Source organism: Podarcis raffonei, chromosome 11 (assembly GCF_027172205.1).
Source record: "Podarcis raffonei isolate rPodRaf1 chromosome 11, rPodRaf1.pri, whole genome shotgun sequence".
Lineage (NCBI taxonomy): Eukaryota > Metazoa > Chordata > Lepidosauria > Squamata > Lacertidae > Podarcis > Podarcis raffonei.
The window spans coordinates 52,456,635-52,528,723 of record NC_070612.1 but is presented as its reverse complement, the minus strand read 5'-3'; the positions used below and the strand labels follow the sequence as shown (position 1 = coordinate 52,528,723).

General features: G+C 44.2%; 1 long non-coding RNA gene and 1 pseudogene across 1 annotated transcript; both read left to right on the top strand.

Annotated features, from left to right (window-relative positions):
* The first annotated feature begins 52,671 nt into the window (after window positions 1–52,671).
* On the top strand, window positions 52,672–53,078 carry LOC128423142 (60S ribosomal protein L35a-like; annotated as a pseudogene).
* A 3,542-nt stretch (window positions 53,079–56,620) lies between these two features.
* Window positions 56,621–65,525, top strand: LOC128423427 (uncharacterized). The gene is made up of 3 exons (XR_008332752.1): window positions 56,621–56,720; window positions 59,668–59,863; window positions 65,421–65,525. It is a non-coding gene; the product is annotated as an uncharacterized LOC128423427 (long non-coding RNA).
* The last annotated feature ends 6,564 nt before the right edge of the window (window positions 65,526–72,089 follow it).

Sequence of the window (72,089 nt, the reverse complement as noted above, 5' to 3'; positions counted from 1 at the left end):
ATATTTTTCGACAAAGACTTTTTGCTGTACCACAAATAGAGAAGATTCAGCGGACGAAAGTCACAAATCATTTGGGAAGCTTCCGTAAAGTCAAAAGTAGTTCCATTGACAAGTGAGAGAGAGACAGGGAGAAAAAATAGTATTTTACGCAACTGTTTTTTGTGGTGGAATACCAGAGGCTCGCTTCTGGGACATCTGCCGGATGCAAGGCACCATTTGTGGGGTGTTGTCACCATTCATTTGCCCTCGCAAAGCAGATGACTAAAGCCACAGCCTAGGACCGCATTTCAGGTATGGTTAGATGGAGGGGGAAACACCCAAACCCAGCTCCTACAGAGCTGATATCAATCAAGTTGTCTGTTTCCATCTGACACAGATTTTGTGAAAAGCCGAGAATGCAAAACCAAAGATGTATGTGTATTTTTATATATGCCATTCTTGTGAGAAATGGAGGGATGGCCTTATCCTTGTGGTACACATGACCAGAACCACAGCATCTGCAACTCCTAATTATAGGAGAAATTTGATTTTGTAAGCAGGTGTGTGTGTGTGTGTGTATGTGTTTATTGTATAGATATGTACAGAGATAAATACATGAAAACACATGAATTATGTGAAACCGCAGTGGTTCAACAGTCAAAATTCCATCCCTGGAAACACCTTTCTTGGCTCCTTAGAGCAGTCATTTTGTTTTTGTTTCTGCTTCACGGTTGCTTTATTTTCAGTGCAAAACTTGGAAGCAAATCCCACTGAACAGCAGCCTCCATATGTTGTCTTCTCCAATCAGCCAACTACAAAAGTGATGGAGAAACTGTGCTCTCCCCCCCCCCCCCCAATATTGTCAGACTCCAAATCCCATCAGTCCTAGCCAGCATGGCTATTATGCTCACGGATTATGGGAGTTCCCTGATCTACAAGTATTTTACTTCTCTCCCTGCCCCCCAGCTCCGGTATAAATTTGTCTAGTTTGAAGAAGAAAATGATCTGCGTTGTCTGTGATATTTCAAGGGAGGCTGTTGAATGTTTTGGCTGCTTGGTCAAACCACAGAAATTCCTAGCAAAGTGTGTTTTCACTTAAGGATGATATCAGCAATTCAGCTGAGGACACTTCAGTGTACATAAGAGGACGATGTTTGAAGTGCAAATGCTTTGATTTGACACAACCGGGAAACATTTATGAGACAATATTGAGTGAAAACCTAGTTAGGCTTTGGTTGTTCAGTTGCTTCAGGGATGATAGAATTATATCTTACTTGAAGATGTGTGGTATACAGCTGAGATGATGCAGTATATTAGATTTTAGCAGGGTGGGACTGCAAAGGTCTGAAAATAGAGGGACCGGATATTGATTATAACTGTAATGCTGCAGAAGAAGAAGAAGAGGAGGAGGAGGAGTTTGGATTTGATATCCTGCTTTATCACTACCCTACAGAGTCTCAAAGCAGCTAACATTCTCCTTTCCCTTCCTCCCCCACAACAAACACTCTGTGAGGCGAGTGGGGCTGAGAGACTTCAGAGAAGTGTGACTAGCCCAAGGTCACCCAGCAGCTGCATGTGGAGGAGCGGAGATGCGAACCCGGTTCACCAGATTACAAGTCTACCGCTCTTAACCACTACACCACACTGGCTCATACTGCAAAACCTATGGCCCTCCAGATGTTGATGAACTCCCACCATCCCTAGCTAGTCTGGAATATCACTTGAGTAATGTTTGGGGAATTGGTGTTAAATTTGAAATAGAGGTCCTACAAAATAAATTTATGAAGCAGATTTGGGGGCTTCCCTGTGGGACACCAGCAGCCCACCTCAAAGCTGAGTTGGGCCTTCCCTCTCTAGCGGCCAGAATTGATCTAACCTATCTGAGATACTGGCATAGGCTAAAAGCCTTCGGGGATCATACTCTTAACTAAGCCCTGCTGGTTAGAGCAACTAAGGACAAGGGCGCTGAGCACAAAAGTGCCAAGATAAGTTTAGGGCTTATAATCTCCAAATGGAGAACTACTTAGCCCTTAGCCCACATGACCTTAGAAATTGGATTTTTTGATCAGGATGCCAACCAAGACAGAACATCCATCACTGCTGCCCATTGCTCTACTTGGTACCCCCAAATTAAGACCTGTCACTCAAGGCCCCATTGCCTTGAGACTCTGACCTTCCCACAACTATGCAGGACCTTTGTAGAACTAAGATTCCAACAGATACCCTCAGCATAATTAGAGGGGAATTCCCAATATGGATCGCAAATGTATATATGGATGCAATTAGGTAGAGGACATCACACACTATCTGCTGATTTGCCCCCTGTATACAACACCCAGAGGAAAATTTATTTCACCAATTTTTAATTGACTTCCAGGTTGATCCGCACAGGAAGTGACAATTGAACTCCTAGGAGAGAGAGAGAGAGAGAGAGAGAGAGAGAGAGAGAGAGAGAGAGAGAGAAGGGGGGGAGAAGAAAAGCAAAATAGTAGCATGGCTTCTTTTTTATAATTTTAATAATTTTTATTAAAATTTCCGCTTCACAATTCAAATACACATTTTACATTCTTAAGATATCAATGACTTCTCTTCTCTTTCTGTGGTTCATTTTACATATCTTAAATCCCCACATATTTTACAAAAACTATATCTATCAGTTTTCCATTGTTGCATGCATCAAAACATTTGCACTGTTGAATTTATCTTAATGCTGCTAACATTTTCAGCTGTACACAATTATTTTCCATATATTCAACAAATGTTTTCCAATCTTCTTTAAGCATGTGTTCTTCTTGTTCTCTTATTCTATATGTGAAGTCTGCAAGTTGTGCATATTATGTCAACTCAAGTTGCCATTCTTCTTTGGTTGGGACCATGCTCATTTTCTATTTTGGGGCTAACAAAACACGGGCTGCATAAATAACCTTTTCTGACACCTGGGGTTTTCAGTCTGAATTATCCCCAACAGAAAGGACTCTGGGTTTTTTTTAGGAAAGAACCTTTAAACATTTTTTTCAATTCATTATAGATCATTTCCCAATACTCTTTTACATGTCTACCATGTACGAAAGAACGTTCCCCCTGCCTCTTTAAAATTCCATTTTTGTTTATTCTCAATCATATGCATTGCCCAAACCCCATTATTATCTGAAATGGTGGTAACAGCGTTGGAGATTTTGGAAGGCTTTGACTCAAGGTCTTTACTTTCCAAAACATACTTCTCCCTCCCATACAACATAATTCATTTCATGTCAATGCTGATTTTATTTATATATGTATATTTCACTCGTGTATATTATACCTTGCGTATATTATACTCAAAGTGGTTTATACCCAACAAACAGAAATATTAGAGTAGGAAAATAAAAACTAAATTCACCTCAATCCTGTGTGTGTCAATTCCAAAGTAAGACCCACTGAAATCAATGGGAGGGACTCCCAGGTCAGTGTTTATAGGATTACAGCCACAGTGTACATACAACAAGAATGGCGGACCTGTGACCTGCACTTCCAATGTTGTTGGACTAACTGCCTTCATCCACAGCCAGCCTGGTCAATGGTCAGGGATGCTGAAAACTGTATTCTAGCCATCTCTGAAGGGCTACAGGTTCCCCACCTCTATAATATATCAATACAAATAATATAAAACTTCATAATAAAGAGTACAGCATTTCGATATTTATGAAAAAATCTCATTAAACAATTCAACAAAACCTAGTTAAGCATAGGATCAATCAGACCCATAAGCGAAGGGCCATAGCTCAGTGATAAATCACATACGGTATCTTGCACGCAGAAGGTCTTAACGTTCAATCTCCACCATCTCTATGTAGGGCTGGGGAAATATCCCTACCTGAAACCATGGACAGTCACTGCCAGTCCTTGTAGACAATATTGAACTAGCTGGACCATTGTTCTGAGTCAGTATATGGAAGTTTCCTATGTTCCTAGCAAGATCAATCATACAGCAGGCCAACTTATAATTACTAGATCATAGCAGCATCTCAAAATCACTCAGTTAAAGCCTAAAGCAAAAAGATTTGCCAATATGGCAAGAAGTACTCAGAACATGCAGATTACAATAACCGTTTGTAAATACATAAACCTAAAAGCAAAACATGGGGTTCCGCAGGTGGCGCTGTGGGTTAAACCACAGAGCCTAGGACATGCCGATCAGAAGGTTGGCGGTTCGAATCCCCACAATGGTGTGAGCTCCTGTAGCTTGGTCCCAGCTCCTGCCCACCTAGCAGTTCGAAAGCACGTCAAAGTGCAAGTAGATAAATAGGTACCGCTCCGGCAGGAAGGTAAACGGCGTTTCTGTGTGCTGCTCTGGTTCGCCAGAAGCCACTTAGTCATGCCGGCCACATGAGCCGGAAGCTGTACGCTGGCTTCCTCAGCCAGTAAAGCGAGATGAGCGCCGCAACCCCAGAGTCGTCCGTGACTGGACCTAATGATCAGGGGTACCTTTACCTTTACCTTTACTAAAAGCAAAACATTAACAGCCTTATAAATCTAGACAGTATATCACAGACAAGTTATGCCTAAAAGTTACAGGACTCTGTGCACAACCTCTGTTTACGCTTCCAGGCTGGTTAAATGTAACATCGTATTCTAATCTCCTTTGGTTCTATTATAGTCTGGGTTGTAGAATCACTTATCACCTCCATCTGAAGTAGGCCCTTAAATCTTTCACTTCCCACGATTTACTTAGCCGATTCTAATCAAAACAAGGATATCTGCATTCACACATTGCTGCCGGGTCAGTTTGCAACTGAAAGTAACCTCGGGTTGAATCAGCGTTATTTCACAGTTGGGATTATCAAAATCATTCCCAGATACAATCAGTCTTGCCATCGACACTCAGTGAAATTAATTAAGCTCCCCATTTGTTTAATGTGCTTTCTAATTAACCTAGTCTGGAGAACAGCAAAACAACGTCCAGATTCTGTGAGCCCTTTTAAAGTTTGGCACCAGGGAAAAGACATTAGAGTCTCCATATAATTAGCTCCCCCCCCCATCCGCCCTCCTAATGGCTAAATTAGAGGTCTTCCACATAGCAATAGATGCACCGTGTTTAATATTACAATAAAAGCATGCATAGGAAGGAATGCCATCAAGTGCAACACCCAGAAACATTATTTCTTTAATTAGGATTGTAATTGTGATATATTTACTACTTTATAGTGCATTTGGGGCAACAGCTTCCCTGCCTGTCCCAGTCCTTCTAGAAGGGGACTCTGACACCCCACTGGAGGAGAGTCCTTCACGTTGCTAAGCAACGGACCGGACAGGAAGAGCCCATCTCCTCGCCACTTGGGATGAATCCCGAGGGAGAAGCTAGAGGGCAAAAGTTTGAGAGATTTATTGCAAGTGAAGTCTGCTAATTCTTAACCTGAAACTGTTCTTAACCTGAGGTACCACTTTAGCTAATGGGGCCTCCCACTGCCACCACGTGATTTCTGTTCTCATCCTGAAGCAAAGTTCTTAACCCGAGGTACTATTTCTGGGTTAGTGGAGTCTGTAAGCTGAAGCGTCTGTAGCCCAAGGGACCACTGTAAATCTTGTGCCCACACACTTCCTCTGGCATGAGCTTTGCAGAGTATGCAATGTTGTTGGAAACCGACTGAAGTCTGAACACTGTCCTTCTGGACAATGAAGGAAAAGACGTCTTGAAAGCTACAACTAGTGTTTATTGTAGTAAACAGTAATAAAGACATAGATTAATAAATAAAGGACAGAGTGTTAACAGCATGTACACTCTCTCAGCAAAGTGCCATTAAACAATACCTCATACTCTCTAACCACCACAGAAAGGCCAGACTCTCTCAGAAGAACACAGGCATATATATATAGCTGCTCTGTTACAGTATAACACTGATTGGCTAAGCAGTGATTTTTTATATGTGTCTAGATTCCACCATTGGGACGTGGGTGGCACTGTGGGTTAAACCACAGAGCCTAGGACTTGCTGATCAGAAGTCGGCTGTTCGAATCCCTATGACAGGGTGAGCTCCCATTGTTCGGTCCCAGCTCCTGCCAATCTAGCAGTTCGAAAACACGTCAAAGTGCAAGTAGATAAATAGGTATCGCTCCAGCAGGAAGGTAAACGGTGTTTCTGTGTGCTGTTCTGGTTCGCCAGAAGCGGCTTAGTCATGCTGGCCACATGACCCGGAAGCTGTACGCCGGCTCCCTTGGCCAATAAAATGAGATGAGCGCCACAACCCCAGAGTCGGTCACGACTGGACCTAATGGTCAGGGTTCTCTTTACCTTTAGATTCCACCATGCTTAAAGGTAAAGGTACCCCTGCCCGTACGGGCCAGTCATGTCCGACTCTAGGGTTGTGCACCCATCTCACCTAAGAGGCCGGGGGCCAGCGCTGTCTGGAGACACTTCCGGGTCACGTGGCCAGCGTGACGAAGCTGCTCTGGCGAGCCAGCGCAGCACACGGAAACGCCATTTACCTTCCCACTAGTAAGCAGTCCCTATTTATCTACTTGCACTTGGGGATGCTTTTGAACTGCTAGGTGGGAAGGAGCTGGGACCAAAAGACGGGAGCTCACCCCGCCGCGGGGATTCGAACTGCCGACCATACGATTGGCAAGTCCTAGGCACTGAGGTTTTACCCACAGCGCCACCCGCGTCCCTCCACCATGCTTACATTTCACTAAGTTTCTGTTTGTGCAAGTGTTAGAAACTCAAGTAGGTTGCCAGTGCCACTCTGTGCCTGTTTACTCAGAAGTAAGCCTCTTTGAGTTCAGTGGGACATACTTCCAGGTAAGCATATAGAGGATTGCAGCAGGTGTCTACAAGATGCTTCATATATCTGTGCTTTAAACTGGACTTTAAACTGATTTAGGTCTTAATTCAACTCTGATTGTAAATTTTGACCCAGGCCTCTTTTGCATAGCTTGCTTCTCTGGGACACAGAGACCAATTTATCTTTCTCTAGCTTTCAATAAAGTTCCTCCACTACTTTAGTTCTTTATACTGTTCCTGACCGAAAAAGAAAAAGAAAATCCTGCTTTTCAAGCACTGTACACAAATTAAATATTCATATCCCTTAAAAGCAATTAAATTTACTGTCAAGTAATTTGCAACTCTAAACAGCAAATGTACAAAAATAATTAGTCTGGTTGAAAATCAGTTAGTTTTCTGATAAGCTCATAAGCCCTTTTAATTAAAATCACAATATTCTTTTAATTGCCAAAGGGAATATTTTGTTTATAACAGAGGAACATTCCTAAGTTTTAATTTAAGTTTCACACTGATATTCCTGTAATTGAGTGACACCCTCTGGGGCCACGAATACCCATCTAGCAAAATAATGTGCTTCCCATCAGCGCTATGGAACGGCATGCATGAAAATGGACTGTTCTGAAAAAAGAAGAAAATAAAAGTTATTATAATAGATTGGGTCATTGCTCGTGAGGATTTCCATGGAGTGCTCTTCATATTCATTTAAGAGGTTTTCTTATTTAGTCAAAAGGTTGCTTTGTTATAGTTCAATAATCTGCTTTGAGTACAGTGGTACCTTGGTACTCGAACGGCTTGGCTTCCAAACAAATCGGCTCCCAAACGCTGCAAACCCGGAAGTGAGTGTTCCGGTTTGCGAACATTTTTCGGAAGCCAAATGTCCGATGGACAGACTCCCCGAACGGATTAAGATACCAAGGTACCACTATACAGTGGTGCCTCGCAAGACGAAAAGAATCCGTTCTGCGAGTCTCTTCGTCTAGCGGTTTTTTCGTCTTGCGAAGCAAGCCCATTGACGGATTAGCGGATTAGCACTATTAGCGGCTTTTAGAGGCTTTTAGCGGCTTTTAGCGGCTTAGCGGCTTAGCGGCTTAGAAAAGGGGGGGAAGGAAAAAAAACCTGCAGGAACTCGCAAGACATTTTCGTCTTGCGAAGCAAGCCCATAGGAAATTTGTTTTGCGAAGCACCTCCAAAACGGAAAACTCTTTCGTCTAGCGAGTTTTCCGTCTTGCGAGGCATTCGTCTTGAGGGGCACCACTGTACTTTTAAACAGTAGTTTGGATAGGCTTTGCTCAGTCAGAACCTACAACTAAAATCCTACAGGTCTATTCATAAATAATCACATCGAAGGCACGAGTTACAAACCAACATTCCATGGAACATTTTTGCAGGTTTCATGCCCTGGTGTGGATTTTAGGATTTTTCCTTATGGACCAATGTTACAGCTACCTTGACTTTAAGTACAGTGGTACCTCAGGTTAAGAACTTAATTCGTTCCGGAGGTCAGTGAAACTGAAACTGTTCTTAACCTGAAGCACCACTTTAGCTAATGGGGCCTCCTGCTGCCACTGCGCTGCCGCTGCGCAATTTCTGTTCTCATCCTGAAGCAAAGTTCTTAACCCGAGGTACTACTTCTGGGTTAGGGGAGTCTGTAACCTGAAGCGTCTGTAACCTGAAGTGTCTGTAACCTGAAGCGTCTGTAACCCAAGGTACCACTCTACAAAAGGTAATGCAAACTAAACAGCCAACATTCAGATTTTGGGATCGTCTGTTATTGTGTTGCAATCTTTTCTTAGCAAGAAAAAAAGCAACAACAACAACAAAAAGCACACACTATTCTAGGCTGCATCAACAGAAGTCTAGTGTCCTGATCAAGGGAAGTAATAGTACCACTCTATTCTACCTTAGTCAGACCACACTTGGAATACTTTGTCCAGTTCTGGGCACCAAAATTTAAGAAGGATGTTGACAAGCTGAAACGTGTGCAGAGGAGGGCGACCAAGATGATCAAGGGTCTGGAAACCAAGCCTTATGAGGAACGGTTGAAGGAGCTGGGTATGTTGAGCTTGGAAAAGAGGAGAGTGAGAGGAGATATGATAGTCATCTTCAAATATCTTAAGGGTTGCCACATGGAAGAGGGAACATGCTTGTTTTCTCCTGCTCTGGAGGGTAGGACTCGAACCAATGGCTTCAAGTTACAAGAAAGGAGTTTCTGACTAAACATCAGGAAGAACTTTCTGACAGTAAGAGCTGTTCAACAGTGGAACGGTCGCAGGAGATGGTGGACTCTTCTTCCTTGGAGGTTTTTAAGCAGAGCTTGGATGGCCATCTGTCATGGATGCTTTAGCTGAGATTTCTGCATTTCAGGGGCCTGGACTAGATGACCTTTGGGTCCCTCCCAGCTCTAAGATTCTATTATTCTTCTCTCTTCTTTCTCTTTTTCCTTTTTTTGTTTTGTTTTTGAGAGAACTGAATCATTTTAGTTAGGTAATATGTTTAGTTTCAGCTCATTCACACTACACCACCCTTCCTGTGGTTTCACGCAACAATGACCCCCCACTCCACACACACCTCTCCTGACAGAAACCTTTCCTTATATACTGACAGCCACGTGTTTAGAGAATACAGGTCCCAAAACTAGACCTTTCCATTTATTACCTGTTGCTGGCATTTTACCAAGAGTAAAAGAGTGATGTGCTTCTTTCTATATGCAGCGTGTGAAATAGTTAATATACTTTAAAAGCATTACCGGTACGTTTGCATTTTTAGATTTGTGAGAGAGGTGTAGTTTGCAACTTTGGCAACAGCATAAATGGGCAAGATTTGCTGGAAAATGCAGAAATTTATTTACATCTCTATTCTGTTTTGTCAACATGGACATAGTCATGAAGCTCTGTGGTTACTGCTATGTTTTGTTTGGTTTTATTGAGTCATCTAATATAAAGTACACCATGTTTGTTCCAGGATTAAAAACCTTATCTGCAGTCTCTATTTTTGAGAACTGTTTTGCCGTTTTCCTGCTATACATATTCCAATTTGTCTCTTCTCAGGCTGTTAAACCCTCAAAGGACAGAGCCAGAGAATTTAAAGGTCCAGTTCCTAATTTTAAAAAGCACTGGGCATTCAACTATTGATAGAGGACAGGGAAGACTTTTGGATCTGGATAGATGTGATCACATTTTCAAGAATACATGTTTCAGTCAGAAAAAGGCTGGGATAGCTGTAAGCCCATCAGTCCAGTCAGAGATGGTCCAAGACATTTTCCTACCTGAGATGAGGGTGAAGGGGGTGTTTTTATCCCATTCCACATACATAAGCTAACCAGACTGTAAGTTTCAATGCTGGCAATGGGGTAGGAATCCATACCCTCCAACATTTCCCTGATGAAAATAGGGATGTCCCATTCCATAATGATAATTTGACTACAGTGGTACCTTGGGTTACAGACACTTCAGGTTACAGACGCTTCAGGTTACAGACTCCGCTAACCCAGAAATAGTACCTCAGGTTAAGAACTTTGCTTCAGGATGAGAACAGAAATCGTGCTCTGGCGGTGCGGCAGCAGCGGGAGGCCCCATTAGCTAAAGTGGTACCTCAGGTTAAGAACATTTTCAGGTTAAGAACGGACCTCCAGAACGAATTAAGTTCTTAACCCGAGGTACCACTGCATTTATACCTCTTATTGGTGTGCCCCAGCCATTCTGGGCAGCTCCCAACATATATAAAAACATAATAAAGCATTTATTTATTTTTTAAAAACCTCCCCTAGACAGGATTGCCTTCAGACAGCTCAGAGGTCACAACTCCATACCCTCCAACATTTCTCCAATGAAAATAGGGGCATCCTAAGCAAAAGTGGGACATTCTGGGATCAAATCAGAAACCGATGGCTTCTCTAAATCAGGGACATCCCTAGAAAATAGGCCTAGCATTCTAGCTTGGAGGGTACAGGGAGGGCTAAGTAGCCACACACAACTTGCAAATGGATTTTTTCTTGAAGCAAGCATGGAAACAAGTACAGTGGAACCTCGGTTTTTGAATGTAATCCATTCCAGAAGACGGTTTGAATTCCAAAACGTTCAAAAACCGAAAGCTCAATACGGAAGCCTCAAAACAGAAAAATTAATACGAAAATCTCAATATGGAAGCCGCCTCAGAAGTTCGACTTCTGAGGTGTGTTCGAAAACAGAAGCATTTACTTCCGGGATTATGGCGTTCAAGTGCCAAATCGTTCGGAACTGTATTAAGCTTGCGCTACATTCCATTATAATTCCAGAAATGGCTTTTGCATCGCATGAAAGCTCAAATCTCATGCAGAACTTAACAGGGGAAAGTCATGAACACAGAAAAAACAGCTATTTGAAAGCAACCTTGGTCAGTTTGTGAAGCACCACAAAAACTGTCAAAGCAGGGACTATAGTAAAGTAACTGTGTATAACACAAGCAAAAAATAAATAAAAAGCTGTACTTTTAACCCTGTGGGAAAAAAGATCTATCATCTCTCTCCAGCCTGGAATTATTCCTGCTCTCTTACTTTTCTTAGCTCCTCAAGAGAAACAAAATGGCTGGTCAGCCACTGCTGGAAACATTTCTTATAAAAACAGAATTACGAAAATAGATACATGAAATGGAAGACTAAACTTCATAAACCAGCAGTCTTAACTGCATGTTCCTTCTGGGATAATCTGTTTAATATTTCTGATAAGGTAATCCTTTCTTCTCCCTTCCACTTGAAATATGTCCAACTTCATATATCATTAGACACTGCTGAGGCCTCGTCTCTCTAAAGGACATTTGGTGGCACTAATTCAACATCCTTTTGGCTCCAGCCATGACAGCTTTAGCTCAATCTATGAATGAGTTCTTGATCGCTTCAAAGGTGTAAATAATTCTTAAAATTAAATTTGTTGTGTTTGTCTTACTACTCAGTGCAGTGGTACCTTGGTTTTCAAACACCTTAGTAGTCAAAGGTCTTGGTTCTCAAACAGCGAAAACCTGGAAGTACTGTATTTTTCGCCCTATAGAACGCACTTTTCCCCCTCCAAAAATGAAGGGGAAATGTGTGCGCGTCCTATGGGGCGAATGCAGGCTTTCGCTGAAGCCTGGAGAACGAGAGGGGTCGGTGCACACCAACCCCTCTCGCTCTCCAGGCTTCAGGAAGCTATCCGCAAGCCGTGGGAGAGCTCAGCGCGCCCCAGGCTTCTGGGTGCAGGCAGCTCTCCACAAGCCACGGGAGAGCTGCCTGTTCTGGGGGCTGGGGTCGGGGGAAGCTCAGGCTTCCCCTGCCCCAGCCCCGCGCCTGGGGGGGGGAATTAATTTTTTTTCTTTATTTCCCCCCCAAAAAACTAGGTGCACCCTATGGGACGGTGCGCCCTATGGGACGAAAAATACGGTAAGTGTTCCAGTTTTTGAACATTTTTGGGGATCCGAACGTCCGATGTGCTTGTCGACTATTGTTTCTTGGGCACCTGCACCAATCAGAACTGCACCTTGGTTTTGGAACATTTCGGAAGTCAAACGGACTTCTGGAACAGATCAAGTTTGGCGCTTTTGTTTTTGCTATTTATTTTGCATGTTGGTTTTTGAGGTTTTTGAGGTTAATTTGTTTTTGTGACTGTGTGGAACCCAGTTCAGCTACTGATTGATTGACTGATTGATGGTGTGACTGCAGAAATGGATAAAAGCTGCCCCCCCCTGCCCCCATCCAAACAATGAAGCTTTTAATGTTTGACGGACTATTGTATTTTAATATTTTGTTGGAAGCCACCTAAAGTGGCTGGGGAAACCCAGCCAGATGGGCGGGGTATAAATATTTTTATTTTTATATTATTATTATTATTATCATCATCATCATCATCATCACCATCATTATCATCAGTTCAGGTAAGAAAAAAATTAATTTAAATTTTTATCATCTACAATACTATCTTATTTATTTTATAATACACTACATTGATTATTGCTTTCATTTTATGGATCAATGGTCTTGTTAGATAGAAAAATTCATGTTAAATTCCTGTTTTAGGGGTTGTTTTTAAAAGTCTGGAACAGATCCATTTTGCATTACTTTCTATGGGAAAACGCTCCTTGGTTTTGGAACGTTTGGCTTTGGAACGGACTTCCAGTATGGATTATGTTTGAGAACCAAGGTACCACGTATTTAGTCTGAAATGAAAGGAAGCTCTGCAAAGCCATAGCACACGAGTTTCATACAAATTTAAATCTTGGGTCAGCATCCACAGCTGGATTCAGCATCTAGTGGTTATTTATTACTGTTTTCACTTCCGGCTTGCGCCTGCACTTAGAAAAACTCAGGAGTCCAATGTGGATGTTCAAATAGCAATCTCCCCCAGGCACACCTAAGATATGACTAAACAACAATATTTATTCAACAAACGAGAAAACTGGAAGCATAGGCAAAATGATAAAAGTATCTCCAAAATCAAAACATTCCATCTCCTCTCAAGGTCTAGATGTGCTGTTGAAAGATTCTGCCAGAGTACTGTGAGAATACCGTAAGGGCCAGTCGTGTCCGACTCTAGGGTTGTGCGCCCATCTCACTTAAGAGGCCGGGAGCCAGCGCTGTCCGGAGACACTTCCGGGTCACGTGGCCAGCGTGACGAAGCTGCTCTGGCAAGCCAGCGCAGCACACGGAAACGCCGTTTACCTTCCCGCTAGTAAGCGGTCCCTATTTATCTACTTGCACTTAAGAGTGCTTTCGAACTGCTAGGTGGGCAGGAGCTGGGACCGAACGACAGGAGCTCACCCGGCCGCGGGGATTCGAACTGCCGACCATGCGATCGGCAAGTCCTAGGCGCTGAGGTTTTACCGTACTGCAACATAAATTATAATCTTCTGAGTGGTGCAGCAATAAACCTGCTAGAACATTTACAAAGCTAAGCAAGGTCAAGCAGGGTCTCAAATTGGATAAAGAACCTCTTGTTGAGATTCCTGCATTGCAAGGAGTTGGACTAGATCTGTGGTTCCCAATTAAGGGTCCAGAGCCCCATCCCTTGCCAATAATAATAATAATAATAATAATAATAATAATAATAATAATACCTTTTTTTTATTATTTTATATCCCGCCTTCCCCAGCCGAAGCCGGGCTCAGGGTGGCTAACAACAATAAAACAGTACAACAGTACAACACAACACTCTAATATCATTCATTATAAAATTAATTCAAATCAAACCAATGGCAACCCTGCCCATATGTCTGGCTTTTCCCAGCCACTGTGGGCAGCTTACAACATATGTAAAAACATAATTAAAACATCAAGCATTAAAAACCTTCTAATACAGATGTCTTCTATATCTCCTTGACATCTGCTGGGAGGGCCCTCTGCCTGATTCCCTGTAACCTCACTTTTTGCAGCGAGGGAACCGCCAGAAGGCCCTCGGAGCTGGACCTCAGTGTCCGGGCTGAACGGTGGGGGTGGAAATGCTCCTTCAGGTATACTGGGCCGAGGCCAGTTAGGGCTTTAAAGGTCAGCACCAACACTTTGAATTGTGCTCAGAAACGTACTGGGATCCAATGTAGGTCTTTCAGGACTAATGTTATATGGTCTCTGTGGCCACTCCCAGTCACCAGTCCAGCTGCTGCATTCTGGATTAGTTGTAGTTTCTGGGTCACCTTCAAAGGTAGCCCCACGTAGAGCGCATTGCAGTAGTTCAAGTGGAAGATAACCAGAGCATATACCACTCTGGCGAGACAGTCAGTGGGCAGGTAGGGTCTCAGCCTGCGTACCAGATGGAGCTGGTAGACAGCTGCCCTGGACACAGAACTGACCTGTGCCTCCATGGACAGCTGTGAGTTCAAAATGACTCCCAGGCTGCGCACCTGGTCCTACAGGGGCACAGTTACCCCATTCAGGACCAGGGAGTCCTCCACATCTGCCCACCCCTGTCCCCCCCCAAAACAGTACTTCTGTCTTGTCAGGATTCAACCTCAATCTGTTAGCCGCCATCCATCCTCCAACCGCCTCCAGACACTCACACAGGACCTTCACCGCCTTCACTGGTTCTGATTTAAAGGAGAGGTAGAGCTGGGTATCATCCGCATACTGATGAACATCCAGCCCAAACCCCCTGATGATCTCTCCCAGCGGCTGCATGTAAATGTTGAAAAGCATGGGGGAGAGGACAGAACCCTGAGGCACCCCACAAGTGAGAGCCCAGGGGTCTGAACACTCATCCCCCCCTACCACTTTCTGGACATGGCCCAGGAGGAAGGAGCGGAACCACTGCATAACTGTGCCCCCGTTTTTGCATGGTAATATCACAAATTTTATGGCCTGTTTTAGAGCTGTGCGATTTCCCCATTATTGGCCAAAATCGGTTTTGAAATCACACCGCGATAATGATTTTGACCCGGCAATAGGCAGCAATATTTCACTCCTCGCACGAGGGAGAGCAGGGCAGCCAGTTTCAAGGCACTGCCAATATCGCACGGAGATCTCAGCCGATATCGCTGCTGATATGAGCTGCCTTCCGTCACGCTGAGGGAAAACAGGGCATCTGACTGTGAGGTGCCGTCTTCCCCTTACGCTAATGGAGAACAGGGCAGCTGATCATCCTCTCTTCAAGGCACCATGACACTAGCTTCTTCTGGCACTGAGGCAGAGAAGATTTTCTCAGTAAGCAGGAAAGCAGCAGCTGCCACAGTAGATCTTTGCTGGCTGCCCCACTGACAGTGGCTAGATGCACCCCCCCAATCCTCTCCCCCTCAAACCATGCTGTGGAGGTGACTCTGCTGCCTCTCCTCCCCCCATCCATCGATCTCCGTGACTGCTTCTTCCCTCATCCCCACACCTGCTCTCCAATTTCAGACATTGTGATATCTTGGAATATCGTGATGTTAAGCTGCTGATATATTACAATGTTGGAAACCAGAAATCACTCAGCCCTGGGCTGTTGTTTAGTACAGTGGTACCTCGGGTTACATACGCTTCAGGTTACAGACTCCGCTAACCCAGAAATAGTGCTTCAGGTTAAGAACTTTGCTTCAGGATGAGAACAGAAATCGTGCTCCGGCAGCTCGGCAGCAGCAGGAGGCCCCATTAGCTAAAGTGGTGCTTCAGGTTAAGAACAGTTTCAGGTTAAGTACGGACCTCTGGAAAGAATTAAGTACTTAACCCGAGGTACCACTGTATACCTAAAATCCTTTGCTTATTAGGGGCTACCCCACATTTTTGTTAAAAAAAAATGCTTTGTAGAGGTAACTACCGCAGAGTTATCAACATTTTCAAAAGTAGGGGGTCCATGGCTTGGCTTTTGAAAAATAGGGGGTCCTCAGTAATCAGCTAATTGGAAGCCCCTGCACTAGATGGTCCTCCATGTCCCTTCCAACTCTGCAGTTCTATGATTCTGTGATTTTATGCTCCAGCAGGTGGCAGCAGATAACTTGGGTGTGTTATGAATGCCTCAGGCATCCCATGGCAGCAGCAAATTTCTATTGCAATCAGCAGATGGCATATGTCAGGGGCCAGCAAACTTTTTCAGCAGGGGGCCGGTCCACTGTCCCTCAGACCTTGTGGGGGGCCGGACTATATTGGGGGGGGGGTGAATGAATTCCTATGCCCCACAAAAAACCCAGAGATGCATAAAATAAAAGGACACATTCTACTCATGTAAAAAGACACTGATTCCCGGACCGTCCATGGACTGGATTTAGAAGGCGTCTGGGCTGGATCTGGCCCCTGGGCCTTAGTTTGCCTACTCTGAAGCATCAGCCAATCGGAAATGCAAGCAAGATCCCATCTGTCCATGTGGCCCATGAACCATCCATCCTAATTAGCGATTTTGGCCTGGAGGAAGGAGCCTGCTTATTCACGATTTCACCCTGCGGTCTTCACTACGAAAGTAAGCAAATCTCTGCTGCGGGCACTCAGAAGAGCCCGCAGCTCAGATCCACAAGAGAGGAGGGTGGTTTCTGGTCTTAATCTGCTTTGCCTCACTAGAGCTGTGTGTCTGTGTTCCCAGTGCCACTACTGCCTGGGAGGAAACAGCCTCCTACTGGTTGTTTTTTTACTTCCTAAGGTGGCTGGGGAGGATGACTAACCCAGTACCTGCTTGTTGATTAACATCTTGTTGTTGGCATCCGTCTGCCTCGAGAGACAATGGAGTGCACCTCTGGAGGTGAAGTCAAATTGCTGCATTAGCAGCAACGAAACGACCTCCCTAGGGTGCAAACCTGGGCATGGAGGTTCTGGGCTGCCCAGACGACAAGACCCCCCTCTTGGCTACGCTGATGTAGTCCAACGAAAAGCAGAGCAATATGTTTGGCACCAGCTTTGCTGCAGGAGTTGTGGGAAGGAAACATACAAGACACCATCCAACTGCCTTAAGGACTCCCACTTAGGGTTGCCACGTTTGTTCTGGCAAAATACAGGACGGGGCAGGGCAGTTGGGAGATGATTATTATTATTTCATCTGATGCTGAAGTGACTTCGAAGCAATCCATTATGATCTATTGCAGCCTAACAGGCTGCCCCTTTGGAATTTCTCCCTCTCTCTCTCTCTCTCTCTCTCACACACACACACACACAAACACACACACACACACAGACACACAGACACTTGTAGATCTGTCTCTGCTTGCCTACCCAGAGCTTAAATACATGATCTTTCACACACCCTTTCAAACACATGTGTTTGGAGGGGTCCCTAACTTGGCAGAAAGAGAGAGAAGAGAGACCTGAAATACAGGACGTAGCATTTTACCAGAGCTGTGTGTCTGAAATACGGGAAAATCCTGTATTATACAGGACAGGTGACAACCCTAATTCCAGACTGATTTACTCCTTAGCCTTTTCTTCTCCTGAAGACATCTGTTATAAGAATTCTAAGGTCCCACATATAAAATAAACGTTCATAAATGTACAAGGCACACGCATACATAAGTATACAAACCATGTCTCTGAAATAGTACAGGAGAGCAATCCTGAAGCCATTTTGACTCTCCCAAATTGGCCTCAAATACTTCTCTGCAAGGAGGAAGGAAATGGGAAAGTCTCTCCATTGTCTTTTGCTTACCTGTATTAAGGGCATATTTGTGTATGAATAGGGTGAGCTTGTGAGCTGGATTCAGGAACCAAACATATTTACCATCACAAAAGAGTGGGCAGGCTGCCCAGGTAAAGCAATCAGTGACCATTAACAGATATCCTGGCAAACAGGATTTCTGCTGTAGACTGCTTCCTATGATGTATTTCTGCTGTAGGCTGCCCCCTTCTGTGATTATGTATGAAGTTTTGGGGGGTGGTCTTAGGCTACAGGGATGCAGGTGGCGCTGTGGTCTAAACCACTGAGCCTCTTGGCCGATCAGAAGGTTGGTGGCTCGAATCCCCGCAACGGGGTGAGCTCCTGTTGCTCGGTCCCAGCTCCTGCCAACCTAGCAGTTCAAAAGCATGTCAAAGTGCAAGTAGATACAGTCATACCTCGGGTTGAATATGCTTTGGGTTGAGCGCGTTCGAGTTGTGCTCCGTGGCAACCCGGAAGTAACGGAGCACGTTACTTCTGGGTTTCGCCACTCGCGCATGCACAGACGCTCAAAATTACGTCACGCGCATGCGCAGAAGTGGCAAAATGTGACCCGCGCATGTGCAGATGCGCCGTCGCTTGTTACGTTCATTTCAGGATCCCATTCGCATCCCGAGGGACCACTGTAAATAAGTACCGCTCCGGCAGGAAGGTAAACAGCGTTTCCGTGCGCTGCTCTGGTTTCGCCAGAAGCGGCTTTGTCATGCTGGCCACATGACCCAGAAAAACTGTCTGCAGACAAATGCCGGCTCCCTTGGCCAGAAAAGCGAGATGAGCGCCGCAACCCCAGAGTCATTCGCGACTGGACTTAACTGTCAGGGGTCCTTTACATTTTTTACCTTAGGCTACAAGGTGGGTAATTTCAAAAGTCTATATAAGGGCTTGCGCACCATTGTTCTGGTTCCTTCTCCCTCCTGCATGTAGTGAGTGAGGCTTACTAGCTGCTTTGCTTCTCAATATTCTCTGGTTGGCCTCTGTTATTTTCTCCTACCGATAGGGAACCCGTTTATGGACTCTATACGGGCTCTTGGATATCCAACAGGGGAAAAGGAGCAGGTTTTTTCTAGAAAACATCCCACAAGGCAGCAGAGGACCAGAGTTTTCCTTCTCCTAGATGGACTACCTTCCCAGGTTGACAAGCCCCATCTGACTCTCATTTCCCTCTACAGAACAAGCAGAGACCACCAGCTTGACTTCTGACAATTCAGCACTATGTTGCAGCTTTGTCCAACGTGCAGCTATTGCTTCCTCACGGAGCTGTATCTTGAGTTTCTTTCAACAAGAGGGCACTACCAACCTCCAGCACCTGCCGTCTTCTGTTTTGCTCTACAGCTTTACGGTTGCACGTCACGATAGCAAGTTCCCTTCCGCACAAGTTCAGAAATCCATTCAGCACTGTCAGTTCTTCATTGAACGTAAAGGCCTCGGAACGGTTTTGGACCATTTCGTTTCGCATCGCATCGGGGCTTCTTCTGTGCAATTCATTTCTCAGTTGTTTCTCGTGGTTTCTGTCTTGTCAAGGAATGAAACGGGAGAATAAAGGTGGCTAAGATGAAATAGCATGACACTGGGTGGTGTGGAAAGTTTGGAGGATCACAAGAATTCAAATGCTGTGCAGATGCATGATGCTTGTTAATCATAAGAGCAACTCAAAAAGTAGGTCAGCTCATTTATAGCCTGCTGGCAATACTTGTTTATGATGAATCACTTTTGCGACTGGATCAACATCAGCCAAGGTGACTTTTACTCAGATTCTACCATGCCAAAGTAATCAAATGAATCAACCCGCGTAAAGTACATGGAATTTAGGCTAATACAAGTCCTCAAAATGTTCAGATAAGTATTCACACGAAGTTGTCATATGTGGAAACATGTTCAAATGTAGCCAGTGCTATTAGATGCTTGGAACATTACATAGTAGACAGTGGGTATTTATCCTTTGTATTAAGTTCTATTTACTTATGGTTATTGCATTCAGACTGTGAAATTGTGGCTGCTGTTTGTTATTATTACTAGTAGTATTATTTATATACTATTTTTTCCTGTCCTTAATTTCTTATTTAGCTACCTAAATATGCATATATATATATATAACAACAAAAATAAAAATCAAACAATAATGAATACAACAAAGAAAAATATACACAAAAACAATATCAATTCTACAAAATGGGATTCTCTGAATCCCGTGACCCCCCCCCAGTTCCTTATAAATAGGCTTTTTCTAATCAGATAACATGTGTACTCCTCAAACTGCACTCTAAAGGGTTCACACAAGCAAAATCCACACACAAAAGATCAGACTAAAACTGCTGCCTTGCAACAAATGACTTCTGGGCTTTCTCCTTTTCTGGAGGCTGAGCTAACTCATCCTTTCCATTATCCTCTGCTCTAGTTGCACATAAAAGAATTCAAATTGCATCATTTGAATGCCAGCAAACCACACAGAGGTCACAACGGAAGAGTTAAGGAGGCCTCAGACAGCAGCAAACTGTCCATTAGATGGCACCATTGAGGCAAATTAGAGCAAGATGCCTTTTGGAGAACCTCAAACATGAGAGAGGACCACTGAAAAAGTGCTCCTAAAGTTATTATGAAAACATCTTTGCCCTGGCATTTTCCACGCTTGTGGCCAGATAGATGCGTAGTGTGATAATGTGGTGGATATATATTTCTAAACTTCCAAAGAGTCTGAAAGGGCTCAGTGACCTGGATTGGGGAAGAGCCATGGTTTGTATTAGAGGAAGACACTGGAAAAATAGGTCAGGCTGCTCCCAGGACCAGAAAAGAAAGTCAGCTGTTTCAGCCATAGTACGTTTAGGCTTAGATAACTTCTGAGCAAATGAGACCCACTGGGCCATTATTAGCAGGGCACAGAACAAGGCAGTGCCTGTTGCAGACATACCCTCCAACATTTCTCCGATGAAAATAAGGGCATCCCATTCCAAAATAATTATTCCTATTATGTAACCACTGAGCCTCTTGGGCTTGCTGATCAGAAGGTCAGCGGTTCAAATCCCCGCAACAGGGTGAGCTCCCATTGCTCTGCCCCAGCTCCTGCCAACCTAGCAGTTCAAAAGCACACCAGTGTGAGTAGATAAAGAGGTACTGTACCGCTGTGGTGGGAAGGTAAATGGCATTTCCGTGCGCTCTGGCTTCCATCACAGTGTCCCGTTGCGCCAGAAGCGGTTTAGTCATGCTGGCCACATGTGGACAAACGCCAGCTCTCTCTGGCCTGAAAGCCAGATGAGTGCTACAACCCCATAGTCGCCATTGACTGGACTTAACTGTCCAGGGGTCCTTTACCTTTTTACCTTAATTTTATTATTTATAGCCTGCCCATCTGACTGTTGCCCCAGTCACGCCGCACAGCTTCGAACACGTATAAAAACATCATAAAACATTAAACTTCTTTAAAAAAACTTCACATCACCTTGCCAACAAAAGTCCATATAGTTAAAGCTATGGTTTTCCCAGTAGTGATGTATGGAAGTGAGAGCTGGACCATAAAGAAGGCTGATCGCCGAAGGATTGATGCTTTTGAATTATGGTGCTGGAGGAGACTCTTGAGAGTCCCATGGACTGCAAGAAGATCAAACATATCCATTCTTAAGGAAATCAGCCCTGAGTGCTCACTGGAAGGACAGATCCTGAAGCTGAGGCTCCAATACTTTGGCCACCTCATGAGAAGAGAAGACTCCCTGGAAAAGACCCTGATGTTGGGAAAGATGGAGGGCACAAGGAGAAGGGGACGACAGAGGACGAGATGGTTGGACAGTGTTCTCGAAGCTACCAGCATGAGTTTGACCAAGCTGCGGGAGGCAGTGGAAGACAGAAGTGCCTGGCATGCTCTGGTCAATGGGGTCATGAAGAGTCGGACACGACTAATCGACTAAACAAAAACAATTTGGGGCTCCCTCCAGATGTCTTCTAAAGGTTGTATGGTTACTTATCTCCTCGGCTCGGGGGCCACATAGCGGGGACTTTAGTAGGATGGCTGCCAAATGCCAGTCAGAGCTGAGATGCCCTTGGCTCCCATAGAATGGGCACTAGCATTATGAGATAAGCCTGCCACTTTGGACTGTAATTGGTGGTTCTGGCAGCAGGACTCACAGCATCACCCAAGGGTGTTTAGTGGTGGCAGACATGGCACTGGGGAGGGCCCAATCAATGGGTTTGGTGCTGGCAACACCATGGTGGAGATAACAGGTGCTCAGGCAGGGTAAGTGTTCCCACTAGTGGACACGATTGCTGTTTCTGGTGCTAGGAGGCTCACTAGGGGCTCCATGCCAAGGGTCTACTCAAGCCTGGCAGCAGTGCCAACTGTGGGCTTACCTTGTCGTGCTTGCTTTTCCATACCCTCCAATATTTCCCCAATGAAGATAGGGACCTCCTAAGGAGAAGTACAGAGAAGGACAGATCGTGAAGCTGAGGCTCCAATACTTTGGCCACCTCGTGAGAAGAGAAGACTCCCTGGAAAAGACCCTGATATTGGGAAAGAATGAGGGCACAAGGAGACGGGGACGACAGAGGATGAGATGGTTGGACAGTGTTCTCAAAGCTACCAGCATGAGTTTGACCAAACTGCAGGAGGCCATGGAAGACAGGAGTGCCTGGCATGTTCTGGTCCATGGGGTCACGAAGAGTCGGACACAACTAAACAACTAAACAACAACAACAACAAGGAGAAGTGGGACATTCCGGGATCAAATCAGAAACTGGGACAGCTTCTCTAAATCAGGGACGTCCCTGGAAAATAGGGACACTTGGAGGGCCTGACATTCTAGCTTGGGGGGTGCAGGGCAGGCTAAGTAGCCACATCTTACTGGGTTACACCAGCCATTCTGGGGAGCTTCCAACATATATACAGACATAATAAATCATTAATAACTTCCCTATACAGGGAAGTTCCCTATACAACTTGCCTTCAGAGAGCTCGGGGGTCGGATAACTCCATACCTTCCAAAATTTCTCCAGTGAAAATAGGGACATCCTAAGGAAAAGTGGGACATTCTGGGATCAAATCAGAAACCGGGATGCTTTCTCTAAATCAGGCACATCCCTGGGAAATAGGGACACTTGGAGGGTCTGCTTTTGCCATCTGAAATTATTTGCCCTGCTGGAGCTCTAAGCAAAACCCAGCGTTGCTTTCACTCCATGTTTGGGTATCGGGTTCTTATGAATGCACAGGGATGCTAAATTTTCTTTCCAAAACAGGAGCTCCTTCAGGAGCTTCGGGGCCTTTAAGAGGTTGTTTTGTGGTGCCTCACAAGGTGAGAGCAGTTGGCTGTTGTTCAGGAAAGTGAGGAGGCCTGCTGCGCAGATTGTTTAGGGACAGCTATTCTTTGAAGGAGGACTCAGAAGGCCTCGTGGCCTCCGCAAATGCTATGATTCAACACTGGAGCAAGTCCCCAAGCTTACAAAGTTCAAATTCTCTTTATACGCCGAAGTATATATGAGACACTTTTCTCCATTAATGGTAATTTTCTTCTATCAAAGCACTTTCATTTTAGCAGAACTGAAATGCCAAGGAATTAACACCTCCCACACATAACAAAGGGGTCGCGCATTCGCTAGCAACTGAGATAACTTAGCAAGAGAAAAACATAGAATTGTAGCGTTGGAAGGGACTTCCTTCCTTATTATGTCTATATACCGTCCCTCTGACAATACTGCCAAAATTAGTTTACAATTTAAAAGGCTAACTTAAGATCACAATAAAATTGGGCTGCTGGAAAGTAACAGAGGGAAGGGAGTTTATGCTCCAGTCTCAATGCAACTTGAGGAGAGGGGACGCTGATTCCTTTTCAGACATGTGGCAGCTTCAGCTAAATTTGGGGTGGGGGAAATGGGGGCAACTTATTGGCTTTGTAGGTGCCTTCGCACCAGCCCAGCCTTGCCTCTGCCCTGCTGTCCCAGGATGTGTCAATGATGTTACTGCTGGGAACCAGGTCCATGATGGTGCCTCTCTCCTCTGTCCACTCCTTCTTCTTCTTCTTTGGCGATCACTTGTAGCCAAGTAAGATTGTCTTCCATAAACATGGTTTCAACAGTGAGTCCATAAGTGACTGTGGAGGCCAATTCTGGACCCACACGTCCTTCCACAGTGGGGACATAGGTTTCCAGGTGGGAGTTCAACACGTGAGGTTTTGCCAAGCGTGCCTTCCTCTTAGCATGTTTCTCCCTTTCGTCCTGAGTTTGAGCGTCTTCAAAACCCATGACACCTTTGGTCAAGGCTGTTCTCCAATTAAAGTGCTTGCAGGCCACTATTTCCCAGTTGTCAGTGTTTATACTACATTTTTTTTAGATTTTCCTTGAGAGTCTTGGAATCTTTTTTGTTGACCACCAGCATTACGCTTTCCATTTTTAGGTTTGGAATAGAGTAGTTGCTTTGGAAGACGATCATCAGGCATCTGCACAACATGACCAGTCCAACGAAGTTGATGTTGAAGAATCATTGCTTCCTACATACAATTCGTTTATAGCACATTCAAAGCACTTTATTTCCCTCAAAGAATTCTGGACACTGTAGCTCAGTCCTCATAGTGGCAGAAAAGTGCCGCTGCCATTGGCACTGATTTTGGGCATGATCTCACCCCAAATCAGCACAATATTGCAAAATTGGATTGAAGATCTATACAAACTCACAACATATGAGCAACTTGCATATAAATGTAGACTTGCCATTGACAAATTCAATGATATTTGGAATCCATTCTTACAAACACTGTAATAGGTTAAGATCTGGTGAAGGACAATAGCAACCTTGTAAAATATACAGTTTTGGGTCCCCCTCCTTAATTTTCCCTTCTACACGGTTCTGATTCTTTTTCTCTTTCTTTCATTTATGTCCCACCATGTTTAGTGCACATATAATTATGTACTTTTTAATTTTCAATAAAGATGTCTGATAAATATATATATTGCAAAAAAAGTGGAGTGTGCAAGATCTCACATGAATTTGGTTGCACCCAAATCAGCATGATCTTGCCCCAAATTGGCACCAATGGTGGTGCTGTTTTTGCACTAGCGGCTGGTGCAACAGGGCACACAGCAGCAGCAGAGCAGGCAGGAGTGGCAGGTGATGACAGGAGGAGTTGCAGGAGTTTTCAAAAAATGTTTTTCCGCAAGTTAAGACATTGAGGGCAAATTGTTTGTCCTGTAATAAAAACCCTTCTGTTTCCACGCCAACCCTTTCAGAGTAGCGTTTGCAACAGTTTGGCTCCATTTTGGAGTGAATTGGGGAACGTCAGATTTTTGGTGAAATTGTGACCGCGCAGCTTAGGGATTTTTTCAAGAAAACGTTTCACCGCAAGTTAAGACGACAAGGGCTAATTCTTTGTCCTGTGATAAAAAATCCTTCTGTGTCTACCGCCAAACCTTTCAGAGTAGCGTTTCCAACAGTTTGGCACTATTTTTGAGTGAATGGGATAACGTCAGATTTTTGGTGAAATTGTGACTGCGCTGCTGAGGGATTTTTTCAAAAAAATGTTTTTCCGCAAATTAAGGCGTCGAGGGTTTATTGTTTCTCCTGTGATAAAACCCTTCTGTGTCCACTGTCAAACCTTTCAGAGTAGGGTTTACAACAGTTTGGCACCATTTTTGAGTGAATGGGATAACGTCAGGTTTTTGGTGAAATTGTGACCACGCGGCTTAGGGATTTTTTCAAAAAAATGTTTTTCTGCAAGTTAAGACGTTGAGGGCTAATTGTTTGTTCTGTGATAAAAACCCTTCTGTTTCCACCGCCAAACCTTTTAGTTGAGCACTGGCAATAGTTTGGCAGCATTTTGGAGTGAATTGGAGAATGTCAGATCTTTGGTGAAATTGTGACCGCGCGGCTTAGGGATTTTTTTCAAAAAAATGTTTTTCCGCAAGTTAAGACGTTGAGGGCTAATTGTTAGTCCTGTGATAAACACCCTTCTGTTTCCCCCGTCAAACCTTTCTGAGGAGCACTTGCAACAGTTTAGCCCCATTTTTGAGTGAATTGGAGAACGTCAGATTTTTGGTGAAATTGTGACCGCGCTGCTTAGGGATTTTTTCAAAAAAATGTTTTTCCTCAAGTTAAGACGTTGAGGGCTAATTGCTTGTCCTGTGATAAAAACCCTTCTGTGTCCACCGCCAAACCTTTCAGAGTAGCGTTTACAACAGTTTGGCACTATTTTTGAGTGAATGGGATAACGTCAGATTTTTGGTGAAATAGTGATCGCGCAGCTTAGGGATTTTTTCAAAAAAACGTTTCACTGCAAGTTAAGACGTTGAGGGCTAATTGTTTGTCCTGTGATAAAAGGCCTTCTGTTTCCACTGCCAAACCTTTCAGGGGAGCACTTGCAACAGTTTGGCACCATTTTTGAGTTAATTGGGGAACGTCAGTTTTTTGATGAAATTGTGACCGCTCGGCTGAGGGATTTTTTTAAAAAAATGTTTTTCTGCAAGTTAAGACGTCGAGGGCTAATTGTTTGTCCTGTGATAAAAGCTCCATTTTTGAGTGGATTGGATAACATTAGATTTTTTGCTGATATTGCTGTTCTCCATCATGCCTTGGGCGGAGCTAATATCTCATTGTTGTTTCATAAGTACTCCATCCCTCTGTCTCATTCTTCGTTGTTTTGGAACTTTAGCAGCAGCTGTAAAAGTAACAGGGTCCCAATAAATATACTGTTTTCGTCATTTCAGATTTTACAGGGGTGGCTGATTGCAGGTATTCTGATTGCAGTGTAATTTCCAGTATGTTTGTCAGTATCTTCTCTCTGTCCAGTGGTGGTTGGTGCTCATTGGCTGGAATGGTTGGAAGGTTGAAAGAGCAGCATTCGCTTAAACCAGAACCAAGGACAGGCAGATTCAGAAGCAAGAAAGAAGTCCGGTGGAAGCAGGCTCAAGTTGTTTGGGCTATGCACTATTCCTGCACTTAACTCTGACTGAGACATGCCTGGGCTTCCACTCTTGTTCCTGATCCCTGAACAGCCTCGGCCCAGTAGACCTGAAGGAGCATCTCCTCCCCCATCGTTCAGCCCAGACACTAAGGTCCAGCTCCAAGGGCCTTCTGGCGGTTTCCCTCACTGCGAGAAGCGAGGTTACAGGGAACCAGGCAGAGGGCCTTCTCAGTAGTGGTGCCTGCCCTGTGGAACGCCCTCCCATCAGATGTCAAGGAAATAAACAACTATCTGACTTTCAGAAGACATCTGAAGGCAGCCCTGTTTAGGGAAGTTTTTAATGTTTGATGTTTTATAATTTTTTAAGTATTCTGTTCGGAGCCGCCCAGAGTGGCTGGGACAATATGAGAAGAAACACACAACCAGCATTCGGCAGTTCTCTGAATTTTGCAATGCAGGCAAGGGTTGTTGTTGTTGTTTTTAATGCATATACCAGGGTAAAATGTGCATAGTAATGCACTTAGAAGTGAAAACAACATACCCAAAAATGTGTTATAATAGTGGAAATTGTGTTAGAGCACAGGTCTTAATTTGTCTTGGATCTTGAGACATGGGTACAATTCTAAGAATGAGATTTTTCTTTTCCAAAAGTAGAAAGAGGAGGAAAAAAATCCTGCTGCCAAAGTTTCCTAGCTTAAGATACTCACCCTTCAACCAAGGACCCTGCAAAATTTCTCTTCAGGGCAAAGGCTTCCACTATTTGCTCTCCAAATGAAAGCACTTTAGGCATTTTTTCTCCTCCAGCACACTGAACTGATAAACTCTAGGACAAAGGTACTCTTACAAAATATGGATCACAGTGACTTTTGCATTCTCGTTGACCTCAGTCAATATGTAGGTGGTTTGGAACTTGCCCGTGGGCTCACCAGATGAGTAAACCTTATATTGCCTGCGGTTGCTTAGCAATGAACATATTGGCGATGCAAAGCAAGTGTACAAAATGTCAGAACTACAGAGAGATTAAGATTATTGGTCAGGCTCTTATATCGAAATACTGTGCTTTGATCTTGGCTTAATGGCAGACATAGAAATGCTCTGTTCAACATATGTATGGTGCCGTGAAAATTAGCGCAAGTCTGTCACTATTAAATTGTATAAAAGAAGAGTATTGCCAATAGTGCTTCATACTGTTATGAGTTGTGCCCCAATTTGCCAAGTTGTGAGAATGTAATTGCTTCAAGTAGCTAATGGCTGCCCAGGTTGAGTTCAAGGGACTGGTTTTGATTTAGAAAGCTTTATACAGCTTGGAACCAGAGTACCTGAAAGATAATCTCATTCCTTCAATTGCCCATTGATCGCTGTGCTCTGCAATTGAGGGAGCCAAGGCTGGATTAGCCATTAAGCAAAATAAGCACATGCTTAGGGAATCAAGTAGAGAGAGGTTCACAGCATAAAACACCCCAACAGATAGAGTCCACTGCTCCCCATCGTATTTTCTAGGGGGAACCTCTAGGAGATCTGTGATCTATGGAGTCACAATTTCCTACAAAGAACAACTCAGCCCTGTGGCCTTCTTTCATCCTGATGCAGTCTAAATCTGCAGCTTTTATGATATCATTACCTGCAGCGCGGGTGGCGCTGTGGGTTAAACCACTGAGCCTAGGACTTGCCGATCAGAAGGTCAGCGGTTTGAATCCCCGTGACGGGGTGAGCTCCCGTTGCTCAGTCCCTGCTCCTGCCAACCTAGCAGTTCGGAAGCACGTCAAAGTGCAAGTAGATAAATAGGTACCACTCCGGTGGGAAGGTAAACGCCGTTTCCGTGCGCTGCTCTGGTTCGCCAGAAGCGGCTTAGTCATGCTGGTCACATGACCCAGAAGCTGTATGCTGGCTCCCTCGGCCAATAAAGCAAGATGAGTGCTGCAACCCCAGAGTCGTCCGTGACTGGACCTAATGGTCAGGGGTCCCTTTACCTTTACCTTTACCTTTACCTGCAGACAGAAGGCAGCTGGGGGGGGAGAAGGAAATGCCCCATCCCAGAAGGAATCTCCAATCATTTTCATAATTGTGCAAAGGCCCATCAGGTTCAATTTTCCCAACAAAAAGGAATTGGCCAAGCCAAACCTAGTTTGACCCACCTGAGAGTCACATGGTTGGGTGGTCCCTGAGTGATCATTTAGACCAGGCACCCCCAAACTCGGCCCGCCAGATGTTTCGGAGCTACAACTCCCATCATCCCTAGCTAACAGGACCAGTGGTCAGGGATGATGGAACTGAAGTCCTAAAACATCTGGAGGGCCAAGTTTGGGGATGCCTGATTTAGACCAACCTCCAACCTTACCCACGGTCTTGGTTGAGACAAGTTCACAAGCCAAAGTGATTTGTTCAGTCAAATAACTTTCATATGGATAACATATACTTTCTCATGCATGTCCGTCATAGATATTTCAAATTCCTCACATTTGCTGAAGCACTCTCTACAGATTACAGTATGTCTTTTTCCCTGGCTACAGTCAGAGGCAGAAATAAAATAAAATGAGATTCTAACAAGCATGGGTCACCCCTAACCAATTTCACTGTTAGTAAATATACTAACATGGTTCATATGCAAGACATGTGATTACGCTTTCGTCCTGTTCCCACTACCGTGAACTAAGAATCACTTGTAATAATCTCATGCACTGTCTTAAAACAAGCAGAGAGAGTTGAAATGTCAAGTAATGAAAGCATGCCCTTTTAAGAAAAGAAGAAAAAAGTGAAAGTCTAATTCCATTAAAAGGCTGATTTGCTATTAAGTTCAGCAAGATCCTAACAAAAACTCCTGTCTCTAATACCAGTGTCAGAAAAGAACACAGAACTGATTCCCCTAATAATTCCGAAAAGCATCACTAAGGAGTCTGACTTTTGCCACCGGGCATTTAAAGTACTGTGATGCCACTTTCAACAGCCGTAGAATCCTGGGAATTATCATTTGTTAAAGGTGCTGAGAAGTTGTAGGGGAGAGTCCTGGACCCCTTGCAGAGCTACGAATCTCCAAGTGGCTTCATAATCAATCCCTCTTCACAAGGAACTCTGGGATTTGTAGCTGTGGGATGGGATCAGGGGTCTCCTAAGAACTCTCAGCGCCCTCAATAAATAGAGTTTTCAGAATTCTTTGGGGACAGCCACAACTGGCATCATGGTGCTTTAAATGTTTGGTTGTGCATGTTGTCACCTGATAGTGCCACCTGCTGGTTTATATTGAAAGGGATGATGACAACCTCTTTGTTCCATGTTTTCCAGACATCAGTGGATCTCAAACCACCACTGGATAAAAGGTAAATGGTAAAGGTAAAGGACCCCTGGATGGTTAAGTCCAGTCAAAGGTGACTATAGGGTTCCAGCGCTCATCTCTGCTGTCAAGCCGACAGCTTTCCAGGTCATGTGGCCAGCATGACTAAACCACTTCTGGTGCAATGGGACACCGTGATGGAAACCAGAGTGCAGCGTTACCTATTTATCTACTTGCACTGGTGTGCTTTTCAAAATGCTAGGTTGGCAGAAGCTCGGACAAAGCAATGGGAGCTCACCCCATCACGGGGATTTGAACCACTGACCTTCCGATCAGCAAGTCCAAGAGGCTCAGTGGTTTAGATCACAGCACCACCCGCACCCCACCATTGGAGAACGAGCAAGAAAAACACAGTGGTAGTACTCTAGTTTCAGTTATAGGTGCCAACTCCATAGGGCTGAGATGTCTTCAGCCCCTTCCCCGCCAAAGTCTGTTGGGATGGGGTTGAGCTCCATCAATCTTGAGGAGCCAAGTCTCACAGCAGCAGACCTTACCATATCCTGTGGCAGGCGGTGTGGCAATCATGACATGATACTGTGTGTCAATGCGTGAGGCATCACACGTGTTCAACGGGTTCCCCCGCAATGTTGGGCAGAACTTGGTTGGCCCAGAGTCAGCCACTGGAGCAGAAGCTGGGAATCTTAAGGCTGATGAGACTGTAGCCATTTCCTCCAAAATCATTTGTTCATTCATTTTTACAGGGAATCCAGACAACATAGATGCCAACCCCTTCCATTCTAGTGTTTTCCATGTGCTCTCTCTCTCTCTCTGGGCAGGGGTAAAGGTAAAGGTAAAGGGACCCCTGACCATTAGGTCCAGTTGTGACTGACTCTGGGGTTGCAGCGCTCATCTCGCTTTATTGGCCGAGGGAGCCGCTTCTGGTGAACCAGAGCAGAGCACGGAAACGCCATTTACCTTCCCACTGGAGTGGTACCTATTTATCTACTTGCACTTTGACGTGCTTTCGAACTGCTAGGTTGGCAGGAGCTGGGACCAAGCAACGGGAGCTCACCCCATCACGGGGATTCGAACCTCTGACCTTCTGATCGGCAAGTCCTAGGCTCTGTGGTTTAACCCACAGCGCCACCCGCATCCCTTCAGCAAAGCACTACTGACCCTTTTATTAGGAATTTCCTCCTTGCCCCTTTCTTTTAAGACAGCTTCTGGTCTTAATTACTTTCTTTCTATCAGCTTGTGTTGCCTCGGCATTCTTGAACAGGGTCTTAATTGTAATTACTTAGGGGGTGCTTTAATTACTGGTTTCCTCGTGGCAGCCAGAGCAACTGCCCGTTAATTCTTCCCCTCCTTCTCCTCGGATTACAATTGTGAACCATGCAACCATTTCAAGCTTTGCACCATCCCAACCAGTGGGTCAGTTGGTAGAGCAAACACACATGAGTTCGAGCCCCATGTTGAACAAAAGATTCCTGAATTGAAGGGTTGGACAAGATGACCCTTGTGATCCCTTCTAAACCTACTATTTTATGTTTCACTTATCCAGTGGTACCTTGGTTCTTGAACTTAATCCATTCCAGGAGTCCGTTTGACTCCTGAAACTGTTCGAAAACCAAGGTGCGGCTTCTTATTGGCTGCAGGAGCTTCCTGCACTCAAGCGGAAGCCGCATTGGACATTTGGCTTCCGAAAAACTTTTGCAAACCAGAACACTTGCTTCTGGGTTTGTGGCGTTAGGGGGCTGATTTGTTCGGGAGCCAAGCTGTTCAAGTACAAAGATACCACTGTACACACTTAGCTGGGAGTAAGCCCGAGGCAGTGTACATTGACAGCATAATCCCTAATCCCAAAGAATCATGGGAGCTGTAGTTTATCCCTCACCTAGTTATAATTTCCAGCACCCTTCACAAATGACAAATCCCAGGTTTCTTTGAGGAGGAGAGGTGTGTGATTTAAATAAATGATGTGCTCACAGTCCCAGTTGTTAAGTTGTGGGCGACCATATCAGACGACACAGCGATTCTTCAAACAGCTCTTGTTTATTCAAAGGCCAGAACGGAACTGAACTGAAGGGTTCAGTCAGCCTGCTTATATAGAGCTCCAGTACCTTGTTACTGTAACAACTTTCTAGAACTATCCAATCACTGAATGTCACTTTCGATCCTTCATTTGCATACAAACTATCCAATCACTGAACGTCACTTTCGATCCTTCATTTGCATAACTATCTACAGTATCCCCCTGCTAGCCCAGGGTGAGAACTTCAGTACATAACACCAGTGAACTCACTTTGGGCTTACTTTTGACTAGAGATGCATAGATTTGCACTTTAAATTCTGCTTCCATCTGATTGCAGCAAACAACATCCCATGAGCACACAGAGTCAGCCTTAATACACACCCAACTTTATCCATGGGCCCTTTCTGCCAAATCAGGGTGCTTTGCGTGAAATCTCCTGATAACAACAAAAAATCCAGCTGCTCAGAGGAATGGTCAGAAACCACTGAGAAACCCAGTGTGAGGTGTGTGAGGTGGCTGTAGAATAATAATATATTTTTAAAAAGATAAGTATTTCCATCCAGGACATTTTCCTCGCTCAGACTTCGTTGCTCTTGCCAAATGCTGGTGTTGTACTGTTACCCAGGTCTTTAAATAGCTAGCTGGAGATCAAAGGGTGTGAAAAGATTTGACGGGGAAAATGTGTTTATAATTAATGATGGAGATATTGGAGGAAGCCCAACAATGAAAGCAATTCTTGTTTTCTAACCTAGGGAACAAGCCTTATATAAACACTCACGGAGAAAGGAGATTACCATAGTAATGAAGCAGAGCAACGAAGTGAAACAAGATACACATACTGTACTTGAAAAGGTCTCAGACTTGTAGCTATTCCCAGCCATGAGATGAGCCAGCCTGCGCACTTAGATTTTGGATGTGACACTGATGCATATCTGCAAAAGTACGGTGGGTGTGGAGAGACCAAACAGGAAAGGAGCACGATTCGGTTGTTACAGTATGAATATAGTCCTTCCTTGCCTGAGTGCTTTGCTCTTTTCCCATCATCCTTCCCGAGGGAAGATCTTGCCTGTGAAACCAGCAAATGAAGGAAGCATACACACCCGAGTTGGCTTCTTAGACGCCCGTGTTAGAAGTCCTGGTGTGCACATCTCAGACTTTTAAAAGCATAGCAATCGCTTCTTGCCTTCATCTCTTCAACTTAATGCTCTTCTCGGATATGGAGCAGGCCTCTGGGAGGTTGGGGAGGGAGAAGGAACCGGGGCACATCTGCCCACACGGCTTCTTCTCAGGTGCCTTCAAAGAAACAACATTGCTCACCTCATGTCTCTGAGTGGTGGGGAATTCTAGGCAAGCAACACTTACCCCGGTTTGGTTTCCTGTGGAAGAAGGTCCATTAATGCATCTTGTAATATTTGAGTTCATTTAATGTTTTACATGTGGTTTCACTTGCATCGTGCTGATCTACGACCGTAATAAATGTCCAACAGTATATTTGACGGCAAATATACAGGCAGAGCATAGGAAGAGGCGTGGCTTCAACATTCCAGCAGACAGCTTTAGGGCTGCCATATTTCAAGAAGTAAAACTCCAGACACAGTTGCTGAGCTTTTTTTGAGCGATCTTCCAAAGTTGTTGTGCTTTTTTTGGGGGGGGTGATAGGAATTTTATGGTCTTAGATATATGGTAATGTTCATAAGTGTACCAACCAAACACGTACATAAATCAGCACAGGAAGACCGACCTGGAACCATTTTGATTCCTAAACTGAGCAAATGTTTTCTCTGCAAGGTCAAAGTGGGAAACCTCCCATTGTCTCTTTTCTCACAAATCCTGTCTTAAGGGCACATTTAAGATATGAATAGGGTGTGAGCCTGTGACCTGGCCCAGGAACTAAGTATTTATCATTACAAAAGACTGGCCAGGCTACCCAGGGTATCCAATCAAGTAACCTGCCAGACAGGAGATAAACAACGACAGGAGAAAAACAACATTAAAATTTCTGTTTTAAGACCGCCTTTTCTGTGATGTAGGTATGATGTATGATGAGTTGTCTTAGGTTACACCCGTTCTGTGATGTATGTATGATGTTTCTGGGAGTAGTCTTGATCTGTTGTTGTTGTTGTTTAGTCGTTTAGTCGTGTCTGACTCTTCGTGACCCCATGGACCAGAGCACGCCAGGCACTTCTGTCTTCCACTGCCTCCCGCAGTTTGGTCAGACTCATGTTTGTAGCTTCGAAGACACTATCCAACCATCTCGTCCTCTGTCGTCGCCTTCTCCTTGTGCCCTCCATCTTTCCCAACATCAGGGTCTTTTCCAGGGAGTCTTCTCTTCTCATGAGGTGGCCAAAGTATTGGAGCCTCAGCTTCACGATCTGTCCTTCCAGTGAGCACTCAGGGCTGATTTCCTTAAGAATGGCTAGGTTTGATCTTCTTGCAGTCCATGGGACTCTCAAGAGTCTCCTCCAGCACCATAATTCAAAAGCATCAATTCTTCGGTGATCAGCCTTCTTTATGGTCCAGCTCTCACTTCCATACATCACTACTGGGAAAACCATAGCTTTTACTATACGGACCTTTGTTGGCAAGGTGATGTCTCTACTTTTTGAGATGCTGTCTAGGTTTGTCATTGCTTTCCTCCCAAGAAGCAGGCGTCTCTTAATTTTGAGGCTGCTGTCACCATCTGCAGTGATCATGGAGCCCAAGAAAGTAAAATCTCTCACTGCCTCCATTTCTTCCCCTTCTGTTTGCCAGGAGGTGATGGGACCAGTGGCCATGGACAAAGTCTTGATCTACAGGGTGGCAATTTCAAAAGTCTTTATAAGGACTTGTGCACCATTTTTCTGGGTTCCTCCTCCTCTCCTGTGGGTGAGGGGAGCACCCTGTTGCAACAGATCAATAAAGATCAAACTTACTAGCTGTTTTGCTTCTCAATATTCTCTGGTTGGCCTCTGTTATCTTCTCCTACCAATAGGGAACCTATGTTAGGACTGTATATGGGCTCTTGGATACCCCATAAGGGAAAAGGGCAATTTTTGTTTACAACAGAGGCGACCAACAAGTGGGCCAACAATGAAGCGACTTCTCCACAGCACTTCTGCTTCTGGCCTAGAATAGAGAAACACCCAGACATTTACTATTAAATTAAAAATTCTGCCCAGATATGCAAAGATGGCAGCGAGAATGCTTCTAGACCAGAGATGGAAGGAAGGAGAAGTACCAACAAAAGAAGAATGGAAGGCAGCAGGGGATTAAAAGGAGGTTGCAGAGGAGCAGGCTGTGGCAGATGTGGAGGGCTTGACAGCAAGCAGTGGCAGCAGGTAGAGGTGGCGGCAGTAGTGGCAGGCAGGTGCAGAGCATTAAGAGCATTGGCTGGTGAATATCTTATAAGAAGCATGAGTTCCAAAACCTTCCCTCTTCATCTAGCATAGAAAAAGACCACAAATTTGGAAAGTTGAAAAAATGTTTACTTACAAGCTCTCCAAATTCATGTGCTTTTCCATGCAGCATCCAGAAAAAGTTGCACAGGCAGTAAAGCTTCGTTTAGTTCCAAAGTGGTGAAAGTTCCTAAATTATTGGTGTACAAACTCAAGAGTGGCTTGCGAGTGCCATGTGGTCTGCACGGGGATAACCTGCTCAGATCTCCTCACACGTTGAGCTTCACAGGGTGGGAGGAGCCAAAGGTTTGATTGCCTAGTCCTCCTCAAGGGGAGCTAAGGCAGGACAGCTTGCTCTATGGTCTTAACCCCTTCATGCTTTAATTAGACTTAAGCATGTTGGTTATATGAGGCTGGTTATCCCACACATTTATCATGCAATGCATATTATCTAACATTGAGCTATGGTCTATCACAATGAATACATTCTATTGAAGTCAGTGGTACTTGCCCATTAATGTGTCATTTCAGACACGGTTGATCTTTTGAAACTAAAGAACTGTAGGGGCTTACTCATTCAGTTACACCTTTTGGATTCATCTGAATTTATTCTAGCCATGCTATGAGCAAAATAGGGCTGGCTGTTTCTCTTCAGTGACACAGTTTCTATTGCCAGAATGCGTAGCTCCAGCCAGTGTCAACCTTGTAAGTTGGCAGAAGAAGGAGCAGTCCTTTTCTTCCATTTATTTATATTGACACTGGAAATGTTTCTTTTGCCTTCCCTCAGCTGCAACAGTCATTTGTCTGCTGCAGCATATTTCTGCTCAGTAGATATATTTATGGCAAGGTCTTTAAATAGATGGTGTACCGGGGCTGAAAACTTAACAAAACAAAAGAATGTGCCAAAGATATCAGTGCCCATATTTCATGCTCCATTACTAAACCATGAATTCTACAAAAAAAAAATTGTCACTGCAAGCAGACAAACTGCAAATACTGTAAGCTGTGAGCAAGAGAAGACTCTTTGTGACTCGGCTGCAAATCTTTTGCAGATGAAGACGCCCTGAACTGAACACAGTGTGCAAATATAAACATGTTAGGGGCTGCACCCCTGCTCAGCTGGCTTACTAGCCCCCCTGTCATTCACCCCAGTTTCACCCCATAGAACTTCCCTTTCCCAACCCATGCAAACTCTAATATCACTTTTCACCTTCCTAACCCCATTTCCAAAGTCGCTTCCCACAAAAGTGGTGCGATATTGTTTTGTGACATTCTGTTGGCATAGCTGCCTCTACCAGGGGTGCCAACTACAGTGGGCAAAAGGGAATTCAGCATTCTCGGTGGGCCGGGGGTTGAGCTCCGCCAATATTGAGGGGGACGACATTCCCCACTGGGGTGAAGATCACCCTCCACCCATCTCGCACCCACCTTGCGGTGTCATGTGACAAGTCATGTGGCCAGGCCTCCTCAATGGGGGGGGGGCAAGTTGGTGCCCCTGGTCTCTACACTTCATCCTAACCATATCTGTGTTGGTATCCCAGTACAAGACAGGCTGTGACCAGTTTACAACCAGTCAACACCCTTGATTGCTCATGTTTCTTGACCATTTTTTAACATGCCTCATCTCTAAAGCTGATAGGCTCTCAGATATGTCACATGGGTTCCTAAATACCCATATGGAGTGCAGGCTTCTATGGACATTATTCTCATTTAGAGAAAATCTATCCCTTAGAATTATTTGGACCTTGTCTATATCAGTATGATGCATTTTGTCTGGTCGGTTAGGATTTCTCAAAAGCCATATTCAGTTAACCATAAACGCCCATGGCTGTAAATGCACTTTGCAGATTAATCCACAGGGAGGGCTTGGAAGCTTCTAAATTAACCCACAGACCTGGATAGCAAGTCTCTGGGTTAAGCATAAGTGGAAGAATGATAGCTGCTGCATTGAGGTTAATGAGATGCATCTAGGTTACCAAATCACTCTTGCCAGCTTATTGTATAAATCTGTCAACTGAACTAGTTAGTCATGTTGCCTGGCAGCATTTTCCAGTGGGCCAGGAGCGAGGTATGCATCCCTCATTCTTTTCTCCAGGTTCAAATGTGCCTAACCAGTAAGTGCCAGCTGGACAAACAACTGCTAAAATGTGCAATTTATAAGCTGGTTCACACCTTCCAGTTATTTTAGGAATTAAAATGAAATTACCCTAGGCAGTGCAAAACAAAGTGGGCCGGTGGCCAAGGCAGAGGGGAGTTAGGAAGTCTGAGTTTGGGTTCTCTCTATGCCCTAGACTGCCCTAAGCTGCCGAGACCATATAACACCCGTCTTGAAAGACCTACCTTGGCTCCCAGTACGTTTCCGAGCACAATTCAAAGTGTCGGTGCTGACCTTTAAAGCAGGGGTCAGCAAACCTTTTCAGCAGGGGGCCGTCCACTGTCCCTCAGACTTTGTGGGGGGCTGGACTATATTTTTTGGGGGGAAATGAATGAATTCCTATGCCCCACAAATAACCCAGAGATGCATTAAATAAAAGCACACATTCTATGGAAGCCGCCCAGAGTGGCTGGGGAAACCCAGCCAGATGGGCGGGGTACAAATAATAAATTATTATTACTATTATTATTATTATTATTATTATTATTATTATTATTATTATTATTCTATTCATGTAAAAACACACTGATTCCTAGACCATCTGCGGGCTGAATTTAGAAGGTGATTGGGCCAGATTCAGCCTTCAGGCCTTAGTTTGCCTACCCCTGCTTTAAAGCCCTAAACAGCCTCGGCTCAGTATACCTGAAGGAGCGTCTCCACCCCCATCATTCAGCCTGGACACTGAGGTCCAGCTCCCAAGGCTTTCTGCTGGTTCCCTCACTGTGAGAAGTGAGGTTGCAGGGAACCAGGCAGAGGGCCTTCTTGGTAGTGGCGCCCACCCTATGGAACACCCTCCCATCAGATGTCAAGGAAATAAGAAACTATCTGATGTTTAGAAGACATCTGAAAGCAGCCCTGTTTAGGGAAGTTTTTAATGACTGAGGTTTTAATGTATTTTTAATCTTTTGTTGGAAGCCACCCAGAGTGGCTGGGGAAATCCAGCCAGATGGGCAGGGTATAAATAAATTATTATTATTATTATTATTATTATTATTATTATTATTATTATTAAGATTATGGCTATATACATATAAAGTAAAGAGCGTATTTGGCAGGTATGTATTGTACGGAAGAAACTAGCAGAAAATGGTGGCCTTTTGAATTCAAAGTGCTATATTAAGTGTTACTAGCGGTAACACGGGCAGCAGGTCAGGTGAATCAACAGGCAATTTCACCGTGAGCTGAACTAGACTCGGCATGCAAAGCTGCCGTTCCAAACTTGTGAAAACTTGTGCATTCAAAGTAAGGCTTTGTGCTGCCGCTAGCATCCCATAGATTTGCTCTGACAGCCATTGGCACATATAATGAGGTGTTTGCATTCATTTTGAAACAAATAAAAAATGGAACTGAACGGGGCCCCTGTGGCTGCATTTTCATTTGTTCTTCAATGAATTCATTGAGTATCAAATAGGTGCATAATTTCTAGTCATCTCTCATTTACGGCATATTTATCCCAAGCAGCAACAATAACAGAGCTGCTTTATTCCCCTCAAATGCCCCAAACATTGCATAATTTTGGGACATAGAACTAGAGAATCATATAGTTTGACTCAAGGGTTATCTAGACCAGTGCCAGATTTACGTATAGCTAAACAAGCTATGGCTCAGGGCCCCACTCTTTTGGGGTCCCCAAAAAAATTTAAAGGAAAAAAACACACACCTTGATGTACATTTCCAAAATATAAGATAAAAAACAAATAAAACAAAACCTACATACAGCAACAGTGTTTTGTGTTGTGTAGGCTCCTATTTGTTATGTGCAAATGGCTTTAGATACCTCTTAGGTCCATAAATTACCATATAGCATATATTCAACAAAAAACAGTGACAATTTGTTGTTGACAAAGGACATCTGGACATATAAAGGGCCCCATTACCTTCAGTAGCTTAGGGCCTCATCAAACCTAAATCCGGCCCTGATCTAGACCAACCCCTTGCAATGCAGGAATCTCACCTAAAGCATCCATAACAGATGGCCACCCAGCATCTTTTTGTGTGAGAGAATAGAGACTACCTTTTAGGTGCCAAAATACCAAAGGAGCAGAAAAGACTATTTCTGTATGCGACCACAGCTGCGCGGATGTTACTGGACCGGAGATGGAAAGAGGATAAAGTCCCGACCAGAGAAGAATTGCAGATGAAGCTGATGGATTATGCTGAAATGGCTAAAATGACCGGAAGAATCAGAAATCAGGAAGACCAAAATTTTAATAAGGAATGGGGGAAAATTATAATTTATCTTAAAAACCATTGTAAACAGCTAAAACAATTAGTAGGATTAGAATAACACTTGTAGTTTAATGGTGAATTTTGGACATAATGGAGATGTAAAATATATGGATTATCATAAAAGATGCAGGAGGAAATGATTAACAATAGGAACCACAAAGGGGAGGAGGGAAGTCCAGGCGATTCTTTGAAATCTTGTTTTTATGTTGTATGCGATTGTAAAACTTTAAACTGAAAAACCAAATAAATAAATTAAAAGGGAGAGAGAATAGAGACTACTTTGTGCTGCTTTAAATTTTATATCATGTTATTTTCTGTGTTTTTTAGAGCTGTTTTATTGAGTTTTGCACGTCACTTGAGACACATGTGGAATGGTGAATAAAAAATAAATATATGTGGCATTCTGGGAAAATTCAATGGTGGTCATGAAATTTAGCTCTGCTGCCACCATAGGAAGAGAAAAGGGGAAAGGTAATTGTACAGTACCAAAAGATAGATGATGATAATAATAATAATAATAATAATAATAATAATAATAATAATAATAATAAAATTTATTTATATCCCGCCCTCCCCAGCCGAAGCCGGGCTCAGGGCAGCTAACAACAATAAAACAGTACAGAAGTACAGCATAAACAACACTCTAAAATCATTCATTATAAAATTAATTAATTCAAGCCACTGGCAACCATTGGGCCAGAGCTCCGCGAAGATTGCCGAGGGAGGGAGTCAGGCTGTGCCCTGGCCAAAGGTCTGGTGGAACAGCTCTGTCTTGCAGGCCCTGCGGAAAGATGTCAAGTCCCGCAGATAGATAGATAGATAATAAAAAATTAACAAAAAATAATAATAAATAATAGTAAAACAAAATACCAAAATAAAATGTAACTAACCCAACAAATCTCTGGAGCACAATAGGATAGAGAAGACTGTTCTCCCCACACACTCTCATGAAGTACACACCCTGTGTGAGTTGTTCTCATGGGAGTAAAAGGGTAAAGGGTAAAGGACCCCTGGACGGTTAAGTCCAGTCAAAGATGACTATGGGGTTGCGGCGCTCATCTCGCTTTCAGACTGAGAGAGCTGGCATTTGTCCACAGACAGCTTTCCAGCCAGCATGTGGCCAGCATGACTAAACCGCTTCTGGCGCAATGGGACACCGTGACAGAACCCAAAGCGCACAGAAACGCCGTTTACCTTCCCGCCGCAGTGGTACCTATTTATCTACTTGCACTGGCATGCTTTCGAACTGCTAGGTTGCTAGGAGCTGCTAGGAGCTGGGACAGAGCAATGGGAGCTCACCCCGTCACGGGGATTCGAACCACCAACCTTCTTATTGGGAAGCCCAAAAGTCTCGGTGGTTTAGACCACAGCGCCACCCACTTCCTGAATAAAGAAGCACACAACCACTGATAGGTCCACCTGCCATTGTGAGGCTCAAAGCAATGAAGGTGATGGCTCCTCAGCTGTTGCCATTGGCTGTGGGTTTCTTGTGATGTCACAAAAGCACTTCACAACAGAGTGGATATAAAGGCAGGCCAAGGGGAAAGCCCTTTTTTATTTCCAGCAGGACACACCTGGCAATGGATGTGACATTCAGCACTGCCCAGGTTTCTTCCACTTGGAGGAGGCAAACTGGTGAATGGAAGGAGGCAATCCTCTGGAAGTGGGATGCTAGGGAGTGTGCTTTTGAACTGTTAGGTTGGCAGGAGCTGGGACAGAGCAACAGGAGCACACCCCGTCATGGGGATTCGAACTGCCGACCTTCCAATCAGCAAGCCCAAGAGGCCCAGTGGTTTAGAACAGAACACCACCTGCATCCTCAACTTTTCTCATGGGAGTGCTGAAATGCAGATCAGGTAAAAGTTTTGGGTTGGACTGCATGAGCTTCAGTTCCCTCATAGTTCTATACAGTGGTACCTCGGGTTAAGTACTTAATGTTACGAAAAAGGAGCAATGCAGAAGCAAGCACCAGGTGGCTGGAATGGTAAACAGGATGTGGATGCTATTGGATTGTACCGTGGGAACCAGGGACAGTTTGTAAAGTGCTCTGAGAGCCGGATGTTACCTCAGAGCAGCACATGACCCTGTACTGGAAGTACATGGGTGGAGTTTATTCTCTCTCTGCATCTGGGAAACAGAGTGTGCAGACATATTTTCTCTGTACTGGTGAAAGACAGAAATAAAGACATGTAAATATATTTCTGTCTGTCTCTTTCCCCCTCCCTGGGGGAGGAGTGGTGTGTTCTCCTTCACGTTGAGGAGAATCGCCGATTGGAGGCCTCCTTTGATCTTGCCGGGAGTCGCTGGCAGGGGAGGTAAACATAAGGATTCAAGCCGGGCACCTGGAGGGTGGCCAAATTCCTAAGAGCTGGAGGCTCTGCTTGCTTGAATCCCGACAACTGGTAGCAGACCGATGGTTATCTGATCTATGAGAATCTGCATGAGAGGTGAGAGGTCGATGAATCGTTGCCATCCTCTGCACCTAAGGAGATAAAGAAATGCGTCTGCCTGCAGCCAGAGGCTAAACAGAACAGACAGCTGGACACCGAGAGGAGTGTGTTTCAAGGCAACGGAGCCCCAAAAAAGGTATGCTGCATTTTGGGGGAGAGAGAATGAACGCAGAAAGATTTATTTTCTGGTTCACAAGCTGCGTTTGAAAAACAGCTCTGAAAGAGCAAGCTTGCATACCAGGAATTCCTGTGGTTAGATAAGGAGTTCCGTCCTGAGCAGGTTGCTAGGCAACGTCTGCCAGTTACTGAGTGGCCTAAAAAGAGCCTGGGAAATCGAAAGTGTATCTGCGCAGCTGTGCAAGGGTTTTGAATAAAAACAGCCCGAAGGTTTGCCTGCCAGTGAAGCAGTAAACAAAGACTTTTGGAGTTTACTGGCTTGAAAAGTGAAAGCTGGCTTGAGATTGACTGTAAAGCTGACCCTTGGATTCAGCATGGATGCCAAGAAGGGGGGAGTGCCCCTGAATGCCATGGTTCTAGATGAACACAGCCGGCATGCTGCACTGGAAGAAAAGGACAGGGGGAGGGAGGAACGGAGTTCTAATTCCCCCACCGATGAGGCTACTGGAAAGGATGCTGTAGCTTTGAATGTTGTCCGATGTTACAATTGCGGACAGGCTGGGCATCTTCAGCGGAACTGTAAGAAGCCACGTCAGCCAAAAGGAGCGAAGGGCCGCTCAGCAAAGCCTGAGGCGTCAGGCAAAGGTCGTACCAAGCCTATGGTGGAACCTGCAAAGGCTTTGATGGCGAAAGGAACCACGCCAGATGTTGGGAACGCGTTTATTATCGACACTGCAGCGACGGTTCATATGTCCCCACACAGAGGACTCTTTTCAACGTTTAAGAAGCAAAGCTTCACTGTGAAACAGGCCAACGGTCAGGAGCTGGAAGTGACCGGAAAAGGGACTGTCTATCTTAAGAGTCTGGACTTGACAATAAACAATGTTTACTTGGTTCCTGAATTGAAGTTCAATCTGCTGAGTGTTTCGCAGATTGCAAAGAGAGGACTGAAACTGTCCTACGATGCTGAGAGCTGCAAGATCTACAAAGATGGAGAGTTATTTCTTTCAGCCAGGGAGAAGGATGGACTATATTTGTTGACTTTTGCACAAAGTGATTACATGGAATGTAATTCATCTGTGTCTAACCCAGTTTCTCTTGCAGGTGTGAGCAAGAAGAAGACCGGAGTCAACAGGGCATTTCAGCGGGTGTATGCTGATGTGATTGGTCCTCTAGAACCATCTAGAGGCAATGCAAGATATTATCTTGTGTGTGTGGATCATTTCTCTAACTATGTCTGGGTTTATGTGTTGAGAAAGCCACAGGAAGCCTTGGAGAGGTTTCAGGAGTTTTGTGACAAGGTTAAGAGTATGCATGATGCTAACATTGATTGTCTATTCACAGATGAGAAGCAGATTTTTCTTTTACAGGATTTCCAAAGGTTCCTGCAGAAGAAGGGAATAAGACACAAGGTTTCTGTTTCAGCGGAAGCGTGGAACAGGGGTGTCTGTGTACGGGTGAACAGAGAATTGCAAAAGGGGATGGAAGCGCAATTGCTTAGTTCACATCTGCCACATGAGTACTGGGCCGAGTCTCTAATGTCGTTCTGTTATACGAAAATGAGAAAGGTTTCAAAAGAGTTGGGAAGTTCTCCTTTTGAGAAACTGTTCCACAGAAAACCTTCTGTTGCCCATTTCAAGGTTTTTGGGTCTCATGTGAGAACAGAAGCTCCAGGTGGAGTAAAGAATGCCAGAGGCATTTTTGTGGGGTATGAAAAGGGTCTCTACAGAGTAATTTTGTCTGAATCTGGTCAGGTGATTCTCACAAAATTTCTAGAGAGTGCTCCTGAACAGGAGAGAGTGATAGTACACACATTTCCCACTGAGGACGATTCAGATGATGATGATTTCACTGATTTCAGCTGTACTGAAAGTGATGACTCAGATAGCTCGGAGAGCTCAGTTGTCACAGTCATTGAGAGGAAGTCTCACACAATAGATAGGCCTTCACAACTGAAGGATGAACCACTGTTTACCATTGGAACTAGTTCTCCAAAGAGTCCTGAGACTGGACCAGTGAGCAGAGAGGATCAGCACCTCATACGTAGGTCTGAGAGAGTTACAAAGGGTCAACCACCCAAGAGGTACTCAAAAGAGTTTGCTAACTTAGCTGTTGCATGTGTTGCTGTTGTAAACAACCAAGGACAGGTTGGAGCTGTGTCTAAGTCAGAGACAAAGACACAACAGAGAGTTGCTAGCCAAGGTAATGCAGATGCACTCATTCCTTGGAAACCAGACAACCAGAGAGGTACACTGGGGAAACCAGTGGCGGGGAGTTCCAAGGGTGGAACTGAAACAACAGGGGAGTGTTATGTGTATAACAACTGTTTGTTTTCTTCTCTGGATCATGCTTTGCTTGCTGCAACACGCATTGATTCTTTTGGGGGAGGATGTTACGAAAAAGGAGCAATGCAGAAGCAAGCACCAGGTGGCTGGAATGGTAAACAGGATGTGGATGCTATTGGATTGTACCGTGGGAACCAGGGACAGTTTGTAAAGTGCTCTGAGAGCCGGATGTTACCTCAGAGCAGCACATGACCCTGTACTGGAAGTACATGGGTGGAGTTTATTCTCTCTCTGCATCTGGGAAACAGAGTGTGCAGACATATTTTCTCTGTACTGGTGAAAGACAGAAATAAAGACATGTAAATATATTTCTGTCTGTCTCTTTCCCCCTCCCTGGGGGAGGAGTGGTGTGTTCTCCTTCACGTTGAGGAGAATCGCCGATTGGAGGCCTCCTTTGATCTTGCCGGGAGTCGCTGGCAGGGGAGGTAAACATAAGGATTCAAGCCGGGCACCTGGAGGGTGGCCAAATTCCTAAGAGCTGGAGGCTCTGCTTGCTTGAATCCCGACACTTAATTCGTTCTGGAGGTCCGTTCTTAACCTGAAACTGTTCTTAACCTGAAGCACTACTTTAGCTAATGGGGCCTCCTGCTGCTGCCGCGCCACCAGAGCACGATTTCTGTTCTCATCCTGAAGCAAAGTTCTTAACCTGAAGCACTATTTCTGGGTTAGCGGAGTCTGTAACCTGAAGCGCATGTAACTTGAAGCGTATGTATCCCGAGGTACCACTGTATTTTCATGCCTTAACTAAGAAACGTAAATGAGTAATAGCTCACTTGCTCACTTGTTCAAGGTAACGCAGTGAGTCATGGACCTTTTCAGTGTCAACAATGCCCCAAAATGGCCCCGGTCCCTGAGAGATCCTGGAAGAAGACAGAGCTGCCTCCTTGGTCTGAGGGAAAAGCGATGAATCAGGCTGACCTCAGCCTTGCACCCGCCCCCCTTTACATAATGTTATTCATAACGTTAAGGGGGAAAATAGGGCACCAAACTCCTCCTCTGGCCTGATGACTAAGAAATAAGGCCAGGGAGGGCATGTAAGTCGGTGCGAAGCATCGGCTACATGCCCAGCCAGTCGCATGTGTGCCCCAGATGGATTTATAGAGGAGCCAGAAAAAGAACAGAAAAACAAGTTAGAGAATCTACATGAAAAGGGGAGGGGGGACAGAAAGGGAGACAAAAGGAACTTCACAATGCAGATTACTCTGAAAAAGCAAAAACAAAGCCTTTCTCTCTCCCTTTGATAAGGCATTGGCTAATCTGTACATAAATAGAAATAACAGCCCTATGAAATGACAATGATTTGGTTGGAAAACATTCATTACAGGCATCCTGCAATTATCATTACAGCTTGGCGGCAGCTAAATCCTAAAATGCTCAGGTTTTTGCCATGTGAAAAGCAAAGCGTTCTTTGGGAGGGGAGAGGAAACCAACCGAGAACACTATATTTAAAATCTGTGCTTGGCGACATGAATGGCTCTGTGTGCACATGTGTGCGTGCGTAAGGGCTGTATTATTGTACACGTGAGTAGCTCGAATCATGTCCTGCTCCTTCTCCCCCACTCACCCACCCACTTTGTTTGGATTATGCAGGCTGGCTGGGCAGCCATCCAAAAGATTCACATTAAATTCTAGCTATATTCAGCACAAAAAGTCATCTAGCATCAGAGGATCAAAGTTACATCAACCAACAAGCACTAAGGAATTGATAAGCTGCTAAAATTAGGTCATCTCCTAGCAGCTGCTTTTGATAGATGAAGTGGAATTTAGCCTCAGGTTTTCTATTTAAAGATCTGTTACAGCATCTTTTCCTGCAGCTACAAGGAGAAACACAGCAACGTATAATGCTTCTGATTAGAGGTTTAATCATTACTTGTTTGCTCTTCTGATTGTTTCAGCCCTGCCACAGATTCCTAGCACGTCACATTTGCAGCTATTTTAGCTACTTTGAACTCACACTGACATGTTCAGAAGGATTTTTAAATTACTGAGATCTAAGTCCATCAAACGGTGTTTTTTCTCTCTTTCTTTGTTGGAGAGGCGCTTTCGCAGAGTTTGTGTTTCCAAGAAAAGGCATCTAACGTCCAACGGTGACCTTAACAGTTGCCATAGCTTAAATTTTCCTTAATAGTGTTTCCCTTTTAAGAATAATCTAATGCTCCATCACAGAGAGTGTCTGAATGTTTTTTCTTGCAGACCTACTTGGTGAAATAGCTCTTGCTCTGTCATCTCTACAGAAACAGTAAGCTATTCAAGTGCTTTTGTAAAAGCAGATTATTAACTTTGAGATAACAGTGTTTGACCACAGTGGATTCGGTGTTCAGATTGCTGCCTCAGGGGCATGGGGGGGCAGAAGGGATGCTGAGGCTGTAATCCAAGACACAATCACCTGGGAGTAAGTGCTGTCAAACCTATTGAGGCTTACTTCGGAGGACTGCACTGGGAGTCTTCCTTATAATGGGGAAATATTTGCCTACTTGGCCATAAATCCTATTGGTTCCAATGGAACTCAGTTTGGTGAACCTGATACTTAGGATTCCGTCTGAGGCACCAAAGGCATCGCTACTTTTTATACTCCTCTAGGGACGTGGGTGGCGCTGTGGTCTAAACCACTGAGCCTCTTGGGCTTGCCGATTGGAAGGTCAGCGGTTCAAATCCCCACAGTGGGGTGAGCTTCCATTGCTCTGTCCCAGCTCCTGCCAACCTAGCAGTTTGAAAGCACGCCAGTGCGAGTAGATAAATAGGCACCACTGTGGCAGGAAGGTAAGTGGTGTCTCCGTGCACTCTGGTTTCTGTCACAGTGTCCTGTTGTGCCAGAAGCAGTTTAGTCCTGCTGGCCACATGACCTGATAAGCTGTCTGTGGACAAATGCTGGCTCCCTCAGCCTGAAAACGAGATGAGCGCCACACCCCATAGTCGCCTTTGACTGGACCTAACCATCCAGGGGTCCTTTACCTTTTACCTTACACTCCTCTCAGTTTGTTGTGTTGCGTTGCTGTTCAGTAAGCACAAATCTGAGGTGCACACATCCACATTGGCAGAGAAGTGGGAATGAATGCATCACCAAACAAGCAAATGAGGACAAAAGAAGGTATCATTTTGCATAAATTTTGCATATGGCATGAATTTTGCATAAACTTTGCATATGAATAGATGCAAATGCAGAAGTAATTACTATAAATTAAATCATAGCACCATACACCTAAACCACCAAGGGGGAGACTGTAACTAGGTGGTCTGTGTACCTGCTGAATCTGCTGCCTGGGTGCTGTTTTGGAGGCAATTTCAAGACCTTCCCTGCTCTCTCTTTCTTTCGTATTTTCAAAACAGACTATTCAAATCTAGTCCAGCAAATCTAGTCCTGCAATGCAGGAGTCTCAGATAAAGCATCCATGACAGATGGCCATCTAACCTCTCCAAGGAAGGAGAGTCAATAACCTAATATGTTCAAGTACCTAATATAATTGTCCGTAACCTAATACATTCTGTGTCAAAGCAACGATTCTTCAACATCAACTTCGTTGGACTGGTCATGTTGTGTGGATGCCCTATTATCGTCTTCCAAAGCAACTATTCTATTCTGAACTAAAAAATGGAAAATGCAGTGCCGGTGGTCAACGAAAGAGGTTAAAAGACTCTCTCACGGCAACTCTAAAAATATATAGTATAAACAACGACAGTTGGGGAACACTGGACTGCGAACGCTCCAATTGGAGAACAGCCTTTACCAAAGGTGTCATGGACTTTGAAGACGCTCTGACTCAGGACGAGAAATGTGCTAAGAGGAAGGCACATTTGGCAAACCCTCACCGTGAACCTATGTCCCCACTGTGGAAGGACGTGTGGATCCAGAATTGGCCTCCACAGTCACTTGCGGACTCACCGTTAAGAACATGTTCATGGAAGACAATTATACTTTCTCCTCCAGTGATGAGGCTGCATTTTAATATTTCAATATTTCAATATTTTAATTGTATTTTAATCTTGTTTTTAAGTTGTATTCATTCAACTTGTTTTGGCTGGGAAGGGCAGGGTATAAATAAAAATTATTATTATTATTATTATTATTATTATTGGCTATGAGAAATCACCAAAAAAGAAAGATATTCTGTGTAAACTCTTTCCAGATATCATTGTATTTATCCAAAGAAAGTCTGCATCTATAAGCTGTCCGTTCATATGTTGCCAACATTGTCATGCTGTCAAGGCATCGATTAAGGTGAATCATATCTCTGTTCTTCCAGTTCATCGTTATAAGTCTCTTGGCCACCACTAGGGCTTCATGGGTCAACATGAGACTCCTGGTCACTTCAGGAGGGAGGGAAGAGCACTGGTGGAGGTACGTTTTGTGAGGTGCGATGCAGCGGCTGCTTCCATGCTGATTGCCATATTTAACATTATACAATGTATTTATTTGTTCATTAGAACTCCACCAGGCCGGTCACAGCCTCTCTCCTCAGGCCACCCCTCTCACCAGTCCTGCTTCAGACCCTCTGGGAGTGTGTTTGCCTGGCTGAAATGTGTCCTTAAAACTCTGATCATGCCTCCTCCTTGCCTTAATGGAGGCTAGAAGGGGGCTGTGGGCTGTGAGAAACTAGCTGGCTTCTCAGCATAGCTTCCAGTATACCTCCATCCCATTGTTCAGCCTGGACACTGAGGTCCAGTTCCGAGAGTCTTCTGGCGGTTCCTTCACTCCGGGAAGTGAGGTTACAGGGAACCAGGCAGAGGGCCTTCTCGGTGGTGGCACCAACCCTGTGGAACGCCCTCCCACCAGATGCCAATGAAATAAACAACTATCTGACTTTTAGAAGACATCTGAAGGCAGCCCTGTTTAGGGAAGTTTTTAATGTCTGATGTTTTATTGTGTTTTTAATATTCTGTTGGGAGCCACCCAGAGTGGCGGGGTATAAATAATATTAATACATTATTATTATTATTATTATTATTATTATTATTATTATTATTACAGTGGTACCTCGGGTTACATATGCTTCAGGTTACATACACTTCAGGTTACAGACTCCGCTAACCCAGAAATAGTGCTTCAGGTTAAGAACTTTGCTTCAGGATAAGAACAGAAATTGTTCTCCGGCGGCACAGCAGCAGCAGGAGGCCCCATTAGCTAAAGTGGTGCTTCAGGTTAAGAACAGTTTCAGGTTAAGAACGGACCTCCGGAACGAATTAAGTACTTAACCCGAGGTACCACTGTATTATTATTCCTATTTCTCCTCTCTCGCTCTGCTTCAGCCTTGTGGAAAACTGGTGGCTGATGAAAGGAGGAGCCTGATGGAAAAAACTGGTCAGCAGAGTCAATGGGGTGGTCCGGAGAAAGCATATCTTCAGATAGATAACTGAAGATTCTCATCAACCATTTCAGATGGGATGAGGATCAGCAGAGGAGCTCAATTTCTGGTGTCACTGACTTTTGTGACCTTCAGATGAGCTGAATGAGCCCACTGATCCTGCAAATCCTAAATGTAATTTTTGTGTTTCCATGTGGTGCAGAAACACACATGTAGATTGCTTTGTTTGTTTGTTTGCTTGCTTTAGAAATAGATCCTTGTTCTTGCTCCTGTTATTTACCTAATATGGGCTTCTCTTGCCCATTTAAAAAGTGTAAGCGTTTTCCTCCAACCAAGGTTGGAAGGCATGGTGAAGTGGAATTCCTGAGTGAGGCAGCATGCTAAATCTCCACTTACGAGTTCTGTGTTTCCTTGTTACATAAATCCCACTTTGTTCCTCCCACCCTCATCTTTGCAATGTTAATAGAGACTTGTGTCATGCAAACTTGCATGAGCCAAGAACCATAATTCAGGGATGGTTTAATGTGGGCGTAAACGAGGCAGGGAAGCATTAATTAAAAGGGATGAATAGCAAATGTATGATTTAATTGGATCGGTTCTCAGTACACAGTTGGATTAGCCTTTATGCTAAGTTCTCGACAGTCTTGTTTCTTGATCTCCTGCCTCTTTCATAAAATTACTCAAGTCTGTTAACAAGTATCAATATTACATTTGAACAGATTTTGCCATGGAACACTATTTTTAAAGACCCAATCCCAAAGATATGCTGAAGGAGGGCAAATGGCTTTCTAGTTTGCAGGATCAAATTTGCTCTTTACCAGAACCTTGAAGTCCACCAGCAGGACCCAGATGCAAAACAGGGGCTGCAGGGAGCAACATGGCGCTTCCAGATGACCTATATATTGAGCATTCATTCTTGATTTTTTTGCAGGGAAGTTAGGAGGTGTTGGATCAAAGCAAGCATTATGCTACACTTCCCAGTGCATTAGGATTGCCATCTTTCAAACAGTGAAAATCTGGACACACACAAAACGTTGTTGAGCTTTTTTAGGGAGAAATGGCAAAATTGGCACAGGCTGCCATACGTATAGATTTTCCAGGACATTTTCACCAATTTACACCCAGACACTGCTGCCGACGACTTTCCCGCCACAGCAGAACCTATTAATCTACTTGCACTGGCATGCTTTCAAACTGCTAGGTCGGCAGGAGCTGGGACAGAACAACAGGCGCTCACTCCATCACAGGGATTCGAACCGCTAACCTCCCAATCGGCAAGCCCAAGAGGCTCAGTGGTTTAGACCACAGCGCCACCCGCATCCATGCTTGGTACCAGCCCCCAATGGCATGTTGATCTTTACATTAGGAAAGTGGAAGTAAGAACAGTTTCGTGAAGACAGGGCAAGCAGTGTCCCCGCTCACAAACCAAATGCAGTTCTGTGTGATTGCTTGTATATTTACTTGCTCGTGTGTGCGTGCATATGTCCTTCAGACTACGCGGCAGATATCTGTGGGGCTTCCTAATACACTAAATTCATACTGGGATCCTGAACCGAAACCCAGCTTGTTTTCAAGTATTCACTGCTAATAACATCACAAAGAATATACATGTTTATTTCCAGACTTCAAATTCTCACTTGCTGCATTTGCTCAGTTGGTGTCAAATTACACACACACACACACACAAACACACACACACACTGGAAAGTAAGTTTCCTCTTGGCACACCTTGCATAATTCTGATTCCTTGCTGAGACGACAGACTTAACATTCCAGCAATCAGTGCTGCCCGGATCAATAGCTCCAGAACAGCGGATGCAAAACCGTGGCCTTTCCCTATCAACATCCATGGAAATAAAAGGAGAGAGAAAATATTTCCTATCCCCGCTTCCTTGGCCACATAGAGATCCGATTCCATCACTCCCAAATGTATAAGAATCCCCTTTCATATGCAAATAGCCCGTTTGCTTTATAGTTGCAGCCAAACAGTTGTGCGGCATTTGTCATAAAAGAGATATTTTAATCACAGGAGACTGCCTTTCCATTGTATCGAACAGGTGCCTTCTAATAGCGTCTGCATTGTGACACCCAAGTCCTGATAATGTGAGCACCCTGCAGGAGGAAAACGTTGCACAGAAACGGAGGCGTTCGTCTTGCGGTTGGGGTTAGTGGTTTCCTATGATATGTATAGCATCGCTGCCAGGACCAAACAGAGGAGAAGCTGGAGTTCATTATAGCAAGCCTGACTGATGTGGTAGCTTTTGGCTCTGGGGTTTTTTTAGGAGAAGAGGGGAACACATGAAGGGCTTTTCTGTGTGGCAGAAATGCAGCTTTGGGTGGTTCCATTGAGGACTTGGCGCCATTCCGGTTCTGTTTCGAGGCAGCCTGAACAGTAAACCGGCTTGACCCCAACACATGCTGTTTGGGGACACTGGGGCTAAACATTACAAAACAGACACATCCTATGCAGTCTGGTGCCACAAAGAAGATCAGGAGTGGGGAACCCCTGGTCTGTAGGCCAGATGTGGTCCCTGAAATCCCCCCATCCAACATCCCCCTGGAGAATAAAGACAGATTGGTTTAGAAATTCTCGGCATGTTGTACGCTGAAAGAAAACTATATGAAAATGATGTATCTGTGGTATTTGACTCGTAGGAAGTTAGTGAAAATGTATAAGACAAGTACAAATACCTGCTGGGAATGCAAAGAAGAAGAAGGTACCTTTTTATCATATGTGGTGGCCGTGGCTCTTTCTCACCGCCATCTTGGCTCGGTGCTGCTGAGGCCTGATGGGAACAGGACTTCAAGACAACACCATGACTGGCAGGTAGTGGTCCAAGGCCACTTCTGCTGGCTACAAGCGAGGTCTTTGAAACTAGAGAGAGCACACAGCTCTTCTGAAAATTGAGGGAGTTTATTCCCGTAATGAGACAGAATTCTATTTGGGCAAGAAATGCGCCTATGTGTGCAAAGCAAAAAACAACACTGTGACTCCTGACGGCAAACCCAACAGGACCAGAGTAATCTGGGGAAAGGTGACCCGTGCCCATGGAAGCAACAGCATGGTGCAGGCAAAGTTCCACTCCAACCTACCTGCCAAAGCCATGGGACACAGGATCCGAGTGATGCTGTATCCATCTCTAAATTTAGAGTGAAAATAAAATTAAGATTGTATTTTTTTAAAAAAATGTGGTGGTCATGTAAGGTAATAAAAGCATTCTGGGAAATGATATATAACGAACTGGGAAAAAATGTTTAAAATAACCTTTGTAAAAAAACACACACCCAGAAGCCTTTCTGTTAGGAATTGTAGGTACCAACATCCCAAAGGAGCACAAAATACTATATGTGTGTGACAACAGCCACACGGATGCTATTAGCCCAGAGATGGAAAGAAGATAAAGTCCCTAGCAGAGAGGAATGGCAAACCAAGGTGTTGGATTATGCCAAAATGGTAAAACTGACCAGAAAGCTCAGGAACCAAGAAGACCAAAACATCAAGAAAGAATGGGAAACATTTATAATTTATTTAGGAGACCACTGTAAGCAGATGAAAACATTAGCAGGATTCTAATAACACTTGTATTGTAACAACTACTATGGACAATATGGAGAGATATAAAATATGGATGATGAAATAATATGCACCTGAAAATGTTGACAATAGGACCCAGGGAGGGTATGGTAGGAAGTCTGGCGATTCCGAGAAATCTCTAAATATGGATATGTATTTGGTATTGTTGTATCTTTACAGTTGTAAAAGCAAATAAAAATTATTATTATTATTTTTAAAAAAGACAGATTGGTTTATCTTTCTATTTACACACCAGAAATACTGAGTTGGTCCCAGCATTGGGCTGTCGTGCTTAGACCAACAAGACCTGACAACCAAATGGATGAGAGGACTCAACTTTTAGAGCAAAAGATGTGCATGGCTTCCCTCCCAGTTTCTGTCCACTCCCACCCCCCCCCCCAGTGGTCTCTGGTACTTGAAGTATCTGGCACTGGGATATTGTGCCTTTTTTGCTCTAAAAACAGACACCAATCCCTCTAGGCTACATAATCAGAGCCTCTGCCACTATCCTGTGTCATTTATTCCGTAGGGACTGGCTGACTTGTTAAACCCATTTAATGGAAGTCGTTTGTTGTATACAGTTCACAACCCTGTTATTACGAGCATTCCTTTTCTTTTCTTTTTTAAAATATTTTTATTGGATTTTAACATACAAAATTATAAAACATACCACACAATTTATCACAAATACATTCTTATTGGACTTCCATCAGCACCTCTGATAATCCTCCGTCTTAATCACTTCTTACACATTTCCTAACTTAATATTGCCTTTACATTCTTAACATGTCACGTCTCCTTCTCCATTTTTTGCAATATTTCTAATATTATTCCTCACAGAACTAATTGCAAACCTACAAACATCATCTGGTCATCACAAATACTTTTCAAATAATCTGTAAATTTACTCCAGTCCTTGGTAAACTTCTGGTCCCACCGGTTTCGGATCCTTCCTGTTAGTTTGTCAAGTTCCGCATAGTCCATTAATTTCATCCTCCATTCTTCCATCGTTGGTAATTCTTCTTGCTTCCATTTTTGGGCCAATAGTATTCTTGCTGCTGTTAGTGCATATAGAAAAAGTTTACATTCCTTTCTATTTATATCGTTTCCAACAATACCCAAGAGAAATGCTTCTGGTTTCTTTATAAATGTATATTTCAACATTTTTTTCAACTCATTATATATCATCTCCCAGAAGCATTTCACCTTTTTACATTCACAAGCATTCCTTTTCTGTGGCTTGTCCCCCACACCGACACAGGCAAAATTGATTTGTAGCCATTTGTTGAGTATTCGTAGTGATGCACAACAACGCTCCAGCTAGCTAATTCTGCAAGCAGTACTTCTGGGATTGCAAAACTGGAACAAGAATGGCCAAGCTGTACTGAGTCAGATTCTCAAACCTTTATTGGCGTACGGACCGTACTGAGTCTTTCTTACCACATTCTTTCCTCCATTGCAACGGCCTCTCGTGTTCCTGCCATCATTCCTGCAAAGTACAGGGAAAGAATTCACACTTGCATCTGGCACTGCACATGATGTCCCAAGACACTCAACAGGGTGTACCTTCACAGCAAACAGATATGGGAAAGTACCACTTTTCCAAACTTCCCCGCCTGGCTCTACTGGTGAAATGAATATGTAGCTCAGTCGTGACACAATGTCCCTAGTTCTTGTGTTTAAAAGATCTGGGGTTACTGGGTTTCCTCTGGCAAGAGAAAGGATTTGAGTTGAGTGAAGTTCACATAACTAGATGCTGCCTTGCTGCACTGGTATACCGACAGCACTTAAGAATCGGTGTGGGAGCAACTTGTTACATTTAACAAGCGTGCATTCTGAATACCTGAGTTTGCAAATAAATGAGCAAGCAAATTGGTTCTCCTTCTACCCCTTGTGCTGTTGTATTAATGCGCAGCATAGATTTGCGCAAGAATGGGGCTTCAATAAGGCAGGAATGCCGAACTGCACGAGCCTGGTACAACCTCTACGGAAAGCAAACAAATAAAATCTTTAACAGTGATAAGAACAACAACAAAAAATAACCCCGTGACAGACATTGTGGCAAGAAAGAGCCCATATCACAGGGATTATTTATAATCCAACATTATGCTACGTCAGATCTCTTTTTGCTTTCTATAGCTAAGGGATCCTGAACCTGCCATAAATATGTAAGGACCTTTTTGTGTCATTTTATCTGTAGGACACATGTATAAGCACAACCATAAATGCATTCATTTCCTTTTACTGCACAAACTCAGAAATGGGTTGGCGACACCCAACCAGTACATGTGGCTTTTGGAATCACTGTAAGAATTTAAAAAAACAATAATAATGTAGTTGTTTCAAGCTTTTGCAAGTTTGAAAAATGTGAGGGTATGTATTTCAAAGGTTCACAACAACAAAACAAGAGAATATTTAATTGTGTCAGGGAACCCAGGTTTCTGAAGCTTATTTCAATTATTTTAGCAGGCACTGTTCTTAAGGCTATTGAGCTTAACAATTTTGTATTCCAGAACAAATGTGTTGCCCTGTTCGTGCAAATGGTCTTAATTTCGTGAAGCCAAAACAGGCAAATGACACACATTATAAACATGTAAACAAACCTGGCAATACATTTTTACAAAGCGTTAAAACACAAATGTGGAACATCGTTACCTAGAAGTTTCCAGAGGCAGGGAGCGAAGTAGCCCAGAGATCCTTCATTCTATTGACATTTGAGAACTGTGACCTAAGTATTGGAGACCTGCCTAGGGTCTCCTAAATATGTGGCACTGAGGGCAGACTGACCCCTGTGAACCCCTCTTGCCTCTTTGGTCCATCATGTCCTGATCTCACCTCCTGAAATTGAGAGTAAATTTATTAGGATGATGAAAACGCTGGCAACGGTTGTGGGCATCGTTAACATTGGGTCTTCGCTTCAAGGAATGACCTTATTGGTAGGGTATTAATTTGTCAGGTTGAGAGGGTTCGCTTGGAGTATACTTTAGGACACGGTCACTCTATCCCTTGCAAATAAGCCTTGAAATAAACAGAAACAGAGGCAGAGTTCCAAAATTATTCTAAAAAGCTGTTTCATAACTACTGTGCTTACCAAGCCAGATATTAAATAGTCCACAATGTTTTCTAAGGACATTTGAGAGGCTCTCCCTATCCCACACTCTGCAGTGATCACAACTTACATAACAAGACTGTTCACCATACTGGAAGAACTGAGCCCCCAAAGCAAACCAGGTATACTTATAGACCACATAAGAGGATTTATATTTTTTTATATTTTTTTGCTATGTATTCTTTCTTATGCTGGGTGAATCTTGGAATTTATTGTTTGCATCTGTGGGTTAACACTTCAGCCAGGGCTAAATATACTCAGCATTTTAAAATCCACAACAGATTCTGGTTTCGAAACAAAGAATTGAAATTTTGTCATTCTGGAGAAACAATTGAGAATATTTATTCAACCAACTGGCAATAAAAACCAGAAGGAGAAAGGGAACTGTATACAGCAACCTCATCCTTTGGACGCTGAACGTCTTGACCCAGGCTATGTTGGGTTTTTGAGTCTAAACCAAAAACAGTGCCAGCAAAATCATGCGAACTACAAAATATATCTTTACCAAAATGAAATATGAGGTTATCTGGAGGCTAAACATAATAATAATAATAATAATAATAATAATAATAATAATAATAATAATATATTATTTATACCCCACCCACTCTGGGTGGCTTCCAAAAAAATATTAAAATACTGTAATACATCAAACATTAAAAGCTTCCCTAAACTAGACCAGCCTGATCCCAGACTTGATGCAAAATGGACTCAGAATGGGTGAAATAATCTCTGTTTCATTGCACACATGACCAAAAAGCTAGTCTGAACTGATGGGTAACTCGGAAGGTACAGCTGCTCAGGGAACAAGACAATGTACAGCCCACCTTCTATGAGGGAAGGGAAATTCATCTGTTTGGCTAGAATTTAAACTTCACCCAGATGATGGCTACATACCTTTCAACATTTCTCCAATGAAAATAGGGACGTCCTATGGGCATTTGTCCCGGGATGTAGGGAAACTTGGGGGGGGAAGAAGAAGGAAGAAGAAGAAGGAGAAGAAGAATTTGGATTTGATATCCCGCTTTATCACTACTCAAAGGAGTCTCAAAGCAGCTAACAATCTCCTTTCCCTTCCTCGCCCACAACAAACACTCTGTGAGGTGAGTGAGGCTGAGAGACTTTAAAGAAGTGTGACTAGCCCAAGGTCACCCAGCAGCTGCATGTGGGGAAGCAAACCCGGTTCACCAGATTACGAGTCCACCATTCTTAACCACTACACCACGCTGGCTCTCAGGGGACAGCAAGCCAGCAGCGAGGATGCTGAAGGAAGAATACATAGTAGGTAACATGCTAAGAAAGAGGACCAAACAATGGAGAGATGAAGAAAGAGACTTCAAGAAACAGAAATAGATGGTGAAACCAAAGAAACTTCACAATGCTTAAGATGAAGAAGGGCTCTATGCTATTGGGAGCAAGAGAGGAACACTAGGAAGCCTGGCTCTGGACAGAGTCTCACCCTTTTGACCCAGATCACAGCTTGAGGATGTCGCTAAGTCCAGCACTGGGCATTCAGGTGGTTTGACAGTTTGCAGTGACTTTCATGAATTTTGGCTGCTCTACAGTACATGGGATTGACCCAGAAGAGCATCTGTGAACCGTACCCTCAACTGGTCTAAAATGTGGTGGACAGATTGACTGTGGTTGACCACTGAGAAAATGTCATACCAGAATGGAAAGCGCTTCACCGGCTGCCAATTTCTTTCCAGGTTCAATTCCAGATGCCAGGTTTTGCCTTCAGATTTGTAGATGGCCTGGCCCAGGTATTGAAATGAGTGTCTACTTCCACCTGAGCCTATCAACTGAGATCTCTGAGAGCCCCACCTTCTACCTTGTGAGTGGTGGCTGAAGAAAAGGCCTTTTGTGGTAGTATCCAAGCTTATGATCCAGTGTGGACTATGAGATCATCATCTTAGGCATTTCTCTGAGGACAGTCCAGAGGGTGGTGATGAGAGAACAGGCATTTTCCGCAGTTGCTCCCCAGAGAGACCCATCAGGCATAATTTTGTCATTATTTTGGTGCCAGGCAAAGGAGTTTTTTGCTTTCCCCAACATTTTGGCTGCATCAGTGATTGTGTATATATATGTGTGTATATATATATATATATATATATATATATATATATATATATATGACGATGTCTTTAATATTGTTATGTCTTTTTATTACTGCCTTTTATCCTCGTTGCAAACTGCACCAGGACTTTTTGTTGCGGGAAGCAATTCGTAAGTTGAATAAACCTTGGTATTCAAAACGTCCACCCAGCAAAGCACTCACAGGTTGCAAGAACCAACTTTCCACTTTCTCTTAGGCCAGCATAGAAGGCAGAAGTGACCCAGGCAACCCTGTCAATACTGTAAAGCATGATAGACTCACTGGTCCAAGTTTCCAGTGGGTAAGGTAATATTCCTCTGGAATGCTCTGCAATGGGTCTTTAACGAGACGACGTGCTGTCAATATGCAAGATGAGACTTGGCGAATGAAAAGCATCCAGAAAGAGCATTCTGCAGTGAAGCTATTTCTTTGAAACCTATGCCATTCCCCTAGGCTACCTTTGACATATTATTTTGGGTGGAAGTGGTAAAGAGACCCAACAAAATGATTTTGGTAATGCTTTTCTATCAATTGAGCCATGTTCCTTCAGCCTCAATCAATCCCTCCTTCAATTCTTGCAAACCAGCTCTTTGTTAACTCACTTACATTATTGTGCAGTCCTCCCCAAGAGAGCTTTCTGATTACAAATGGATTTCTTTTTTTACCCTTGGGCATCGTGTCAACTGACCAGCATGAATCCTGAATTTTGGAAAGAGTCATTAAGTAAAGCGGCAACCAAGCAGCTGGAACAGCTTCCCATCATGAGGAACAGTAATATAGCATGCGGGAGGGGGCAAAAGGGGCAGTTTCCCCAGGTGCAAATTTGTTAGGGGTGCAAAATTTCAACATCCGGTGCTGCCTCAATACTGCTGTGTGCTTCCAACACTGGGCTCTGTTAAAAACGGCTTCTCCATGCGAACCAGGAAGCGACATCTGCAGACAACAGAATGGCTCTTCTTTTCTTATCTCTGCAGTTTCGATCTCTTGGGTGACATGGATGTCATTAGGCAGTTGAATGCGCATGCGTACTCCATCCATTTCCCTCTCGCCATGAGGCCCCGGGTACTGGCAACCCACGCTACACCACTGGTGAGGAGGACATTCTGCTAGAAGCAAAGGTGGTACTCAAAACCACCTTGAGGACCTGGTCTAAAATGCTGCACCTTCAATGTGAGTGTAGGCAGGGCTTTTTCAGGTGGAACTCACCAGAACTGAGTTCCGGCACCTCTTTGGTGCATTCCAGCACCTCTGTAGTATTGCGGCACAGCAGCACAGTGATTGGTGTGGTGCAGCAGAGGGAGCCATCGTAAGGTGCCAAAACCGTTGGTAGGCTGAGTGGGTGAAGAAGAGAAGATTACTTAGGGGCAATCTCCCCCCCCCCAAAAAAAATAGCTCAACAACCTTGACTGCACGCTCAACAAAATTTGGTTGGTTGGTCCCCCTTAAAAAAAGCCAACAAGTTCTGGAACCTCTTCTTCAAAATAAATAAATACCGTATTTTTCGCTCTATAGAACGCACTTTTCCCCCTCCAAAAATGAAGGGGAAATGTGTGTACGTCCTATGGAGCGAATGCAGGCTCCTTGGCTTCAGCAATAGCAACACGAAGCCTCCAAAGCGCAGAGGGAGTGCTCCCTCCGCGCTCCGGAGGCTTTGCGTTGCTTTCGCTGAAGCCTGGAGAGCGAGAGGGGTCAGTGCACACCAACCCCTCTCGCTATCCAGGCTTCAGGGATAGCCGCCTGAAGCCTTCGGAGCGCAGCACGAGTTCCCGCTGCGCTCCGCAGGCTTCAGGTTCCTTTCGATGAAACCAGGAGAGCCTTGTTCTCCCGGCTTCAGCGAGGGAGAGCTGCGCAGCGCCCCTTCAGCCAAGCGGGAGGAGAAATAGAAGGGGCTCCATTTCTCCTGCCACTTCGCTGAAGGGGCGCTGAGCAGAGAGGGGGAGAATTTTTCCCCCCTTGTTCTCTCCCTCTAAAACAAGGTGTGTCCTATGGTCCGGAGTGTCCTATAGAGCGAAAAATACAGTAAATGCCCTGACAAATAAACAGAAGTGTCAACTGAAAGGGAGGGATAGGAAACAATGGGAATGAATTTCAAAGAAAGAGACCCAATGGACAAGTGGGAGGTTGAGGGGCACCTGATTATCCTGGAATTGTATGCAATTGTATGAGAAAGAGAATGACAGCCAGCGGAGATCTGAAGACCTATGGAATACAAACTTGGCTAAAGTGGAAACTGGAGCTTTTGGGACATTTGGACTTAAGAGAAGTAGGAAACAAGATTTTGGCTCCATTTTTAAATACGGAGGCCTGGCTGGAAGAAACATGGACCTTTTTGGGACAGAGCTCCTTCGAGATTCAGAGTTCAATATAAAGGACTATCAAAAAAACCGGCAGAGAGGAATTGAGAGAGAATTGAGAGCCTCGGACATGAGGTCGCCAGGCTGACTGTAGATGGACTGATGGACTTTTTGTTGGGGTTCGAAACCGGGAAAGGGGGTGGTGGGGCTTTGGGAATCCAAAGGGTGTATAACTATATTCTGTTTTAATTAATTTGGTTTTGCCACTAACATAAAAATGGGGATTTCGGGGAAGGGAATTGGGTCCGACCTTAGAAAAAGACTTTTAAGAATAAGTATTGATGTATAAAGATTGAGGTTTATAAGTTAAAATTGGTTAATTAAATTGAGGGGGTGAACCTAGAAAAAGATTTTGAAGAATAAGTATTGATGTATAAAGATTGAGGTTTATAAGTTAAAATTGGTTAACTAAAATGAATTAGAGAAAATAAGGTAAAGTTTGGGGAAAAGAACTTGCTGAGCTAAAAATTGGAACTGGAATACAAAAAGTGGAGGTGTGGGGAAGTCAAGGAAATTGGTCATTGACAGTAAGAATTGTAAGTTGTATGTGTGTTTAATTGTTGTTGTTTTTTATGTTTTGTTTTTATTTTTTTGAAAATTTCAATAAATATCTTTTAAAAAAAAAGAGAATGACAGCCAGCAACTCTAAGTTTGCACACAGCTTGGGGTACTTGGGGACAGCCAGAACAGCCCAAACTGGCATTCTGGACAGACTTCCAAATAACCCATGCTGCTTCCTTCTGATTTGCTCACTATATTCTTTCCTTTTGGCTGATGTGCGCATGATTGCAGCCTCGAGGAGGAACGGCTGCAACCTGAGACTCTTTGGCAGCGAGCGATACTGGGTAACTCAGGTTCATCTGCCTGACATCTTTTCCACAGCCAGGCTGCCACCTCTAAAAAGGATCTAAGGAACAGTGGTCAGATATATCACAGGATCAAATGCGCAACTGTGGTCATGATGCCCATATGATTACTGCAGATGGAAGCTGGTGAAACTTCAGAGACATTATGGCAGGGCTCCAATTTATCAAGCATACGTGGTTGGCAAGCAGTCGCCGGCCAGTCCTTGCCAGAGGGACCAATATTGGCAATTGGAGGCACTTCATTTTAACATTTCAAAACTTTACTCCATTCCCCCTCTTTCTGCGGTTCCTTAAATTTGCTTTTAATATCTTCGGCATATCCAAATTAACTTAATTTGCTCATTTATTCATCTTCTTTAAATATACACGCTTATGAAACTGCAGGTTATCACAATATTCCTGCCAATGTTTTCATCTGTTTATAATTTATAAGTAAATATTCAATAAACCATTTTCATTCTTTTATCGGTTTACTTTCAATATGATAGACACCACTTACAAAGCAGAGTGCTTCTCTCCCCACATTTTCTGTAAAAAGAGCATCAATTTTGGCCTACCCCTTCCATAAGCAACCTGCAAGGCAATCCCTTTCACACTGGGAGAATAATAAGAACAAGTTTATTATGTATACCCCGCCCATCTGATTGGGTTGCCCCAGCCACGCTGGGTGGCTTCCAGCATATACAAAAACATAATAAAACATTAAACATTAAAAACCTTCTTATACCTTCAGATGTCTTCTCCTTCAGATCTCCTTGACATCTGATAGGAGGGTGTTCCACAGGGTGGGTGCCGCTACCAAGAAGGCCCTCTGCCTGGTTCCCTGTAACTTCACTTCTTGCAATGAGGGAACCGGCAGAAAGCCCTTGGAGCTGGATCTCAGTGTCCGGGCTGAACAATGGGGGTGGAGATGCTCCTTCAGGTATACTGGACCGAGGCCGCTTAGGGCTTTAAAGGTCAGCACCAACACTTTGAATTGTGCTCGGAAACGTACTGGGAGCCAATGTAGGTTTTTCAGGACCAGTGTTATATGGTCTCAGCGGCCGCTCCCAGTCACCAGTCCAGTTGCCGCATTCTGGATTAGTTGTAGTTTCCGGGTGACCTTCAAAGGTAGCCCCACGTAGAGTGCATTGCAGTAGTCCAAGCGGGAGATAACCAGAGCATGCACCACTCTGGCGAGGCAGTCCACAGGCAGATAGGGTCTCAGCCTACGTACCAGATGGAGCTGGTAAACAGCTGCCCTGGACACAGATTTGACCTGTGCCTCCATGAACAGCTGTGAGCCCAGAATGACTCCCAGGCTGCGCACCTGGTCCTTCAGGGGCACAGTTACCCCATTCAGGACCCGGGAGTCCTCCACACCTGCCCGCCTCCTGTCCCCCAAAAACAGTACTTCTGTCTTGTAGGAAGGAAAATCTGTTGGGGCAGACTAAAGGGTATGTGCGGAAAAGCCATACACACAGAGGCATAAAGTAATCATGATAATAATAATGATGATGATGATAATTTCATCCAAAATCAAGCCACATCCTAGTTTCACTGTTAAAAATCTCTCTGTGTTCATTTAATACAGAGGCAACAGCACAATCCAAACCCAAGATCCAGCAGGATGAGAGAGCCTGGATTTGGCTGACATTGGGCTTTCCTAGCTACTTCATTGACATGAAGTCCCTCACTGCAGCTCATCTGGGACAACTGAAACCTGTGCAGCTCGCACCAGTATAAGTCCCCCAAAGGGACATTGTAGCAGAGAGCTGAGGGCGGGACACAACAAACCCTCTTCTGCTCAGTCATGTGACCTAGGGCCCAACCCTCAAAAGCCGGCCCCACACTCACCTGCCACTTCTACTGGCAGTAGCCTCTCCCAGGGGGCTCCTGAACAGTGTTTACAATAGTCAACTCTGTCACTGAAGTTAGGAAGATACTGAAGAGCATCCATTAGAAGTGGGACGTGATCCAAAACAGTGCTAAAATGACACTTGCTAATCTCCCTATTGCAATAAATAAACAATGACTGAGGCCAAGATCTATCTGAAGTTCTGGACATCAGACTCTCTTAACGACTGCACTGCCTTCTCCCTTAGACTAGAGATAGGGAAAGGGAAAGGGAAAGGACCCCTGGACAGTTTGTTGTTTAGTCATTTAGTCATGTCCGACTCTTCGTGACCCCATGGACCAGAGCACGCCAGGCCCTCCTGTCTTCTTCTTACATTCCAGGTTCCTATGCAATATTTTTCTTTACAGCATTGGACTTTCCTTTCGCTTCCAGGCATATCCGCAACTGAGTGACCTTTCGGCTTTGGCCCAGCCGCTTCATCAGCTCTGAATCTACTTGTAGTTGTCCTCCGCTCTTCCTCAGTAGCATGTTGGATACCTTCCGACCTGAGGGGCTCATCTTCCAGCGTCATAACTTTTATATGCCTGTTGTCTTTGTCCATGGAGTTTTCTTGGCAGGTATACTGGAGTGGCTTGCCGGTTCCTGCTCCAGGTGGATCACATTTGGTCAAAACTCTCCACTATGACCTGTCCATCTTGGGTGGCCCTGCTCATAGCTTCTCCAAGTTATTGAAGTGCCTTCACCACGGCAAGGCAGTGATCCATGAAGGGGATCACAGTTAAGTCCAGTCAAAGGCGACTATGGTAGAAGACCCTCCTAGCCACTGAGGCACATGCACCCAGGAGCACCCCCAGACTACTAACTTGCTGTTTCAGGGGAAGCATGACCCTAGCCAAAGCAAATGATCAACCCATTATCTGGACCCTTGGCCTTCCCACCGGCCCACTGAATGCCCCATTTCAGGGCTTTCCAACGGTTCCCACTGGCAGGGTCCCAGACAACATCACTCCTGTCTGCCTGTTCAGTGAGTGGACGGGAGAGCTCTGTGCCGGTGGATTGGCACTGATATCACTCTGCTGGCAATGGGGTGCCAGGGCTATTACCCCTCTGCCCACTGCTGCTCTCCACCCAAAGGAGATTTGCATTGCACAGTTAACTCTCACTTTCTCTCTCTCTCTCAATCAATCTTTGGAGGATTTAATTCTACATGGAAAGCCAGCTGGTCCCTTCCCCTGTCATTAAATTCTCCTAAATCGATTGAATTAAAGATGGCCGGAGCCCTGCAGAGAAACAGCTCAGCTTTTCCTCTCCCCCATTCGGCTGCTCGCTCCATTCAGCAACCGATCTGCCAATCACCCAAGTCGCCCTGTTTCCTCTCTCACACACCCCGGCTCTTGCTTTCCCAGCCATATAGGACATGTAAGCCTGCTTCAGTCTCATTCAACTTGACACCTGTTTCGTTTTAAAAGAGGCTACTATAAATAGAAGAGGGAATGCAAATCTCGGTGGCTTTGCACTGTATTCTGGAAAAAGCAACTTGCAACCCCGGGGGAGGGGGGAGGGAAGCGAGAAGGAGGGGGAAAGAGACACTATCTTGCCTCAAAACATGGCAGCTCTATTTAAGGGCCGTTGCTTTTAATTTAAATGCTCATTTCTTTTTCTATTTTCAGATCCTCCCTGGGATTTTAGGAATGTTGAGACGTGCTGCTTATAAAGCCCTAAGTACAAGATGGTCACGGACGGCTGGAAGGAGGCATGTTCTAATGGAAACAAATCACTTGTCAGCGAGCAGCCTTCAAACTTTGAACAAAAGCTCAAAGGGCTCAGGAAAAGAGACATGTTGGTTGGCTTCTAAGGCCCGGGTGCACGTTCACAGCCCCTCTTCCCCAAAAGCTCTGCGGTTATTTAATGCAAGTTAATTTATGTCCACAATTTGGAAGAGGTGCTGCAGCGTCAGCACTCCCTGTTAAAAGGAAATCCGTGGGATTTCCATCCTTCCAAGCTCAACTTGACTTTGCAAAACAAGATCGTGGCTCAACCAGAGCCTGTGCTTTCTAGGGAGTCTCTCAGAAACACATTTGAAACCTCCCCAAAATGAGTCCCTTCCTCTTGTTTGAAACATGCCAGCTGCTTTCCGTTGCAAAATCTTTCTTTCAGCTGTAGGGTCTTGTTTAGTATATACCGTAATTCTCTATGGTAGAACTGGGATGGGTTCCTCTTGTCAATGAGGTGATATCTCTAGTCAAAGTTGGATGCGGGTGGAGCTGTGGTCTAAACCACTGAGCCTCTTGGGCTTGCCGATCAGAAGGTCAGCGGTTCAAATCCCCATAACAGAGTGAGCTCCCGTTGCTCGGTCCCAGCTCCTGCCAACCTAGCAGTTCAAAAGCATGCCAGTGGGTTTGAGCCCCACATTTGGCAAAAGATTCCTGCATTGCAGGGGGTTGGGCTAGATGACCCTCATGGTCCCTCCCAAACTTGATTTCCTGATTCTCTGATTCCATGAAACCAATATTCCCCCTCCCCTGGGTTCCATCTATTCATGAATATCTACTTTCACATATCACATTTGTGCACATGCAAACACCATTCTGCCTCAACCATATTTGAAACTTCCCATTTACTCACACAAACATATTCCAGCCAACATCCATTCACGTTCCTGCCCTGGCTTCAATCCACAAATATCCACTGGCTTCTGTTGACTGTCTTCCAAAGGTGAACTTCCATCAGCCGACATCCACAAACATCCATCTGCTTTAGCCTTGTAGCCTCCACCAACTTCCGAATCCAAAAGCCACTGGCTTCCATCCACCAACATCCGCCAGCTTCTCTTAGGTCCATCATGAGACGTCCAGCAGCTTCCAACCATGGATACCAGCAGCCCTCAAGCAAGCAAACTTGCCTTATTATCGCTCCCTAGCATCCCACTGCCAGAGGATTGCCTCCTTCCATTCACCACTTTGCCTCCTCCAAGTGGAAGAAACCTGGGCGGTGCTGAATGTCACATCCATTGCCAGGTGTGTCCTGCTGGAAAGAGAAAAGGGCTTTCCCCTTGGCCTGCCTGTATATCCACTCAGTTGCCAAGTGCTCTTGTGACATCACAAGAAACCCACAGCCAATGGCAAGAGCTGGGGAGGCATCATCTTCATTGCTTTGAGCCTCACAGTGGCAGATGGACCTATCAGTGATTGTGTGCTTGTGTATTCAGGAAGCGGGTGGCCCAGTGGTCTAAACCACTGAGACTTTTGGGCTTCCCAATAAGAAGGTTGGTGGTTCAAATCCCCATGACAGGGTTAGCTCCCATTGCTCTGTCCCAGCTCCTGCCAATCTAGCAGTTCGAAAGCACACAAGTGCAAGTAGATAGACTGCGGTGGGAATATAAATGGCATTTCTGTGTGCTCTGGTTTCCGTCATGTTGTTCCACTGTGCCAGAAGCAGTTTAGTCATGCTGGCCACATGACCCGGAAAGCTGTCTTTTTACAAACACCGCTCCCTTGGCCTGAAAGTGAGATGAGTGCCCCAACCTCATAGTTGCCTTTGACTGGACTTAACTATCCAGGGGTCCTTTATCTTACCTTTTGCCTTCTACCAGCTTAGGTTGTTGAGACAGCTATGGCAGTTTGTGGCCACTGTAATCCATGCACTGATAATGGCCAGGTTGGATTACTGCAGTATACTCCATGCGGGGCTGCCCTTGAGGTTGGCCCAGAAGCTGTAGCAAGTTCAAGATGGGGAGGTTTGACTGATCTCTGGGGCAGGATATTGCCACCATGTTATGCCACTGCTGAAGGAACTGAACTGGCTGACGGTTCAAGGCGCTGGGTTTGGTGTTTATTATAAATTTTATTTTTGCATTTTCTATTTTACGTAAACACACAAATTAAATACATAGACATTTAATCCCCTTTGACTTCCCTCCCGCACCCATTGTGGATCTTAACTGAATGATTTCCCCCTCTGCATCTCTTTCATAACTCTATTCTTGTCAATCCTTTGTCAATCCATAGTTCAAATTTTTACTACAAGTTTTCGGCCAATCCTACCAATGTATGTAATTGTTTACAATAGCTTTTCATATAAATTATAAACTTTCCCCATTCCTTCTCTTCCTGGTTTCTAATTCTCCCTGTAAGCTTTGCCATCTCGGCATAGCTCATCAGTTTTGTCTGCCACTCTTCTTTGGTTGGAGTTGTACCCTCTTTCCATTTCTGGGCTAACAGAGTCAACATAGACGTGGTTGTGTACATAAATAGTTTCGTCTGCTCCTTCAGGAACTCTGGTCCTATAATACCTAAAATAAAAGCATCTGGTTTCTTAGGAAAAGTTATTTTCAGCATTTTTTATTCAATTCATTATATATCATTTCCCAGAAGTCTTTTATCATCTCACACGACCACCACATGTGATAAAAAGTATCCTCTTTTTCTTTGCATTTCCAACATGTTTTGGACTTTTATTTATACATCTTAGCTAATTTACTAGGAGATAAATACCAACGATACATCATTTTCATATCATTCTCCTTCAAAATGTAACATGCTGTCAATTTTAATGTCTGTAGTCATGTCTATTGTCCATAGTCTCTCCCACGCTGCTAATTCAATTTTATAACCCAAATCCTTGGTTTTGGTGTTGAAGCCCTATACAGCTTGGCAGGGGTGCCAAGTAAGCCCTGCCCCAAATAATCGTTCACATGACATGGCAGACACACACCATTTGAATGGCAATGTCCATCAACTTTTGGGGTCCCTGCCCCCTCAAATATTTTACAGGGGGCCAAAGATCCCAGTAGTCCATTCAGCACAATGTAGGAAGTGGTTGGGTCTTCTGTGTTGTGGCACCTACTTCTTGGGATTCACTCACTGTCTTCTTGGTGCCTACTGAAGACCTTCTTCTTCCCACGAGACTGTTAAGTAGAGCTCTTTGCCAGTCTGCATCTGTACTGGAACTGTTTTTAGATGATTTAATGTGTTTTTGCTGCCCTTGGGCTCCTTTGGGATGAAGGGCAGGATATTAATTGAATGAATGAATGAATGAATGAATGAATGAATGAATGAATGACTGGGTTTGGCAGGATCTCTAGACTTGTGTACCTTTCGATTCCTTCTTCCCTTCTTGGTTTTCCAGTCCTACTTGGAGTGCAATTGCAAATAATAATTTGCTCTATGAAGCGGCAATTTGTGGGTTGCCTCAAATCAGGACAGGGCTATCGCTGCACATGGTGGTGAGAGGGGAGAGGAAGTGAGCACAAGCAAAATCACTGCTTAGCATTCATGTCTGAACCATCCCTGCGATCTTTAGCTCCAGTTTATGTTAAGTTATTTGAACAGTGTCCTTCCTTCTTTTATTGGTGTTTGAGATTGTCATTTACTCAAATGTATTTTTGCATACAAACTATGCAAACTATGGCAAGTTCTTAGAGAAATGGGAGTGCCTGATCACCTCATCTGTCTCCTAAGAAATCTCTATGTGGGACAAGAAGCTACAGTTAGAACTGGATATGGAACAACTGATTGGTTCAAAATTGGAAAAGGAGTACGACAAGGCTGTATATTGTCTCCCTGCTTATTTAACTTATATGCAGAATTCATCATGCGAAAGGCTAGGCTGGATGAATCCGAAGCCGGAATTAAGATAGCCGGAAGAAATATCAATAACCTCAGATATGCAGATGACACAACCTTGATGGCAGAAAGTGAGGAAGAATTAAAGAACCTTTTGTTGAGGGTGAAAGAGGAGAGCGCAAAATATGGTCTGAAGCTCAACTTCAAAAAAACGAAGATCATGGCCACTGGTCCCATCACCTCCTGGCAAATAGAAGGGGAAGAAATGGAGGCAGTAAGAGATTTTACTTTCTTGGGCTCCATGATCACTGCAGATGGTGACAGCAGTCATGAAATTAAAAGACGCCTGCTCCTTGGGAGAAAGGCGATGGCAAACCTAGACAACATCTTAAAAAGCAGAGACATCACCTTGCCAACAAAGGTCCGTATAGTAAAAGCTATGGTTTTCCCAGTAGTGATGTATGGAAGTGAGAGCTGGACCATAAAGAAGGCTGATCGCCGAAGAATTGATGCTTTTGAATTATGGTGCTGGAGGAGACTCTTGAGAGTCCCATGGACTGCAAGAAGATCAAACCTATCCATTCTTAAGGAAATCAGCCCTGAGTGCCCACTGGAAGGACAGATCGTGAAGCTGAGGCTCCAATACTTTGGCCACCTCATGAGAAGAGAAGACTCCCTGGAAAAGACCCTGATGTTGGGAAAGATGGAGGGCACAAGGAGAAGGGGACGACAGAGGATGAGATGGTTGGATGGTGTTCTTGAAGCTACCAGCATGAGTTTGATCAAACTGCGGGAGGCAGTGGAGGACAGAAGTGACTGGCGTCCTCTGGTCCATGGGGTCACGAAGAGTCGGACACGACTAAACGACTAAACAACAAAATTTTTGCATAAGGGTCTCTGCCGGCTCCTACCCAAAGTTTGCCATGCCCTTAGCTTTATCTGACTTTGCAGGATGTTGGAACTATAATATCAGAAAGCTTTTGGAATACTAAATCTTTTACATGCAGCAGGAAATTTAAGTCTGGGAACGGTATCTTGAGTGATACCTTATTTTAATATTTTGTACATATTTTGGTCCGTTATTTATTGATTTATTAAATTTATATACTGAGCTTCATCTAAGGATCACAGGGCAGTTTGCAGTATAAATTTATCATCAATATATATATATTTATCAGTACATATACAGTACAGTCATACCTCGTGTTACAGACGCTTCAGGTTGCGTTTTTTGGGGTTATGGACCCGCCAAACCCAGAAGTACTGGAAAGGGTTACTTCCGGGTTTCGGCGGTCACGCATGTGCAGAAGTACTAAATAGCGCTTTGCGCATGCGCAGAATCGCTGAATCGCAACCCGCGCGTGCACAGACGTGCCGCTGTGGGTTGTGAATGCTGCAGGTGAACGTGCATCCTGCATGGATCACGTTTGCAACCCGAGCATCCACTATATATTAACATCACTACTGATGGTCTTTATTTGATTTGGTTTAATTTTACACAATAACCTACCTGAACACCTGTTGACTATTTAGAAATCTTATAAATAGTATTTTATATCATAATGTGTACCAAAAGGTGGTAATAATAATAATAATAATAATAATAATAATAATAATAATAATTAGTTTATTAATATATTTATACCCCGCCCATCTGGCTGGGTTTCCCCACCCACTCTGGGTGGCTCCCAACAGATTAAAAACAGAATAAAACATCATATGTTACCAGTCCAGTGAATGCAATTATTAATCAGGGTGATAACAACAGGAGCAATTCAAGGTAGCCTGTGGCTGTTGGGTTAAAAATGATAGATCCTGAATACCAGTCTTTAATATATTACAAAGAGCCGTACACAATATAAAATGCAAATAATAAAATGCAAATCACAGGACTCTCCCACCCTCAGTGCATACAATCACTCTGTACCATACATAAGCGAACAGTTGACAATTTTTGCTTGGCTTAGCCAAGGCTATTAGCTGTACAATTATACTGAACAAACACTTGGCTTCCAGTAAATGACCAATCAATAAATATAAAACCAGATCACATGAGACTCCCACTGTCTCCTTCTCTGCCTGCACTGCCTTTGTAGGATTAATTTGAATTAACAACAATGCAAACTCTTCATTATATGTCTCTTTCTCGAGAGGCGTTTGGCAACGTGAGCCTTCAGCCACTTATGTTTGACTAACGTGTATCATATTTGCATAATATAAAGAGACAATTGAGCTCCATGATTGACTGCCTGGAGAAATGCACTGTTAATTTCCACTAAAATTAGCACTATTCCTTTAATTATCCTAGCTTAATTGCTACTACGTCTGGCTTTTGAAGAAAAATATTTCAAACATTTTATATGCGAGTGTTTTCTTGTTTGTGACATTCTCAAGAGGGCTTGAAATGGCTTTTCTTTTCGGTTCCCATGAACTAAAGCCATAAATGGGGAATGTTATGCAAATATGAGTATTGACTTTCTAACATGATCAAGAAGCCTAATAGCTTTCGGTATACTGTATAATCAAGTTGCTCCAGTATTAAATATAGTAGGCTAAGTTGTTCTCTTTATGCATATTTATGGAGAGTTAAGATCCACTGTGTTAGATGAGGCTCTGTCCAGTTAAATTTTGTGAAAGAAGAGCCATCTAACTTTATATTTCTCAATTCAAAGTATCCCTATGTATGGAAGGAAGGCTATAGCATCCTTGTATTCTGACAGCTGTGTTGTCAGCGATAATATTCATTTCCACGGCCAGTTATTTATTTCATTATTC